The following is a 60,948-nucleotide window of genomic DNA, read 5'->3' as shown; positions in this document are numbered from 1 at the left end:
AACAGTTTGGTTTATGAGAACTTGTAGGCTGATGATAAAGCTGAAATCTTTTAGAAGTTAGTGGAGATGATTAATTATAAACTGCACTTTTTTAAATTTTACTCAAGCCAGATACTGTGTTACATAAGAGTGTTTTGCTGGTCTCTCGGCAATTCTATTTTAAGCTTAATTCTGTATTATATAATCATATTACTCCAATCAATCCTTTTTGTAATCTACTACATTATTAGTTATTCATTTACATCAAGTCTAAAACACAAACCGCAAAATGAGAAACTGCTCTTTCCACACAATATTTAATTTTTGCTTTTATTTTATTTGTGCAGCACATGTATATCATTGTGAAGAGGTAATGCAAGGCACAGACATATATTTGACCGGTAACACTTTATTTTAGTGCTCTTGTTACACCTGTTACATGTAGTTACTGTAGTAATAACTATAAATTATGCATAATTACAGGCCTTAACCAAACCCACATCCTAACCTTATAGTAAGTACATGTAGTTAATTATTATTACTCAGTACCTAAATGTATAATAACACTGTAACACAGACACCTTAAAATAAAGTGTAATCGATATTTCATTAAGATGTCAATTACATTGTAATTGTGTTAGGTAGAGTTACATATGAGGTCATGTACAGTACAGTAAGCCACTGTTCTTGAGAAGTTAATGCAGAACTAAAACTGAACTTGAATGACTTTAGATGACAAGAATACAACTGAAAACTCTTTTTGCGCACACACACACACACAATTTGTATTCCACACTTCAACTGTAAATAAAATGTCAGACCTTCAGAATTCACAGTAAAGTGAGTTTCAGAGAAAACAGGCAAAAATATCTACAACTATTTCTATATATATATATTTTCTTTGTGTACTGAAGTATTTAGTATAGAAATCGCATTTCATTGTGAAGGCCTGAAGTGATTTTAACGTTTGTTTAACGAATTAATAGCTTTCTTTTCAATACAGTGTCTACACAGCATATGTGATAAATGTTTCCAACCTTAAAGTGCCCCTATTATGCTTTTTCAGATATTACCTTTCATGTACTGTGTAATATAGTGAATGTAAAATGTCTGCAAAGTGTCAAAAGACTAAAGCGAATGACAAATGAAGTTTTTTTCTCCAAAAAGAAATAACTCCCTGTAACAATTTCGCCAGTTATTCCAGTCTTACTTCCTGTACAAACCTATGTAGGTTTGTAACACATTTGAAGAATGAAATTAAAGTGTTTTTTGACCTGGGATGCATGCATGCCTCCAAAACAAAATTAGGAATCTTTAAGATAGCATAACAGGGGCACGTTAAGTAACTGTGGATTCCATTGATAATGTTAGGCTTCCTTGAAAATAATTCATACATTCAGCAAATCCTCAGGAACACGTTAGGACCAAAATCCAGAGGCACTGAACCGGTATCATGGCCACTACAAAAACCACTAGTTGGAAGTAGTTTGTCACAAAAACATAACCACCTTCTGTCCATAATCAGTTCAGTTCTGCTTGAACCTTGTTCATTATAGGATGCTGCCGTTTATTCTCAGAAAGGTGTCGCTTTGAAATATTCTTCAAGCGTAATGACAGAGACTCCTCCAACCCAGTCCTGAAGCCAAACTTGCTGCAAAACCAATTTCATGAAAAACCACTTATGTCCAGGGGGCCACTTCTTCATAACAGGATGCCTAAACAAAGCACATGCAAAAATTTATACAAATACGTATTTGCAGACACACTGCTTACCCAACTAAAAAATAAATAAATAAATAAATCTATTGGTTAGTAACATATCTTTACAAATGCAGTTGCATTTAGCAAAACATTTCAGATATAAAATAAGTAGTTGCATCAGATAGCCTACAAAACAAATAGCTAAATGATGTAGTATATCAATGAGAACAGTCCAAGAAATAACGAAGATATTAGAATAACATGGATTGCAACAATATTCATAATTCATAACAGTTATTAGGATAACTGCTTTATACCAGTGACGTAAAACTCAAAAATGTAAAAATATTTATAACATGCAAAGCACAGGAGATTCGAGGGAACAATCTTTAATAACTCAGAAGAACATACAGGAGAAAAAAACAAACAAAGCTACTACACTTATGCCTCCTACAGACTGCTACTACAGATTTCGGCAATCACACTGTACGACCTGAATCTAATAAACTTGGGTACGACGACGAATGTAGACTGTACAATGATGACACCTATTGAATCGTATAGGCTATGACGCAAGTTAGTGTAGAAGAATAAAACGTCATCAGCATGCGCTAGTAGTAAACAAATTGAGCAACATCAATCGCACTTTGCCAATTGTGTTTTTTGTGTGTAAGTCGAAAGAGGAGAATATGGAAATGGTCATGGCTAGGGAAAAGAGGCCAAATAGTTATGCCAATTTTTCAAATGGTGCTTGAGGTAAGCAGTTTTAAAGCTGCAGTCGGCAAGTCTGGCAGATTGAGGGGACTTTTGAATGTTTACAACGGTCATTCCCCTCCCCCACTACCAGCGAGCACCCTCTCATCGAGTTTGTGCTCAGGGGCGTCATGCAAGCCAAAATTCTGGGGGGGCACAATCTGAGACGTTGCAATTGTTTTCTGACGGGTGATATGGATCATGTTAGGAGGGGTCAGGGGGTTTCTTCAAATTCTGGCTGCTAAACAATGCAGTTTGGGAGGGACAGAAATACCTTAACGGATAGCAGCAACCCTCCTCTATCTGAGGACTAAGTTAAAGTATCTATTTTGTAAGTTTATGTAAAAGACAGGTTGATGAAAGAACTGTAAGCTCAAATTCAAAAGCTTTTGAAGTCTACTTCATTAAAGCATGTTTACACACACACTTACTGTACACTTAGGCCTACTACACATGATTTTAAAAACAGTACCATTGCAGTTTTTATGTTATGATTTTAAATTGGTATGTGACCTAAGAACGATCTTACATTAAAGGTACATAAAGGTGCTGAGGTCTGACTTTGTGGTGCTCTGAAATTAGGTTATTTTAATATTAATATGTGATGAAGGACTTTGAAAGAAGTTTGACAGATTTCAGTGCTGAATAAGGTTAACACTACCCCGTTTATTTGAAAATGGTTAATATTTGACAGAAATGTAAAAAAGTAATCAAATGAAATGTAATATGTAACATTACTTTAGTAAAATCATTGAAATACTGTAGTTACACTGCTCATTATTATATTTCAAATAAGGAACAGATGTTTCAAAACCGATCAGATAACGTTACTATGGCTTTGTATGGCAGTAGCGTTAGCCAACTAGTTTACGGTTAGACTAGGCTAGCTATCGATAACGTTACACTGACACAACTTAAAGGTATAGCGGAGGATCTTTCCGAATTTTAGATAAGACCCGCACTCTCCACTTTTTGAAAAGTTTGATTGATTCACCAGAATGATTGACAATTAGGAGGACCAATAGTATAGGTGATCCACCCGGAAGTAAAAAATCCTCCGCTATACCTTTAAGTTAATGCTCTGAATTCGCAGCTAATATCAAATCCATAACTTTTTGATCAAGTTAAAATTTCCAGGTCAACCACAAATAATCCCACTACCTTTTAATATCATCCGATAACTAATTCAATGCCGATTTGTTGCTTTGCCCACTTACCACTTCAAGGCTATCTGTAAAACATTGCCAGCTCAACGTGTGAGACGAGTGAGTTGCTTGAACATACACAGCAAAGATTCTAGAGCGCTCTAGATTTGATATACACAGACACCATATTAGGAAAAAGGGGCGGGCTGATGCTGACCGATTTATTACACATCCAGAAGAATACATTTGAGTCATTATAGGCTCTGGTATATTATGGAGCATAATAGGAATAAAGTTGTGACAAAAAAATGATCAGGGAGGAAAAATCTGAGGGGGCACGTGCCCCCTCACTTTGAATGGGCATGACGCCACTGTTTGTGCTCGTCAGTGTGTGTGCACCAGATTTTCTGTGAACGCGTCCGTCTCTTCAGCATCGATCAACTCCATGGACTCCGAGGTAGGCTGCCCTGGCTAATCTACCCATAGATAGCAATAACCGAGGAACTGGAAGCAGAACTGTGCTTGACAGTCAGATCTCACACAGCCTTGCGTTGATTGGACCAGAAGAACCGGGAGAGGTGGATTTTTGCAAAACAAATAACAGGCTCCAGGTGGAGGTAGAAGCGCGGGTTTTTTTCTAAAACCGGCTGATTTATGTTGTTCTGTCGGAGCATAGTGTCGGTTTCAGTGAATATGATCAAAAAAATCTTGCCGACTGCAGCTTTAAGTTTTATCGCCATGTCGTGTTGATCAATAATACCACCTTTTAAGAGCCAAGACCATAGAAAATTTTGAAATCTCCACAATTGGTCATCTTTCATCTGGGACAGCTCAAAATCATACAATGTGTACCGGGCATTAAACAAATAGTTTACTTCAAAATGAAAATTCTTGAGGATGAGGGTGAGTAAAACAACTTGAGGATGAGTAAATGATGACAGAATTTTCATTCTGAAGTGAACTAATCCTTTGAACACTGATGAGACCGAACAATGAACCCGAAAGAACTGAAGGCTTAAATACACAGGGAGATTTAACAATGAAAAACAGAACAGGCGCAGGAACTGATTAAAAACCTAGGAAACCAATGATAACAGGCAAAACACAGGAAACATAATGAAAACAAACCATAACAGAATACACATGTTACAGTTCACAGCTGTGTGTATGATTTACAATTTGCATATTACCTGGAGAACATGGCCTCCTTGGCAAAGTCAAGCTCATCTGGTCCCACTTCCACCATTTTACCAGTCAAAGTGAGTCTTGCACATCTGGGGTCCTCAGGGTCATAAACCTGCTTCCTTTTGCAAGAAAATGTGAGCATAGAACAAAACACATCAATTAATCATTAAAGCACATTCAGTGACTAAGGCGGTCCATGTCAAAGATGCCATTTGTTTTGATATGTATTAAATGTAAAGTTTTTTAATTCCAACCATATATGCAAGTAAACACACCTGCAAAAATCCCCCTCTGCCTCAGAAAACGTTAAGGAGGCATAAGGGAAGCTGCGAAGATCCGTTACAGTGTTGTCCATCGGTGTGACATAAAAATAAGGAACGCCAGTGCTGTTGTCAGCTGGACCGTCACTGACAGAGAAGATGTTGCCAAAAGGAAGTCCTTTAATCTAAAAATGGAGAAATTAAATACATTTTGTACATGTAAATGTGATTGCACTGATTGAATACAGTGCTTCTAAACCTTTTGTCCACAACAGTATTCGAAGGCTCCATGACTTTTCTAGTCATACGTGATTTACTGGATAGAGATTAAAGTCACCATGAAATCAAAACTGACAATTCTTATTTTTTATGGAATATTGCAGCATTTATTATAACTGATTTATCCGTGTTTACCGGCGCGAGGCGGGACAACCTGTAACTTTAACTAAGCCTGTTTCCGCCACAGAAAAGAAGGTAACACTTTACTTGAAAGGGTGTGCATAAGACTGACATGACACCTTCACAATCATGATATGACACATATGAAACTACTTAGCTTTATGGGTGAACATTACATTATATTTCTGTCCACTTTTTCTTCCAGAGGTACAAATTGAATTTGTCATTAAAATGTCATTAAGTGTTAATACTCTGTCAAATAATTTTATAACAGTGTCATGAATTTTTTCCTTGACCTCAACTACAGTGGTACGAATTTAATTTGTCATTAAAATGTCATTAAGTGTTAATACTGTCAAATATTTTATAACTAATACTGGAATACTAGGGAAAAAAAGTGGTCAGAAATATATTCATGGCACAGTTATAATGGCCTCATGACAGCCAATGTCAAAACAAACCACATGCCAGTTTAATGTAATGTTAACCCATAAAGCTAAGTAGTTTCTTAAGTTTGATAATTAATCTGCTATGTCATGTTTATGACACATTTATGACAGGTTATGATATATTGGTTTATGTCAAGTTGTCATGACAAAAATCCTGACAGGTTATGATGTATTGTGTTATGTCAAGTTGTCATAACAAAGACATCTCAAACAATGTCATATTTGAATAAAAAAATGTCATAATTGAGCGAATGACACTTAATGACAGTTGTCATAAACATGCATAAAACCTCCTTCATATTCATGACATGTGTCATGTCATGCTTAAGAAGGTTTCATGTCAGTCTTATGCACACCACTTCAAGTAAAGTGTTACCAAAAAGGAAAAAAATATATTTTATTTATCGCTTTTAAAGCGATTTATTCTGTGGCGGAAACAAGCTTACGACTTCCGTTTCTTGTGACATTAAGGATTTTTAAAAGCATTTTATTCACAATTTCTACCTGATAAAATATTTGAGCTCGGCATAACTAAAAAAATATATATATATTAATTATAATTATAAAAACGCCTTAAGATTTTATTAATTTACATGATTGTCCAGGTCTACAAACCAAACTTTTAAAATGAGGTTCCCTGTTTGAAACACCAAAAGTACTCATTTTCAAACTCTTTCTACTCAAACAGCCCTGATTCCACTCATCCGCTCACTAAACTCTCCAAGGCCTGAAATAGATGGGTGAGATAACAGATCTGCTGAATTCAGAACAGCATACTACTCTTACTATTTCTGCCATAGAAGGATATAGTAAAAGTATAACGAGAAGTATAACGGTTCCAAATTCAGCAATCCCAAATGTGTAACAGTTAAGTTAGTGTTTGTGTGGCTCCAGGAACAGGTTTGGGAAACATTTCCCTGGTGGAGAACCACTGACTTTTTTGTTGTTGATACCTGTAATGATTAGAACAGAGCTGCAAGCCTGCAACTAAAGTCTGAAGGGCAGTATTATATGTCACCTGTTCCTGCGTGGAGATGGTTGCCAGGTGACCCCAGTCGCTGTAATGCGCCATATATCGCGCTACCCTCGCCGTGTCCTCGTGCGGCGGAGGCGTCGGGACGCTGGACGGCCCCTTCACTTCCTCCATACGGTATGAGAACACACGGGACGCGGATGACACATCCTCGCTTTTCGATTTCTGGTCAGGTTTCTTCTCTGAACCGTCCCTGTACACAGAGGACGGATAGGCTTGTTTCCAGATCCCGATGTTATCGACGAGCACAGCGGGCGCCTCGTCCGAGTGCGTGTCCAGCTCTTCGTCCACCACATCATTGGTGACAGCCCATGAAACCGAGCTTCTGATGGTGTAACTGTCACTGACACATAATAGTGTCTTTACCGCAATGACCAGATGAAGTAGTTGCATAGTGTTGTTCAGATGCACTAGCGCTGCGCCCTTTCAAACTGCATGTTTGTTTCGCAACTATAGATATGGCGTTACATGATGTGGCCAGAAACTTTGTTGCGTTTGAAACAGCGACATCACCTGGACCGCCTGAGAACTGCACCTGTAATATCACGTACAGTGCTGGGCAGAATTATTTGCCCTTTGGTAAATATGATCAAAGATGGCTGTAAAAAATAAATCTACTATTTTATTTCTAAAAAATGCCAAAATCTAACCTTTTATTGAAGTAAAATAATTGAAAGTGGGGGGGAAATCACATTATGCAATCAATGTTTTACTCCAAAACACATTGGGAACAATTAAATCCTTTTTGCAACCTCCTTTTTCCAAGATAACAGCTTTGAGTCTTCTTCTATAATGCCTGAGGAGTTTGGAGAACACCTGACAAGAGATCAGAGACCATTCCTCCATACAGAATCTCTCCAGATCCTTCAGATTCCCAGATAAATGTTGGCGCTGCTTCTCTTCAGTTCAGCCCACTCATTTTCTATAGGGTTCAGGTCTGGGGACTGGGATGGCCATTGCAGATGCTTGGCTTTGTGCTCAGTGACCCATTTTTGTTTTGATTTTGATGTTTGTTTTTGGATCACTGTCCTGTTGGATTTTTTTATCCCTGTATGAACCAAACCCATATTAAGTGTTTGCTGCCAAAAAGCTTTTTTTTTTTTTTCATTTGTCCATAGAACGTTTGAAAAGTAACTGACACGACTAGAACTTCAAACAGGACGGGTTCTATGGTCAGAGCAGCAAACACTTAAGATGGGTTTGGTGCACATGCAGGGATAAAAAAGTACCCCATGTGTAAAATGAAATAATCTGCTGTATCTTTAATGCTGTGGGCCTAATTTTCTGCCAGAGGTCCTGGACATCTTGTTCAGATACATGGCATCATGGATTCGATCAAATACCAACAGATAAAAAAATCTAAACCTGACAACCTCTGCTAGAAATCTTATAACGGGCCATGTTTGGATCTTCAGGACAGTGATCCAAAGACAAACATCAAAATCAAAACAAAAATGGGTCACTGAGCACAAAGCCAAGCATCTGCAATGCCCGTCCCAGTCCCCAGACCTGAACCCTATAGAAAATGAGTGGGCTGAACTGAAGAGAAGAAGCGCCAACATGGATCTGGGAATCTGAAGGATCTGGAGAGATTCTGTATGGAGGAATGATCTCTGATCTCTTGTCAGGTGTTCTCCAAACTCCTCAGGCATTATAGAAGAAGACTCAGAGCTGTTATCTTGGGAAAAGGAGGTTGCAAAAAGGATTTAATAAAAGGGGGCAAATAATTGTTCCCAACGTGTTTTGGAGAAAAACATTTATTTCATAATGTGATTTTCCCCCCACTTTCAATTATTTTACTTCAATGAAAGGTTAGAATTTTGCTAATTTTTTTAGTAAAATATCAAAAGGATTAACAATGCAGATTTATTTTTATAGCCATCTTTGATCATATTTACCAAGGGGGCAAGTAATTCTGACCAGCACTTATCATTTCCAAATGTATGCAGTCTATCCAAAAATTTGTTATATTCCATAATTATTTTTTTTAAATCGGCATAAAAGTCAATGTTGATTGCACAAAAAAACAAAACAAAAATATATAACAAAAAAAGGAAACAAATAATTTATTTTCGATTGTATTCGTTCAATACAAAAAGTACCGGTATACATCATTCCAACTGTGGTATTATGGTGGTAATTTGGCATATTTGTTATATATACATTTTATATTTGGTATAAAAGTCAATACTGACATCACTAAATAGAATTTAAAATATATATTTTTTTTGTATTGAATGTATTCAGTTAATACAAAAAAATGACCATGGTATCCGTTTGGTAATTTTCCATTTCAAATGTGGTAATTATAAAAAACAGAAATGAAAAATCCTGAAAGTGTCTCTTAAAGTAGATCATATTCATTTTTATTTTTAAACAATATTTATTTTGTTGTGTTTATATAGATTTTATGATACACTACAAATCACAAGTCACTTTAGTACGTTGAATTTATTGGCCTAAGAAGCTTAGTTGGTATTTTCAAAAGCAAGCTCGAAGTAATTTGATTTATTCTTTACAGCCACATAATTTAACATTTAACATAAAAGAACAGACATCTAATAGGTGTCCAAAAATTAACAGGTGATATAATGTCACAATACATATATAAACTATTGGATGGAATTCATGGAAATAAATAAAATGTGTAATTGGAAAGGAAATAATCAATAAATGTATACTCAAACAACATTTTCACAAGAAAACAATGGTTAAACCTGAGAAACAATGAGCAACAACAATGAGCAACATATCACATGGGAGACAATTCTATAGTTGTACATGTATGTGTGTCTGCACACGTGTGAGTGATTAAAACATACCATCCTTTTCTATTCATGAGCACTCAGGGTGCTTTTGCTTGAGTCTGAACCTGAATTTGTTTTTCTCATTTCTACATTCACTGTGTTCTGTTGTGCTGTTAACCAGTAGATGTTAACCAGTGTTGCAAGAGAATGTGGCTTCATAGCTCACAGTATACTTCTCCCTTTCATTACCAAAATGTTGGTACCTATTTTCTGTGCATACATTCATACTTCACATGGAGAGAATGCAAGCAGCTCACAAGAGAAGGTTTTAGAAGGCAAACAGTATTGAGATGAATGACTGCTGAATGTTCAAGTTTCCCTTCAGAATTTACTAAACCAATAGTGGTTCATCAAGACCACACTGCTTAACATCAACAAACCAATAACTTGAGTTCAATTCTTTGGATTCAGTATGAAAATGTCCTCAGATCCTCCTTTTCAACTGTATACACAGACTCAACCTTGCACTTGTTAACTCTTCCTCCATGTTTTTATAATGTTTTTTTTTTTGTTTAGTCCATAGTCTTATCACTCCATGCCATGGATTTCCTCTTGGCCAGCTCCATCCAGGATGGTTGGGCACTGTCACGAACAGACTGCAGAGGAGATGATGATGGAGATGATGAAGGTGATGATGATTGTGGCACTGGTTTCTGCTGCCATTTATCCTCTCTGTCTGTTTGCCTCATGGGAACAGAAGAGACTGATGCTTCTAGAAATATCAACACCAAGTATGAGCATTTAACTGAATTGTAGCAATAATCATGTAAAACTCATATTGTATCTCACACTTACGCATTGGCATACTTGGGTCGAATCCTGTGCTTGTACCTGAGACTTTTGAGATCGGTCTGAGAGGAATTGTTGATTGAGATGGGCTTCGGGACTCTGATGTGGCTTTCTGCTCACCCGTCTATTGAAATAAGTAAAAAGGAAATTTGAAACTATTCACAAAACAGAATATACACAACTGTACTAGATATTGTGATTTTTTTTTTGTTGCCATGCCCGGGTCCGTCCTCGTAACAGATTCATACTTGGCGGAAGAGGTTTGAAAATGATCTTGTCGCCATCGATGCCACTGGAGATCACAGACCAGAGGGAGGAGGAAACATTATCTTCTTACTACTAGGGGTTGAATGTTGCCGATACTTTCAAAGCATTAGAGTAACATTTTCAGCCTGCTAGGAATGTTGTAGTCAAAGTCAAACGCAATATTCAGACAACACAATTCAGACAACGCGCTCATTCAGCGATCGTACGGACGAGATGATACGGGATCAATAAGAGGAGAAAGCATCCTCAGCACGCATTTGTGAGCAACTCTTGCTAATGCCACAGTTAACAGTGAAGAACGCAATGCTATTTAGCCAGTCAAACAGAGATCACTGTGGAGTACGCACAAATGTTGATGCGGCAGGATGTGTTCAAGATTAAACCTGCTCAGCGTGGTGCGCCACGACGTAATCGGAAATACAACGGAAAATCAGCGAGCAAAACACAATCACTGTCTACTGCACAGTCCAATCGTAGTTGCTTCCGTTGTGGGTCTAGCTCTCACTTTGCCAATGCTCAAAATTGCCCTGCCGCAAGTGCTTTGTCCATCAGGTAAAAATAAGAGAGTCAGCACAGCCTGTACAGCCTTTCCTTATCAGTTAGAAATTCAGTTTCCAGAGAACTACACCATTTACAGGCATCATCGAGCACGTGGGCGTCGCCTTGGCCTTGGCACTGGCAGCTTTTCAAAAAATCATACAATGCTGAAAGGACTCGATGGAGTCCAGAACTACCTGGATGATGTGATAGTGTATGGACACACTGCATCCCAGCATGATCACAACCTGCAGGCTGTTTTAACAACACAATGGCATGCAGGTCTCACACTGAATCAAGTGAAATGCAAGTTCAGTTGCTCAAGCCTGCCTTACTTGGTACACACTCTTACTGCGCAAGGCCTGCTACCCAACCACTGTCACATTCAGGCTAGGATAGCACCAGCCCCCACAGAACCAGCCGAATTACGCTCATTCTTAGGACTGGCATCCTGGTATTTGCAGTTGGTGCCAAACTACTCTTCAGAGGTGAAGCCACTGAGGGCATGATTAAAGGAAGTCAAGTCATATTTGTGACTTGACTGAGGACGCACAGAAAAGCTTTGAGAAATTGAAGTAGCTCATTGTGAACAATCCAGCTCTGGCAATCTTTGATCTGGCACTTCATACTTTAGTAACCTGTGATGCCTCGGACTATGGAATAGGGGCTGTGGTAATGCAGATTGATGCTAAGGGTTCTGAGGTACTTGAGAAGTATGCCATAGTAGAGAAAGAAACTCCAGCCTACATCTGGGCTGTGGAGCGGTGGCAAACTTTTTGGTGATGCCGTAGGTTCAACCTTCTTACGGACCATCAAGCACTAACTACTCTGTTGCTAAAGGTATGGGTCGTGCTGGAATGCGCATTACGAAATGGACCCTGTCCCAAATGGCACCCTAAACACTTGCAGTCTTCCTATGAGTCTGCACTTTCATGACGTTATGCTGCTTTGACTGTGGGGAAGAAGTTCTGAAACCTAAAATGACAAATGGGACATCCTATGGACTCGTATACTTCACGGACACGCGCACACGGCAGCCATTGTAAGTACACAAGACCGAAAGTGCACATTAAAGTGTGCCATTTTGGACAGGGCCATGGTCCGCACGCCTGCTCTGCTTCAACTATGAAGTGTTGTACACACCAGGATCTGAAAATGTCACAGTAGACTGCCTCTCACGCCTACCCTTGCCCACCTCGCCTGTGAGGGTTCTGAGTCTGCCATCAAACCTGATATGGTGGCAATACTTTCTGCTGAACCCTTTGCTCTGTCATTGGAGGAGTTTTCCAAAGAATGTGCTGCTTGCCCTGAACTAACAGCACTATGGTAGCAACTACTTACAGGCTGGCCTGAAAACAAGAAAAACCTTCCACCTGAACTGGCATCATACTTTCATGTCAGGGATGAACTTGCAGTACCAGACAACCTGGTTTTAGAGGTCCATACTGCTTGGTGGTGCCCATATCCCTGTATCCATGGGAAATGTTTGGACTAGACATTGTCGGCCTATTCGAGTTAGGGACCTGGGATTGCAGGTATACGCTCACTTTAGTTGACTATCACAGCAAGTGGCCAGAAATAGCGTTTACCAGCAATGTAACTACTGATACTGTCACTGACTTTCTTGCTATAACATTTAGCCATTTTGGCAACCCTATGGATATTGTGACTGACAATGGTGTACAATTTACATCCCTTGCATTTGCTGATTATTTTCTTGCAAACAGGAATATAAAACATGTTTGTGCCTCCCTCTACTTTCCTCAAGCTAATGAGGCTGTGGAGTGCATGAACCTTGTCCTGAAATATTGTGTTTAAACGGCAAGCTTGGAGGGTAAGCCCTGGAAAACTTCTTTGAGAGATACACCTAATGCCACCACAGGTGTTGCTCCCAGTGAACTCTTCCTTGGATGCAAACTGAGAAACCTTACACATTCTACACACTGGGCCCTCTACTGATGCTACAGTGCAAGCTTGTGTCCACGCGCGCCAGTCTCAAGTCAAAACATACACTCACATCAAATGATGTGTAGCAAAGCCATCTGTGTCAAGACCAGGAGACAGACTGCAAGTGATGTCTACTCATGTGAAAAGGGCAGTCAAAATTCTGTTTACCTTGTACAGCGCTGGGGGGAAAAGGAGTTCTTTGTTGTTGCTTCAGTTACTTTTATTCGTTTCTAGCATAAGAGTAAGATACAATACCATCCATGGGGCTTACGTGAGAAATGTCTAAGTGATAAGACCACTTTTTTAGTTCAAATTCACCACAGTTAAACTCTAGTCACACCATTTTTTTTCTTCATTTTTTCAGTTAAATGTCTTGTTTTTTGCGCCCATGATAATCATGTGTATTATTACTAATAATAGATAAGGTGTGCATTAATAATGAATTAGGTAATTTTAGATTTTAGATTAGGCAATTTTAGAATGTGAGTAGAGATAACATGTTTCCATCATGTGAAACCAATGTGCGTGATTGAATCAGTTTACTCTCTGGCTTATATATGACTGAAGAAATCGAGTGTGTTTGGAGATAGCATAATACTGTATATGATACCTTGGTTGCAACAGTTGTTTGAGTCTCCCAGCGCTGCACCAGCGAGGTCTTGTTTCCTAATCCTGCTGCCCACACAGGTCTGCCATCTTCGAGCCCGCTCCCCTTGCCTTGAGGCACAGACGCCCTGTCAGCTTTCCCTGAGATTACGGTGGGCTCTCCCCCCTCATTCTGAGGCTGATCCTTTGACACAGTATTGGCAGACTGTTGGGAGACTAGGTAGGATGTTAACTTTGGGCTTGACGACAAATGTGGGTAACCTGGGGGAGGTGTGGGACGCAGTATAGCCTGTGTGGGGGTCTGTGATGCTGCTCGCAGTGGTGATGACTGTGGTGCACATGCTTGTGCACATGCCGTGAGTACGGCTTGAGTGGTGGATTGTACGTTTGATGTAACTGTAGACTGAGTTGGTTTTGTTGTTGAATTACAAATTTGAGTTTTGGACTGAAACTGGACTTCTCTGGTACTTTCTATTTGAGATTGACTAGTGGTTGTCTGAGTTGAATTTGTTGAAGTTTGGCTTGTTGATGCTGTAGTCTGAGGTTGCTTTGGAGTGAACTGTGTGGTAGATTGTGTGGATCTTCCAGATGGCTGTGCAGATGGCAGTTGTTTTGTTTCTGTAGGTCTCAAAGGAGGTTGTGTAGCTGTCGGCTGGCTTGTAATGTTCTGAGCGATTCTTGGATTGGCTTGAATTGGTGAAGTGGATGTTTGCATTTGTGGTTGTGTTGTGGTCAAGGTTGTTGGTCGTGATTGCAAGCTAGGAAACTCAGGCAGTCTACTGGTAAAAAGCTGTTGCAGACTTCTGGTCTTCTCTCTGGCCATCTCCATCCAGGACACCTCTGAAGCTGTAGATGTTGGTGTGTTCTCCTGAGAGGACACTGCTGTAGTCTCTTCTCGAGGCAGGACTGTACCTTCTTTCGGGGGTGAAGGTACAATCTTAGTGTCTTTGCTGGCTGATGGTAAGGGCTGAGGAGGTTCTGAAAATACATAAGAATATCTATTTATCAGAATGCCAAGCAGCTTATTTCAGTCGAAACCACCCATTTGCATGGAAAGAGGTGATCTAACCAAAATGGGTAACATGGGTGAATGTTAAATTAGGTAAGACCACTGATCTATATAGATCAGTGGGTAAGACTCTCAAACAAAGCTAAAGATTCTATAGGTGCATCCCAATTTTTTTTTAAATTGTTTAATTTGAATATACACAAGGAGAGACTATAGAGTGGTGCAGGTATGACATCACTTTGTAGGCCAAAACGCGGAATCGAGTTAGCATTTAAGCACTTCCTTTGGGTTTTTTTAATGGGGTTTTGGTTAAATGGCTGAAATAAGGTCTATGGTGAACACAAGCTCAAGACACTTTCACGTTTTATTCTACAACATAAAATACATCAATATTACCCCACTTGAGATTTTATTTTTCTCGAAGCTGTTACGTGTCTTGAAAAAGGCAGTTGCTAACAAGTGCCTAAATGGGACTACAGAGGCTGTCGGGGACATTAAATGTCATTACACTGAACAGGTAAACTCAGTCTGCTTTTACAGGCTCATTTGGCTTAAAATTGTGCTCTTATAAACTATCCGAAGTCAAACGTTCTGGGAAAATGTTTTTAGATAAAGACTGAAATAGTTGTCGGAAGTTTAGTGATGGTGACGTTTAATTTGTGCGACCGTGGGGTAGTTTTTGACTGTATTTTGGCTTCAAAATTCATAAAAGTTATGTTCATCTGTGTAAATTATCTTGATGGACAAAACGTGCAAGTATCATAAAGTTTTGTTGATCACAGAGCTTTTTTTAGCGATGATCCAAAAGCCTATGGGAAATCCTATTGGGTTTTCGTCCAGGGAACCAGTGTGATGCTAACTGCCGGTTGGCCTACAAAGTAACGTCATACCTGCACTACTCTATTATAATTCCCGTTTCATGCCGACTTAAAACAAAAATACTATATCCAACAACATTAGGTTCCATAAATGGTTTTCACACATACCCGCTTCCATTGATGTGACCATTAGTGTATCCTGACTGCAAAAATAAGGACTCTTATGAGCTGATATGTTTCAGTGTATCAAAAACACAGCTTCCAATTAAATCAGTGCAGTTACTTATTGTACTAAGAGTAGTTAATGATTCAAATTGTGCATTCCGTTAATTTTGTGAATTGGTAAGTTTCGTCGTAATGCCATGCCTCCTAATGATATCTCCTTAGGGTAGCATGTACAGGGTGAAACGCAACGGTCCTAGTACTGAGCCTTGCGGTATTCCTTACAGAACTTGAGATATATTTGACATTTCTTAATTTAGTGCTGATAATGGTCAGATAAATATGATTTAAACCATCCCAATGCAATTCCACTTATGCCAACATAATTTCAGAGTCTATTCAAAAGAATGTTGTGGTCGATAGTGTCAAATGCAGCACTTAGATCCAGTAACACTAATAGAAAGATACAACCACAATTGGATGATAAGAGCAAATCATTTGTAACTCTAATGAGAGCAGTCTTAGTACTGTGATACAGTCTAAATCCTGACTGGAAATTCTCACAGATACCATTTATTTCTAAAAAGCAACAAAGTTGTGAGGATCCTGCCTTTTCTAGAATTTTTTACAGAAAGGGTAGATTCAAGATCAGCCTGTAATTGACTAGTTTCCTGTGCTTTTTACTCCAGGTAGAGGCCAACTTACACCTCTTTTAATATTTGACATTTTGTGCTATAACAACTAAATTAGCTAATGTTTTCATTTATTTCCTATAATAGCACATCATCCTATACATCTTGTAAGTTCTTTTCCAAAATATTTACAAAATTAAATATGTTACCACAATCTTTATAGTTTAGGACAATTACTGGATTGTAATGAAGCATTAAGAAACCAGAATCCTTAAATTATTCACGATTCCCTTGCTATTTTTGTAATAATCATGAATCACTACTCACTGTGCTGTCACAATGCTAAAATTGACTAATCATTAATAAGGAATAAAGATAATACAGACTTTATTGGTTTAATGATTTAGTAAAGTCATTTGTCAGTTTGATCAGAAGAGGTATAAATTGAACATAGATGTATGAGCACAATCTGCCATTTGTTTACTCAGTTGAGTAACCACTATCAGTGTAATTACAGACAGAGTCAGATGGGCACAGTTAAACATTTGAACAAAGCAGCTTTCTAAATGCTTTGACTCAGACAAGCACACCGACTGATTCCTGGTATGACCTGGAACATCATCCTCATAAGATATAGCTGTTCACATTTGTTGTAATTGCAAACTAAGTAGTTCAGAGGATTAATCTTCAAGCACCATGGGAAACCACAAAAAGAAACTCACCAGCATGTCTGAGAAAGCCAGCTCTCTCTTTGTCTCTACAGAAACCCCTGGGTGGTGAACTGGAGGATTGAACTGAGGTTGAGGACTCATCGGTTTGGAGAAAAGGGTCTTTGAGTTTAGCATGGAGTCTTAGGCTGGTGTGTTGATCTTCAGCTTTTATGTAGCTGGTTGAATCAGACTGTGAGGCCAGAGGTGGAGTCAGCAAATTGACTTCAACACTGTGGCATTTTGCCTTGTCTTCTGATTGAGCTTTGTCCAAACGAAATTTTAGCGAAAGAGAGGTAGAGCGAAGCTTCACTCCAAATGCATTTGTAGTCTCCCTCTCTATTCCCGCCGTCATGTCTTCCATCACATCCTCAAATGCCTCTTTTGCCAACTCCTCTACTTCTTCCTCAGTAGCTTCTACACCAATCTCCTGTATCTTGTTGTCCTGACTCTCTTCTTTTATTGGTATCACTGGATCAAAGTCTGTTTTGTCTTCCTTCTTTGATGCTGGTGGTAAGTTAGCATATGGGTCTTTTATTTTTTTCTCAACTTCTACTAAACCAAAAGAAGGTTTAGTAGGTTCAGTAGCTTCTTTTTTCAGTCCAGCTTGCCCAACTACTCCAGTGAAGCTTGCAGTCCTCGGCCGCTCTTGATTCTTGTCTGAGGAGGCATTGAACTGGAATGATCCAGACACAGTTCTCTGGCGCTTTATGGATTCAGTTTGAGAGTGATCTTCCTGACTAACAGCCAACACTGTGCTGACTGGCTGAGGAGTTTTGGACTCTTGTTTTTCATCTGTAGATGGTACAGTTCGCCGCAAAGATGATGGTCTTAGATTTACTCCACAAAACACGTTGCCTGGAGCATAAGTAGAGGCCAGACGATTTTCTATATTTACTACATTCTGAACATTATATTTGCTCAATGTGTCCATCTTGTTTTGTGTTAGCATAGCATTAGACTTCTCATCTTTCACAAGACTTGGTTCTGGTGTGGTAGTCACATTTGGCCTTACAGTTGGGCTTACAGTTGACACAAGGTTACTTTGGCTGTTCTTGAGAAGTTTGGAGCTATTGAGCATCTCACTTACTTCTCCTTTTCCCTTTCTATCAATTGGCACCACTGGGATTGGCAGTTTGGCTACTGGTAACTCAACTGGAGTCATATCTCTTAGGCTAGGGCTCGGAGGTGATGTGGACAGGATTTTTCTCTCAAGATCAGGCTCAGCAGAAACTTGTCTACTATCTCCAGCAGTCTGCAGAGACATTAAAGGTGAAACTGGAAAACTCTTGATTTGTGAAGCCGTAAACTTCCCCCCTGGGCGCAAAACCTGAGAGGAATAAGAGCGGGCTCGAGGTATCTCTTTTACGAGAGCCAGCCCTTCCTCTTCCTCCCTCGTAGTCAATGAACAGTCCAGATTGTTCAAACTCTCAGATCGTGCTCTGCTTCCAGTCTGCATAGGAAATACAGGGTGAGAGGAAACAATTGGTAAATATCTTTAGGAAATTCTATTAAATATGAACTGTTATATGGAAAAGAAAAAGATGAAAATTATTTTTTTTCAAAACCCATTAGTGCTGTAAGGATAAGTTGTAAAACTCAGAAATGAGACAGTATTTTTGCACTTCTGGTTCCATCATCCTGAAGACAATGGGTTTTTGGATAAGGTCTGTGTTTAACACAAGCTCCTGGTATGTTCAAGTTTTGTTCTCTGACAAAAAAATACTAGTGATTTTTTTAAGTTTTCAAAAAATGTCTTGAAAAATGCGGTTGCTAACAAGTGGCTAGTAAGATGTTAAACAGTTTGTCGGGACATTAAACGTCGTGATGGCTTTTACAACCTTGTTGTGTTTATAATCAAGCTCTTGCGAACTATTTTACCTCAAACGTTACAACTTTTCAACAATCAAAATAATGATTGAAAGACTTGTCTGAAGCTTAGTAGTGTGACAAGTCGTGTGACAGTGGTGTAGTTCGTTTAATTCCTAACTTTAGCTTAGTAACTTTTAATGTAAATTCAGCCGATTACATTTAGGCTTAAACATTTTTAAGTTAATTTTTGAAGATTATCACAAGAAAAAGAAAAATCATATTGTTTTTTGTCAAGGGAACCAGGGTGATGCCTCCAAAAATACATCATCACTGCAACAGTGCTTTACTGAAATAGATAATTGGTTTAGAAAGGGCCATGAAAAATACTCACTGTAGAGATTACCCTCTTGTTCTTGGCACTGGCCCTTTGGTTCTTAGGTTTGAGGGACATACGGTGACGGGCAGCAGAGTTGTCCAGGAGGGAAGTGAACTGTGGAGGGGTGCTGAAGTCTACCCCTGAGCCAGGGGCAAGTGGGGAAAGGGGTGCAGGGCTGATAGGACGAGGAGAGAGAGGCTGTGAAGAGGCCTGGAAGGGGAAGAGAAGCACACAATTAAACATTAGACAATATTTTAGACCAAATAAATCATTCACATTTAGGCCATGAAATAGATGAATGAATGACAGGCATAATGTCAACACAGAGGGGAAATGGCGAGGGATATAAAAATGCAAACACAATGACATGGAAGTTTACATCATATTTAGACTGGAATGAGGACAAGAACCGGTATCCACACAAAATGGATAATAGGTTTAATCACAAAATTATGCAGATGTCTGATCAATGATTGTTTAGTCAGAAAGGCCAAAGCTGTGCAGATTTATAACCATTTACACACATACATACATTACAATACACAACATCAAAATAAAGATCCGGATACTGCTGCTATATTACAGTACAAGCACCTTGTTCGATATGCTGATGTACAGTCCTTCACCACGGGACACTTCAGGGGGGCTACGAGGAAGGCCGTCATCTTCCGAACTTCCACCTAAGTCTTCACGACGTTTAATGGGCAACAGAAGGGAGGGAGGGCCTAAATGCATCTTCTGCTGCTGGAGTTTCATCTGATCAACCGAAAAAAATGACCTTTCAACTTCATTGTATTCATAAATTAATAAAAACTATTTGAAACACTTCTGTCAATCACATTGATGTGTGTTTATAAAGTGTGCAATAATTAAGCTTGAACAAACGTTACAGAGTTGTGCGTGTACTCACCCGAAGAACTTGAATTTTGCCATGAATGTTCTCTTGAGACAGAATTCTTATCGGTTCAGTGTCTGAATGACTGTGCTCTGCCTGAAAAATGCTGTCATGTGAAAATGCCCGAGATCCCAGCATGCCTTTGGAGCAGCTTTGAAGAAAAGATGCAAGAAGCAAATTGGGGAAATAATATAATTTTAAAAGAATATACTTAAGTAGGAACTGAATGTAATGTTTTTTGGCACTTAATTTCATGTTAATTGCAAATAAAGGAAATATTGTAGTTTAAATTTATATTAAATTCAATTAGCTTTTTCTTTGACCCACTAAAGTAGGCACTTTTTTTACATAATTACCGTTGTCTTTGAAATATGGTTAAAGTGTCCTACAGAATGTACTGACAAGCATTTGGTAAACTAAAATGTACTTAAATTTCATTCTATTGAAACTTGTATGTCATTTATTTAAATACATTTGTAATTACACATTTGTAATGACGAATGATGCAATTAAGTACATTTAAAATATATTAACTCTGATTGTAATATCAAATAAAAAACAGTTAAAATAAATAAAGTACATCACATGTCTGTTAGTATGTTAATAAACAGCAAAATAAGTGTACTTCTTTAAAGCACAACAAAAGAGTATTAAACCGTGATTTAAAATGTATTTTAAAGTTAAACTTTTTAAAGTGCAGTCAAAAAAAAAAAAAAAAAGAGTCAATCTAAACAGACTTTTATTTCATTAGTATTCTATTATCTGCAAAAACTGTTTGTTTAAAACATACTTTTAAGATTTGAAGTACACTATGCACATTCGATAAAATAAGCACACAAGGGATCATCAAATCATGCAGAGCTTTAAGTGGTTTCAAAGTGACACCATGCATATGTGAGTGTTCTTAAGTCATGCTGAACACTTACTCTGAATCTTCCACACCCCATGTGATATCACTTTCAGACTGGCTCTGCTTCATAGCACCGTCTTCCTCTTTCCTCCTTATCTTCCCAAACAGGCGTGACTTAAAAGACTTTAACCTAGACTTTTTCCTTCCTAAACATCAAACATATCATCCCTTTATCTTATTTTCTTTATTGCAGTAAACTCGGTGAAATAAAAGAGACAAACATATGCTGATTTATTCTTTTTTAGAACAGCCTTCTGACCTGTTAAGTCATCACTGCCTTCTCCCTCTGGGTCTCCCGAAGCCTCCGGAACGTTCATCTTTACCGGTACAGCTGTTAATGAGGACAGTTACACAGAAATCAGATAAGACAGAATGAGGAGGAGTGAAAAAGAAATACAGAAGGGGTTGGGAAATCGTCAGCGGAATTGTCAAAGGAAATGTTCTAGTCAAGAATGGTAAAAGAATAGAAAATTACAGTTTAATAGTTATTAACTATTAACTGTTTTTCTTAAATTCACAACAAACTAAGAGACTTGTTCTTCAAAGGAGAACAGCAGAAGAGTATGAAATGCGAAATACTTGAGAAACGTTATATCTCTGATGTGGCAACGAGGCTAAATTCTCTCTGCCTGCGATATGTATCTGATAAGAGAATGCTTTTCTCAACCCAGAGACCAAAGGTTTATTTTGCAGTCATATTTTCCATGACTAGTGCTTTCATCTGCACTATACCGACAATTATGTGTTACTTTAGAACACTGTTAAAAAGTTGGGGATCATTAATATATTTTTTTTAAAGAAATTAATAGCAAGGATTCATTAAATTGATCAAAAGTCACAGCAAAGACATTTATCATTTATCATTTCTATTTCAAATAAATGCTGTTCTTTTGAGATTTCTATTCATCTAGAAATCATGTATCACGGTTTATATAAAAAATATTAAGTAGCACAACTGCTTTTAAAATAAATAATAATGTTTCTTCAGCAGCAAATCAATATATTAGAATAATTTCTGAAGGATCATGTGACAGTATCTATTGAATAGTAAATGTATGAATCACATGAAGCATATTATTAAGTCAGTGGTCAGTAACCTTAGGCATGTGCGCTACCATTAGCACTCAGGCAAGATTCATATTATTTATTTAGTTAGTGGTAATCTTTCCTCATTGTCAAACAGTCATTTCTATTTAGAAACCGTGCTACTGTACTGAACCGTGTAGCACGGACAAGAAAAATTAAAACAGTCACTTCATGTCAAAAATGTGTGAGACTGTGTCCTTATTTTGGACAATGTGCGTCACACTTATTTCACTCTTATGTGCGTCTGTATCCTTTATTATGACAACAAATTTTTCTTATCACTCACCATGCCTTGATAATGCAGATATGCTCTAACAGAAAAAAAAAAACATGCAAAGTTCACAGAGTCCTTCCCTTCTGACATCTGCTGTCTATTGTGAAAAAAAAAAAGACAACTCGGTATGTACAGTATGTGATCAATTGTTAAAATGAGGGATTCACCGATATGAACATTTTGGCCGATACGATAACCGGTAATTCTTTATAATTGAAAGCCGATAACTGATATAATATTATGTACATTTTGCGAGGCTGATTACAAAAACAAAAATCTCACTATTAAAAGCCATTTCCCAAGCACACAAGTTTTCATTATAATTTTATGTAGCCTATTTGCAGACATGTTGCACTGAACTGTATTTTCCTCTCTTTTTTTAAAGTGATTACAATCATATTTCAAGCTATTCATCCAAACCATCATGGTGAACAGTGTACACCTGAAGTGTCTTAGCTGAAAGAAATAATCTATTATTTATCGACTTTAATATATCGGCCAAATTTTCTTATCAGGCCGATAATGATAACGTTAAATATGAACATATATCAGGTGATACCGATATGGCGGTTGATATATCGTGCATCCCTAGTCAACATGTGCCATTTTTCCTTAGTGGAAGCAGTCACTGCCTTATCAAAAAGTAGCATCCAGATCACATGGAATATGAAGATAAGCTTTGCTGGAAGACATTTCATAGAGATCACTGTTAGATTTCCCTGAGCACTAATCCTACAACTACAGAATAATCTTAAACTGTTCACAGTGGCAGAAAAACCGGGGACCAAAAACTAACCTTGTTACATTGGTTCAAATGTTTGGGGTAAGATTTTTAAAGCGACACTGTAATTTTTTAAGTTGATTCTAAGCAAAAAAACACTTTGTTCTTTCAAAATGATATGTGCTCATTAATGTGTAATTACTTATACCAACTAATCAAGTATTCTCGTAAGTGTAGAATCTGCCATTTAGGATACATACGAGCGAGTCGCTCGAATGGCGGCAGCCATGTTGCGCCTCCATCTTGAAAATACATTAGCCAAAGAGGGACATACCTGGAAATTCAAGCTTCGCCTTTCGCGTTTTGACACTCAGTGGCACCGTGACAAATGCGAGGGGAAGATTACTCGCGACTGCCGGCAGATTTGAAATAATATGGCCACCGTAGGAGTTAAAACGCCCTCGGAATGGGAGGGGCTAGAAAGTAATATTCAGTTGGTAGTCATAAACAATTTCACCACTAGATGGGAGAAAATCCTACACAGTGTAGCTTTAATGTTTTTGAAAAAAGTCTCTTATGCTCAAGTCTGAATTAATTTGATTAAAATTTAAATATTAATACAGTTTAAAATAACTGTAATTAAAATAACTGTTTTCTTTTATGTAATTCTATTAAAATGTATTGTATTTCTGTTATGGCACAGCTGAATTTTCAGCATCATTACTCCAGTATTCAGTGTCACATGTCACAAAAATCATTCTAATATGCTCATCTGGTGCATTAGAAACATTTATAATTATTAATGTTGAAAACAGTTCATTTTTCTGTGGAAACTGCGATACATTTTCCCCTCCAGGATTCACTGATAAATAGAAAGTCCAAAAGAAATGTTTTTACTGTCACTTTTGATCAATGTAATGCACCCTTGCTGAATAAAAATATCTGATATTTTGAACTTTTGAAATTAGTGTACATTAATACTAATGACTGACTTTACTGTTTAAGTATTTCATATTTTATATTCAGAATAATGATGAAATAGCTATGAACGACGATATACGGTGATTGCCCTAGACAACAAAGCATAATACTTCAAATAATATTAAGCAAGAAAAAAATACTTACTTTGTCAGTGAGAATCCTTCTTTTTCCTCTTTTCTGTGTTATTTAGCTTTTGTTCTTGTTTTTAACGGAAACACATATTTTTGAATTTTCTTTTTTTGCGTTTTGAAACTCAGTGGCACTGTGACAAATGCGAGGGGAAGATTACTCGCGACTGCCGGCAGATTTGAAATAATACGGCCACCGTAGGAGTTAAAACGCCCTCGGAATGGGAGGGGCTAGAAAGTAATATTCAGTTGGTAGTCATAAACAATTTCACCACTAGATGGGAGAAAATCCTACACAGTGTAGCTTTAATGTTTTTGAAAAAAGTCTCTTATGCTCAAGTCTGAATTAATTTGATTAAAATTTAAATATTAATACAGTTTAAAGGGGTCATGAACTGGATTGTTTTATTATTTTATAATGTTTCCTGTGGTGCCCTTATAATGTTAGTATGATTTTTACATCAAAAATTGTCATAATTTATAAATAAAAGCCATTTTTCCAAGCCTGATTTCAGCTTCAGATTTGAACGCTCAGTTTTAAGGGGCGTGTCTGCTGTGAGACTGCAGTCCAAACGCCCACTGCTGTGATTGGCTGACATGCTTGCATATGAAATAGCAGCCCGTTCTCATCCCAAGTCGTCATATACTGACGCTTTCAAAATTTCTTCAATATCTGACGCACAAAGCACCCTTTAGCGTCCATATGAGACGCATAACCCTACCACAGACCTAAACCTACCCATAACCGAAGCGTCTCATATGGACGCTAAAGGGTGCTTTGTGCGTCGGATATTGAAGAATGTTTGAAAGTGACGATTTGGGGATGAGAATGCGTTGGAAATAGCTAGTATTACGACTCTCTCGAAAACTTTTACTACGTTTTTACTATTACAGCTATCGAGATTAACAAATCCTGAAAAGTATCGTTTAAAGCATTATATTTAAATTTATTCCATCACATGAAAGGTTGCAGCATGGGAGCACTGACTGAGCAGATGACAGACAGTCTGTTGATCGCGTTCGCGTGAATAAAGATTTTATCATTGCAAAGCAATTTTTGCACTCTCACAAATGCTTACTCCAAATCACAATGTAAACACGATGTGAATACACAGTAAGAGCTTCGTTGTGTAGTGTAACAGTGTCATTATTTCATCACGAGTTTAGTAAGTGTTCAGATAAGCTCTCGCGGCTCGCGCTGTGCTGTTTGATTGACAGCTTGGGCGAAAGGGATCGTTCTTTGATCGCTTTCTGTATATAATTTAATAACAGTTTAAAGAAGATTATTTTCATAATACTACGAGAAATTATGTGAAGTTGATCGTTTAGTCACTGATGCATAAACAGTAGCCTATTGAACGATTTTAAGAGAAATATCTGAGCTTGAATAATTACACAGAAATCACTGATCGCAGATCAGGCATTAGAATACACATGGTTACTTACATGTTGCTGACAGATCCGTGTCGGGAAATTGTGATTGATTGATTTAATAAAGTTTAACCATGCTGGAATCCGAAGGAAGCTTATGACTGTCTTCTTCCACAAACAGGCGCTGCACAATATTTAGTCAACAGCATGTTTATTGCTTGGAAGTAGCTTGATCCGGTTTAGCAATTATCATGTCGTCCTATGTTATTTAGCATGTTTGGGCGAATCGGTGGGCGGGGCTAAACAGGCCGTTTTGAAGTAGGCGTTGATCTTCTTTTGTGGAGGCGGTGTTTTATCCTCTTTGACGTCATAGTTCCCCACTTTGAAAAACGAGTCGTTTGCTGAGCCTGATGTCTATAAAAGCTTTTATTGGACTAACAAGGAAGTTTTCAGTTCTGAAACTTACAGGATATTATTATAGTATGATGATCTCTTATATGTCAAAAGCTCAAGGAAATTTTGATTTCTCAGTTCATCACCCCTTTAAAATAACTGTTTTCTTTTATGTAATTCTATTAAAATGTATTGTATTTCTGTTATGGCACAGCTGAATTTTCAGCGTCATTACTCCAGTATTCAGTGTCACATGTCACAAAAATCATTCTAATATGCTCATCTGGTGCATTAGAAACATTTCTAATTATTAATGTTGAAAACAGTTCATTTTTCTGTGGAAACTGCGATACATTTTCCCCTCCAGGATTCACTGATAAATAGAAAGTCCAAAAGAAATGTTTTTACTGTCACTTTTGATCAATGTAATGCACCCTTGCTGAATAAAAATATCTTACTGATATTTTGAACTTTTGAAATTAGTGTACATTAATACTAATGACTGACTTTACTGTTTAAGTATTTCATATTTTATATTCAGAATAATGATGAAATAGCTATGAACGACGATATACGGTGATTGCCCTAGACAACAAAGCATAATACTTCAAATAATATTAAGCAAGAAAAAAATACTTACTTTGTCAGTGAGAATCCTTCTTTTTCCTCTTTTCTGTGTTATTTAGCTTTTGTTCTTGTTTTTAACGGAAACACATGTCCTTACATCCAATGAACCATGACAGTTCTTCCCCAGTCACAAACATGCAAGAGAGATGGAGGAACTTGGACCAAGAGCAAAATCCAGATAGGAACTGGCAGAAGAGAAAGCAAGGAAGAGGTAAAGGACAAGCAGGCTCTGACAAAGAGCAGCATCGATGTTTGTTAATAAGGAGTTGGAAACACACTGACTGTCGAACTGTTACATTTCCAATACATGCTTTTCCTGCACGCTTAAGCTCTTTACAAAACACTAAACAGCTTTGGAGCAGCGCTGGCCGAATGCAGAGCTGATGAAGACAACACAACACACCACCAGCACTAGACCAGCAAGAGAGAGAGTGTGTGTGCTGTTAGAATAAGCATAAGAAAGCTATTTGGTCAGGCCTACTGCAGTTAGCCAGAGCATCACGTCTGATATACCTCTTGTGTTTGTAAATGATAAGAGAATGTTGAAAATATCACTAAGACAACGAACAACTGTCATCTAGCTGTGTGATACATTTGCATCAACACGTCAGAGTAGTTCAGTTTTTGTATGCAAATCATTTAAACAATGTCACATACCATTTAAAGGTTGCTAAGCAAAAAATTGATATGGTAGTTTATATATATACACACTACCATATCATTTGTTTGCTTATACTGTATACACTACAATTCAAATGTATGAGGTCAGTTATTTTAAGAAATGAATCCCTTTACGCATTAGATTGATCAAAAAGTGACAGTAAAAACATGCATAATGTTACAAAAGATTCCCATTTTAGATAGAGTTCTTTTAAACATAATCGTGCAAAAATGTATCAGAGTTTCCACAAAAATATTAATAACAAAAAAAGTAAGCAATATTTCTTGAGCATCGAATCAGCATATTAGAATGATTTCTGATGGGTCATGTGACTGAAGACTGGAGTAAAGTTAGCTTTGCCATAACAGGAATAAATTACATTCTAAAATATATATTAGAATTGATAAAATACATGATAAAAAGAGTTAATTTTTTCTAATTAATCCTGCCTTGGATAAGATACTTTTTCCAAAAACATTTTAAAAAATCTTACCAACCCCCCAAGTTTTGAACGGTAGTGGAAATGCAACACATAGAACAAATATGGGGCAAAATATTGTATAAGCATTACTTGTGACAGATGAATTTGACATCAAAAATTAGATATGGAAAGCATTATATCCTTCCTTTTAAAATGTAAGCCTATTTATTTTGCTGTCCTAACGTGGTTAGTGCATTTTATTAATAATATTTATCAGGGAAGACTAGTCAGCTGAGAACCACTGCTTAAACAAACCTATCAGCATCTGAACTAATCTGTAATGCTCACTGTAAACCCGAATAAGTTGGCAAAACTCAAAAAATTTTACGCAATCAGTTGCCTCAAATTTTTTAAGTTAAGAAATCCAAAGTTTAAGTAAGCAGAACTGGCATATTTTTATTTTGTACTTATACATTTTAATTGTTCTTAACTTGAAATGTTTGAGTGCACTAATTCATACAATTAACAATACTTTCATGTACTATCAACGTGAACACTTTTATTAGTATAAACTTAGCAAGGTTTAACAAGCTAGTTTGCTAACATACTATTTTGTTAGTTAACATGTTAACAATAGTATGTTATACAGTAGCACTTGCTGTATGAGTGCAGCAATATAAAGGTTTCAATTGCTCTCAAATCAAGCTGCATGCACCACTTGTCACCATAATGGTAACTATCCTAAAACCAACATTAACAGAAATTCTTCTAAATTAGCATAGCAAAACATTGATCACTACTAAATCTCCCACTTAACATTAATCTTGCACAAAAAACATTATATTACACTTAATTTTACCATTTACACTCCCTTTCAAGTGCCATCGGCAAAGCATGCTGGGAAATAGATATCCCAGCCATTTCAGTTAAACTTAAGTTCGTCTAAATCAAAAGAAATAATTTCATAAAACTCAAAACAATGAAACCATTCAGTTTACTTAAAATATATCAGTTCTGTGAACTTGAAAGAAAAAGAAAGTGCTAAATACTCAGTTCATTTGACTGAACTAATTAGTTTAATTTAAGTTTGTCCAACTCAAACCAATTAATTATTTTGAGCGTTAGGGTTTACAGTGCTGAGATCATAAGCATGTTTAAATTTGTACAGTTAGGTGATATAGTGGAGTTAAGCAGATGATGTGCTTCATTTTCTTGTGAAGACTGTGTACGACAGGAGCTCTTAACTCCCTCCTGCGTGTTACTATAAGTAACTGTGAAAGTAGGCTACAACCTATTTGAAACGTTTAAAAGGTGAGATAAAGAAATGACAGACAATTGGCTGTCAAAAAAAAAAAAAAAAAAGTACTCGGCCCATTATTCTCATCCGCATGTACATCTCCATCATTGACTTTCTAACCCTAAAAATTGTGACACTCTCATTTAACTACCCATTATCTCTGAGGATTGAACGTTTTGTATCCGGCACTCTGCAAAACACAGAGCAGCTTTGCCCCAGATACAGGCATAAATCTGTGTCAGGATCCAGAGTTGGCCACAAATCCCTCTCCTTTTCTCCTACTGGACAAAAGTCAGCGCAGCATCTGGGTGACTTTCAGCCAGCCTACATTATGCGTCTGGCCTTTAATATAATCCATCTGTCAATTTACATTTTTATATTCAGATATGCATATTGAGGAGGATGCAAACGTAATCTGCACATATGTCTCATTTAATGTAAACCAAATCTTCCAGTGAACATTTCACTACTGCTGAAGCAACACTTCATTTCCTCCAATTATTGCAGGACAAGGACCGTTGTATGCTAAATTGTTTCAGACATTTATAGCCAGTTTGAATTTATATTTTACTTTTCATTTCACCAGCAGGGTGGTCTATGCCGCAAATATTCTACATAAATATAACATACTTTGTACATATTTAAAGCACATTGCACACTGGTTAGTGTACATGCTAGCCTACATTTTATGTGTGTGTCTGTATATATATTTATATAAATAACTATAAGGTTTTGAGTCAGTCACACAAACACTTTTTTCCTCCAGCAGAGGTTTTGAATGTTGGTTTCAAACACCTATTTCTAAATTTAAAATATTTTTAGTGAATTCAGTCTTCCAACTAAAATAACAAAATATTCATGTTTTTGTAATAGCAGTTGGGTAAGTGAACTGAATTAAACCACTAGCATTCAGACAACACAGTCAGGAGGAAGATTTTAGGGTATTTTTCATGAATGTCAGGGCAAGTTGTCATGTGTTTTTAAATTTATGCAATTTATTCATTATAAATGATGTTATTGTTTTGTTGGTCAAAATATTGGTTTTATATTTTGTTAACATTTTGAATATTATATTGTTGTCTTGTTTAAATGTGGCATTTACATTTTCATTGTGACAAAAAACTCTCCCAAATAATTGAAAGTTGTTTTTTATATCTATAATATTATTTACACATGCGGCATGTAGTCAAATCATCATCATCATCATCAGGTTTAATCTCACAAAACCTCTGAAGAACATGTCCATGGTCATAAATTTCACTTCAAAATCATATTTTTTTTACCACTATTAAGATTAGTAGCAGTGTGACAATTTTATGACAATTAAGCACGTGACTTTCCCAAGAAAAATAAGATAGAAGTGTTTACATATATAATATAATTTTTTATAAACAACTAAATTCATTACTAAAACACAACAAAAACGTATATATACAGTATGTAGGCTATATATATATATATATATATATATATATATATATATATATATATATATATATATATATATATATATATATATATATATATATATATTACAGTGCAATAGTGCTTAATTCTCATGAAAATAATGTCTTAATTAAAAAAAAAAAAAAAAAAAAATCTTAATGTCCTGGATGTGGTTCATGAGATTCACCCATCATCATGATCATCATCACTCTCCAGTCTGTCACAATGAGAGGTGAATAGTGTTATTTAGAGACAACGCTCTATATTTTTCATGAACTGAGATGAGGAGCACATATCGAGTCGAGATTAAGGGCGATTATAGATTTAATCTCCTCCTGCAGGGAATTCATGCGTGTTTCATTGTAACTAATGGATTCGAATATGACAGGCAAAAAGAAGCATCTCAGGCAAACATGTCCAAGCAAACAAATAGCCTCCAACACAACACCTTCTGCTTTTGATTTACAGTTATTAAAATCAACATAATCAGTCAACAACAGTCCTTATCCCTTCACAAACAGCAATGCGTTTATAGTTTGAATGTCCCATATACAGTGGCCCATATAAATATTACTTTAAACAGATATTCAAAAAGCCATAAAATACAGTATAGGTTCTCGTTTGTAAAATTACTGTTCACGTCACAATAGCAGATATTAAGTAAGTTTCAATAAAAAAAAAAACTTAATTTACAGTAACCACTGGAACAATATCTAAAATCAAAATGAACACGACAACTAACATTACTGTCCTAAAACTTAATAGAAATCTAAATATAATAGCGTAAACTCACATGCTGATGTAAATCATGGAGAAAGTGAAGTCGAGGTGATCTCTGGCATTCACTTGCTCTTTAACTGAGCCGGTGGAGGAAAAACACCGTCATATCAAGCGACACATGACGTTGAGCACAAGGTGAAATATACCGCGAATCATTCGCTTTTACAGGATGACTGAAAGTTCACCCATTAAACACAGGATGGCGCTGCAGTTGTACAGAATACATATTTAATCGAAATCAGCATAGTCAGTAAAAACAACAGCCCTTTACAAAACATTTAAATTTAGGACACATACCGGTGACGAACATATTTTACACAGTACACTAACTTATTTACAACTGAACTTTAGTTTTTACCATAATTACAGAGGCACCAGATAATAAACACCAATATCAGTGTGTAGAATGTTTAAAAACACCAGAATAAAGTAACGAAGCAAGTAGGTCTCAGGAGCCTATGTATATTCCCCTGCAATACATATCAGCACATTATAAAAAAAGGCAATAAAAACGTGTTCTTCCACATAATTAAAAAGCAAAAGGCACATTTCCAGACGTGCAGGTAGGTGTGTGAGGACTGCATTTGAAATGAAGTCCCATAAATATGGCAGACAGTGGAGACGCTTTAAGAGGCAAGCGTTTTAAGATGAAGTCTTCTTAGTGTGTTTAGTATGAAAAACGTCCACAGTGGTCTCATGACACTCTCTTAAATCATAATCACAGTATCCTACAGAGAAGCGACCCTTAAAAAAAAATAGAGAGCATTTTTATATTTTCATATATCTATTATGCAAGCACTCACAAATAGAGAACATTTCAGAGGTATAAATGCTTAATGAATGGTACCTTTGGTTTCTTGAAATAGTCGAGTCCCCTGCCGATCTTAATTATCCAACCATTATTAAACCTGAGGAAACAAAATGAATATATACATTATACAGACAATGTTCAGACATTATGTCCCAGTGTGTTTACTGTGATGTACAGTCAATGAGAATGATGTACCTGATCTCCCTGTCATGAATAGTAGATGAGTACTGAATGTCCAGACAGATATTTTGACACTGTAGCGACTGCTTAATTTCTGCCAGGGAACTGGTTTGTGGAGCGGAGCGGTCCTTAAAAAAAAAAACTTTAAGCCAATGTATGTCAACTTATACCACTGATGTACAAAATGATAAAACTTTACCTCATCCAGTGAGGTCAGAAGGTGAATCGTCTTTACTTGACATGGAGATTTCAGCAGCATTTCACAAAAACGAAGAAAATTATACAACTGCAAAGCAAAACATTTGTAATGCGTTTCACTCTGTAATACAGTTATTTAGTATCTCAGCATTTTACTGACTGAATCCTGAATCTAGAGCATCACTGTAGTCTCTACCTGATGGACATGCCGTACATAGGGGTCCTCCACCCAGACTTCAGTCAGTCCGTCTCTGATGTATGGTTTAAAGAGGGATTCATAGCTGAAACCAGTGGAACTGTCAGCTATCTTTATCTGCTCATGGTATTTGCCCTCTGACAGATGAGATGACAATGAGAAAAATTAATAGTAAGGTTAACTAGAATGTACATTTCCTGAAGAAAATGTGAGTGGTGCTTGCAGTGGCAAAACTCGCCACTCGGTTGCTATGGTTTTTCTAGTGGGTTGCTAAGGTGTTCTGGGTGGTTGCTAGGGTATTCTGGGTGGTTAGTATGGTGTTGCTAGGGTATCCTGGGTGGTAGCTAGGGTGTTGCTAGGTGGTTGGTAGCTAGGGTGTTGCTAGGTGGTTGGTAAGGCGTTTTGGGTGGTTGCTATGCGGTTGCTAGGCTGTTCTGGGTGGTTGCTAGGGTGTTGCTAGGCGGTTACTAAGGTGTTATGGGTGGTTGCTACACTGTTTTTATATAAATTTTATTTAAACTTTACAGTTTTTATATGAACTTTTTTCTGGAGTTTCAAAGTCATCATTTGATCTGATTCTACAGGATTTTCCAGGAGAAATATGTGTCGCGTTTTTTTAACGGTCCACCTGGAAACAAAACCCCTCATGGAAGAATAAAAGTATGTGAAGTATATGAAGTTCACAAAATGCGTCCAAGACTTTTACGACGGTCTGCTATTGTAGGAACATTGATGTTACATTTTGACGCCTCTGAACATGATGCGGCACAAAACGAACTGTGATTGGTTGCTTTACATGTCAGTCAGCCGGCCTCTGGGGGGTCCTTGGCCAATGAAGGCTGCTATAGAGTGGTGCAGGTATAACATCACTTTGTAGGCCAAAACGCGGTATTTTAGCACTTCCGTTTCCATAGTCTCGAAGTCAACAGGTTTTTTGAATGGGGTTTTGGTTAAATGGCTGAAATAAGGTCTGTGGTGAACACAAGCTCAAGACACTTTCATGTTTTATTCTACGACATAAAATACATCAATATTACCCCACTCATGATTTTTTGAAGCTGTTACGTGTCTTGAAAAAGGCGGTTGCTAACAAGTGGCTAAATGGGACTAGAGGCTGTCGGGGACATTAAACATCATTACACTGAACAGGTAAACTCAGTCTGCTTTTACAGGCTCATTTGGCTTTTAATTGTGCTCTTACAAACTATTCTAAAGGGCCGTACACACCGGGACGAATATCGGCGCGCGTTATTCGCCAGCGTTTTTCAACGTGTTTTTTGTGTTCACACCCAAGCGATTTTCGCTGACGATGAGCCGAGTGAACATGCAAATTCATTCCCTGACATTAGATGGCGCTTAATGTAAAACAGAAATACCCCGGTACACAAGGTGGCGCTGCGCAACTTTACGCTTCTGACACTCGCTTGTCACTCAGAAGAAGAGAGCAAGTCATGTCGCGTTTGTCATATAGTTCTTTATGTTCCGACACCAACGAGACCAGCAGCTCTACATTCATCTTGCCTTGCATCTTCCTCGTCTTATTTCCTCACGGCAGTGTAGACGCTACTTGGCGTATATCTTCTTCGCCGTTACGTATGTGTGCTCGGCAAGACCGTTTTGTGTTTGAGCGCCCCCAAGTTGTGTTTTACTGTAACTTCAGAAGCTCCAGACACGTGAGCAAAAGCGGCAATCTCATTGGTCGGATAGTTTTTGACACGGCGCGTCAAACCAAAAAAATGAACCTGAGGCGTTTTTTAAAAAAATGACGCTTTTACGCGTGGCGTTTTTTGCGTCGGTGTGCACACTCACACTGGTGCCCTTTGTTTAGTCACGAGGCGTTAAACGTTGGCGAATATCGCGCGCGAAATTCGTCCCGGTGTGAACAGGCCTTTACTCATTCGTTCTGGAAAAATGTTTTTAAATAAAAACTGAAAGAGTTGTCGGAAGCTTAGTGATGGTGACGTTTAATTAGTGGGACTGTGGTGTAGTTCGCTTATAGCCTATCTTTAGCTTTTTACTTCTGGCGACTGCATTTAGACTTCAAAATTCATAAAAGTTGTGTTCATCTGTGATAATATCTTGATGGACAAAACTTGCAAGTATCATAAACTTTTGTTGATCACAGAGCTTGTTTTTAGCGATAATCCAAAAGCCTGTGGGAAAATCCTATTGGTTTTTTGTCGAGGGAAACAGCGTGATGCTAACTGCCGGTCGGCCTACAAAGTGACGTCATACACCACTCTATGGAGTCCAAACCTTCTGCTGTCAGTCTGAAGGTCTGGCTACTCGAGACTACCCTGGTGTTGATTACGCGAGACGTAATCAGATTACTTCTTCCCCAAGTAACTAGTAAAGTAATGTTTTTTTTTACACATTTTCAACAGAATATCTGAGTTGCTTTTTCAAACAAGTAGGCCTAAATCAAGTGACTTTGTTTTCCATTTTATTGACGGACACCTCTCATGTCCCCATGCAATACTGTAACACGTTACTTTTAAAAGTAACTTTTCCTAGCACTGACACTAGCACTCTATTGTGGCCCCCGGAGCCCAGTTTAAAATTCCTATTTTAAACCACTTTCTTTACCCTCTTTCAGTTTGTTCGCATGGTCTTTGATCTGTTCCGCTCGGTCCATGTAGCCCTTGATCTTCTCTCTGTAGTGGACCTTCTTTGAGTCATCTTTAACAGCTAGGAAAACAGTGATTATATTCAGAGTAACATTTAAATCCATCAGCAAAAGAGCACATTTATCATTTCCATACCTTTGAGGGCATCCAACAGGAGCTGGATCCCTTCCTGGTAGCACACCAGAGCCTCCTGAAAGCGTGAGCTGTGATCGAGCTCCACAGCTCTCTTCAGGACAGAGATAGCAGAGCTCTCCATGCCTGGGAGGAAATCATGAGCCATGTCTACTCTCTGTGATGGCTGGAGCAACAGAAGTGGCAGCAGTGCTGAAGAATACAGTCCGGCTGACAGTGATTCTTACGTGTGCATTATGTTATTGTGTACGTTAGTCATAGCAAATAGATCTGCACTTCTTTATGCCTTTCGAAAAATCATGAGAAGCACAACAGTGTCAACACTATCCAAGAAATTAAAACCTTGAAAACATTCGAATGTTGTGGGCTGTCGCGAAACAATGTTACACTAAATCAATGGAAGCACATTTACTTATTTAAAACGAACTAAAATAATGACGCGAACGCGAAAACAACTTTCTTAGCGAACTAATCAGTTTTTAATCAGAGACTACACTGTGCGTTTCCCGTAGGAACTGAAATGTGAATACCTACTTACGTGTTTATTATGCTGAGGGACCAACTTCCGTTTCCGTTGACCGCAGATCACTTATAAAAGTCCATATTATTATTAAAAGCCAATAGCATGGTTTAGTCTATTACGTTGTAAATTATCGTTCAATAATTTATTGCCCCGAAATATACTGAAACTATAATAGTAAATGCACGGATTTGTTCATTTGTCACAAAATGTACTTGATACATTTAAATTTCATTTAAACAGTCAAATGCTCATGTTATCATTATTATACCAGCCTATTTAAGCACATCATATGGATTTACATGAATGCATAGGTAGCACTAATGTAGCAAAAATAAATGCACTAAATCCACAAATATTTTGGGGAGAAAATATAAGTTTGAGTAATAATAGAGATGCTAGCAAAATAACAGAAAACATCTATTCTTCTATTGCTGTGTATATCAATTGATTATTAACTTTAACTCACTACTGTTTATTTAGGTTTGGATGTGGTAAGAAGTTGTTGTACTGTACTATGGTAGTATGGTAGTAGCTCAGTCATGATCTGTCTGTATGGTTATCTAATGTGTAGGTTAATATGACATCCACCCCACATAAAATGTAGGCCTATAGAAATATGATAAGAGTAAGAGGCTAAAAGTATTAAGAAATGTTTAAATGTGATTATGAGTTAATGTGATTAAAACTAGTATAAGGGGATGTTTTGCAAATCTAGTATTCAAAAATGATTCAGAATGAACTGATCACACAGCGAAACAGATTTTCAGCTCATCTACTGAATTCTCATCACAGTCAGAAAATCAAATGGTGTTGACAGCTCATGATGTTGTCAAAAAATATTATATTTTTTTGAAAATTATTCAATAATATTGAATATTATAAATTATATTTAAATCTATATTCAGTTTAATCACACATATATTGCATGTCATAGCCATTTTACTTTATGTAGTTCTTAACTTAAAATGAGGGAAATTATCTAAATAAGTGCGTGAGGACAAATGATCGTGACAGAAAATAATAGCACAATTACTGTAAAGCTAAAACTCACCAGAGCCTGTGTGACCTTGTTGAACTCAAAGAATTTAGATAGACTAGAAAAAGGACATCCAGGATAATGTCTGACTTTGCTTGATTTATGATTTCATAAATAGCTTGTCTTACAAAAAGTATGTGCAACCTTAAATGCATTTTTTTAATTAACCCTTTGGAAACTTTTTTTTTTAAAATATACATATTTTATTCTTTTTTATGATTTTAATAAGAAAGTAAATAAGAATACATTATTATTCAGAAGAGCATTGTGATCATCTATGATATCTAAGTGGAAATGCGGTTATTTTCTAAACTAATTTGAAATTTGCATCCAAGCCATAGAATAACCACATTAAAAGCACTTAAAATAATTTTTTTCAATTGAAAAGTTCCATGGATGATAGTTGACCATAGAACCATAAATGCTATTAAAGACCTTTATTTGTAAGAGGAAAGGTTTTGAAAAGGCAAATGAATTGCATGGACATTTTCCTTCTCATCATTGCTCCCTTTCTCCTGCTTGTTCATAAAGGGGCAATGATGACCACAAACAACATCAGAACATGTGAATAAAAAGCTGGCTGGGCTGCTCCAACAATTTTAACAGCCAAACAAGCCAGTTTTATTCACTGTTATGTGGGTGTAGTAGGGGGTGTTCTTTTAATGTAGGCTACACAGTTTAAGAGTTGGGTGGAGCCGTATTTAGTGAGGACGCATTTTATAGCTTAAATGGCTGAGAAGATTGAGTGAGAGCAAAGGACAGATGTGGTCAGGGCAGCTGTGGTAAGGAAACCTAAAGCCTGCTGTCTGACCAGCACCACAGTAACAGCATACTTCCCATTCTTCCTCCAAACCTCAAACCAGCCACGCCATTTCCTCTCGCCAACTGCCCAGAGCTTCCTTCTGCTTTGGCATGAATGGAGGTTGGGATAGTGTGTTCAGTCAGTCTGTGTACAGTTGTAACTATGGAATGTAATTCATTACCATGTCTTTGTGGTGGATCTTTTTATTTTCCATGGAATAGCATCCTCGGTAAATACGTGGTCATGAGATATTGTAGCATATGTGTAGTTCACTGGATCTCGCTACCATTAGAAGAAAACTGTGTGTCTAAAATAGCACGTTTTCCTGGAAACTAAAAACAGATTGGCCTGATCAGGATTAGGCTATGATACAGTAAATGTTTATTAGAAGGTAATTTAGAGTCACCCAGAAAAACTGAATACTATTCAACAGAGGACATTCTGAGGGAAAGAAAAAAGTATTTTTTTCCTCAACTGATGTGATAGATAGATAGATAGATAGATAGATAGATAGATAGATAGATAGATAGATAGATAGATAGATAGATAGATAGACAGACAGACAGACAGACAGACAGACAGACAGACAGATAGATAGATAAACAGTAAAAAAAACTGCAGATATGTCAGTGCATTATTACATCAATACTGAGTCAGACAGTAAACGGTAACTCGAGATCGTGAGTGTTTCAATTAAAAGAACCTACAGATATAGTTTTTTTTTTCTTTTTTGGACATGCTTGTGATAATCATGTAATTAAATATGTAGGCCTAAATATAAGTTTCCTTTCGATAACAGTCTGTCAACATTGCGTCATTAGCTGACGATATGGGGAACACAATTCAACATCTCTTTCTTCGAAAATACTGAAGCTTGATTGAATAGCCATGAATGCGATCTCGGATGAGCACTCTGACTGGGTTGCCTGCCTGGACAACGCCCACGCTGAAGCTGCAGTCATTGAGACTTTCTTAAGGGAAGTGATCCAAAAACGTGGATTCCGTCACCCTGTCACAGAACAAGCCAGTCGATTCTCAGCACAGACTGGACTCCAAGCTCATCTGAGTCCTCTCCAAGGCCTCCGAGGAGCTGGGGTTGGAATGGCCGGCTCCGGCCGAGCCCGCCCGCAGCTGCCTCAAAAAGTGGTTCCTGCAGCCGAGGCTCCACCAGCTAGCCCCCTCGCCAGCTCCATTCTTTCTGGAGGTACATAAAGAGCTGACTAAGTCCCATAATCTGCTAATGTCTACTTGTTTCTTCCATCAGCAGCCATTTTTGGTTGCACCTGGTCTTCTTCAACCCAGCAGCTTGCCAAGCTGTCGCCATCGCCTGTCCGGCCCCAGCCCAAAGCAGAGCCTGAGGTCAGGCAGTGTGCTCGGAGTGCCAAGCACTACCTCTCTCTTAAGCATCAGGGCCCTCGCCCGTGGATACTGCAGGACCCTGAGCAGCAGCCCAAGCAGTCCTCCTGATGCGACAGGAGTGAAGAGGAGGCAGCCCCGTCCCGCTTTAGCCAGACCAGCCTCCAAGCGGCTGTGTTTGTCCCCCACCCCTTTGTTCAGTTCTGGGTGGTGTGGATGTAGTGTTTGTTGCCAGTGCTGGTATTGTCTTACCAAATGTGTGCACAGTATTGCAGTTCACCAAATTTGACAGCAGATCCAAAAAATAAAAAACAAACATCTTCACAAAAAGGGCATTTTTCCTCATCACACAGAGTATCCCAGCCTTTCACCGACATGCATGGGTGTCTATACCAGGAGAGTCAAACTGGATCCTGGACATGATTAAATGAGGCTACTCACTCCAGTTTGCTTGCTGCTTTTGGTGGTATGGTCCGGTCTACAGTTTGAGACAGTGAGAAGCATTTTATGCGAACCGAGGTAGAGAGCTTACTGGTGAAAGCACCGTGGAGATAGTCCCCGCTTCAAACAGCAAGTCTGCGTTTTACAGCTGCTACTTCCTCGTTTTGAAGAAGGATGGTTGCCTCAGGCCCATCCTCCTTTTAAGACTGCTGAACCGTGCCCTTATGAGACAGCCATTCAGAATGCTAACCTTGAATCAAATCCTCTAGCAGATTTGCCAAGGAGATTGTTTTTTACCACAGGATCTGAAAGATGAATACTTTCATATTTAGATAGCCCCTCATCACAGGCCGTTCTTGAGGTTCACGTTTGAAGGAGTGGCTTACCAATTGGACTGTCACTGTCACTTCTACCCCTGAAACGGAAAGGGGTGCGCATCCTGAACTACCTTGATGATTGGCTTATTATGGCCCCATTGAGGGACAAGCTGTGTGCGCACAGGTCTCTGCTCCTCAGCTACTTAGAACGCCTGGGGTTCAGAATCAACCTGGCAAAGAGCTTGCTTCCACCCAGCCAGAAAATATCCTTCCTGGGTGCAGTTTTCGACTCTGTCTAGATACGGGCCTGGCTGAAAATTCATTGACTCACTGCATCATTCAAAGCCGGCGATCTCTATCCCCTCAAGGCGTTTTAGAGGTTGCCGGGCCTGATGGCAGAAGCTTCCTCAGTCACAAACGTGGCCACTCCAGTCCTGGCTGAATGCCCCCTTTCCACCCCGATGCTTGGTGGACAGGATGCTTGAACCTCATGGTGTCCTATGGCTGTGTCAAGGCTCTGGCACCTTGGAGGACCCCCCAGTTTTACCATTTGGGAGTGGATTTGGAACGGGTCTCCAGAAAGAAAGTGGTCACAACGGATGCCTCCAACATGGGTTGGGGTGCTCTGTGCAATGGCAGGCTGGCGTTCTGTACCTGGTCAGGTCTGAAGCTCCACTGCCACATCAACTGTCTGGATATGATGGCGGTGCACCTGGGGCTCAAAGCTTTTCTGCCAGACCTGAGAGGCCATTACAGCTTGGTCCGGTCGGACAACATGACGGGGGTCGCTTGCATAAACCACCAAGGAGGCCTGAGGCCACGCCACTCCTCCTTTGGGCACATAAAGTGACGGCAGTGCACGTGGCAGGCAGGCTGAACCAAGGTCTGGACATGCTGTCCCGGAGCTGGGTGACTCCAGGGGATTGGAGACTTCACCCCCAGGCAGGGGGCTCAATCTGGCACCCCCAGCTGGAGCTATGGAGTCTTCATGTGCGGCCTATCGACTGGGGCCTTTGCGCCTATTGCGGAGTGTGCAAAATACCATTTTGGAGGTGAGAGCCCCATCTACAAGGCGCCTCTACGCCCTTAACTGGTCTGTCTTTTCCGAATGGTGCGAAGTCCGAAATCATGACCCTGTAAGTTGTGACGTGGTGTCAATTCTTTCCTTTCTGCCAAGAGCAGCTGGACGATTGGTGGACCCTGTCCACGCTAAATGTATCGGTGGATGAGCAGTTGTTGCACTTGCTGTGCCCAGTTTGGGCCCTTAAAGTGTACACTGAGCTTTGTATAGTGTGCTTCGGAGATCGCACCAAAGGGCTGCCGGTGACAAAGTAAAGACTGTCCCATTGGATATTGGATGCGATTGCACTGGCCTACACATTGTTAGGCCTGCAATGTGCTATTGGATTAAAGGCCCACTCCACCAGGTGACAGGGGAATGGCCTCCTTCTGAGCTTGATTGAGTGGGGTATCAATTAGCGAGACCTGAGCTGCGGCCGGCTGGTCTTCGATCTCGATGTTTGCCAGATTTTACAACCTGCATGTCCCTGAATTTCAGGCACGCATTCTGTCGGGCTAGACTATGGTGTGCTTGGACACCATCAAATTTGTTTAAGAGCATTGTGCCCCCATGGATGGTTGTGCTATCTATATGATTTCGGCTTCTGTTGGCCTGAACATAATTCATTTCAGTGCAGTTTCCTTTGTGGTTTGCCGTTGGTTTGTTAAGATTTAGGTGTGAGATTCTGCAGCAAACGATCCAGTGCTGTTCGAATTAATCAAACTAAATTGAACACTTTTGCCAAACCCGTTTAGCCGATTAGATCCTGTAATTGGAAACTGTAAAGCAGATGCCAGAAAGTATGGACTGTGAAATGACTACTCCTCGAGGAAACAAAGGACTCTCCTGAGAATTAACATTTGAACACTCTCTTGCATAAGTAACAACGCCATCCGAGATGCACCACACCAAGTAGTTCACGCCTCACCCTTACAGTCTTCTCACCACCCATCTCTTCTCTGCTCATGCTGAGATAACCTGAAATTCACCCAAAAATCTATATGATTTAATGTGAACAATTATCAAACAACACTATACATATTTGATTTGGCATCGCTAGTTTTGATTCCGTGCAGCTGATAGAAAACATGCATGACATGATTGCTAAAATATTGTCAGAGAAAAATGATTCTCAGATCTATATAACATTATCTCCATTGTCAGACAAGGATTTCTTATTAATATTTAGTGATAAAGTGTCTAGGGCACAGTATTAATTCACCAGGGCTCATGAAAAAATATATAAATTATAAAACTCTTTTTATACAAAATGTATGTTCAGAAACAAACACACACTCACATATAGGCCTACTCGTCACACAACACATCACCAGTTCACACAGGCTAGTGACTGTTATGTAAGGTTGGCATGAAGCAGAAATTGCAATAGTTTTTTCTTCCCAATTGTGACATATATCTGAGTAGAACGGCTTATCGAATGTAGGGGCAGGACTTGACTGGATGCTTGTCATTTGCTACTGCTGTGATTTCATGTTAGTGAAATGTTGATCCCACTCTCGTGCCAGTAAACATGTCATGAGAGAAAAGATGTCATTGCAAGGTGTTATTTTGATTAAAGATTATGAGAGCATGTGATTTTTTTTAAATGATGTGCATGGATAAATCATTTATAATAAATACTGCAATATTCCATGGTCTATTTTGATTTCATGGTGCCTTTAATGCTCCTTGCAAAACTGCTCATGAATAACAGAGGGCAGCATTACACAACACAAAGGCTTTGAGTTTGAGGTGCAGCTCATTGTCCAGTAGGCCTATAGCACATCTGTGTACTTCACCCATACAAGTTCCTCTGCCTTAATGTTTTTTCTGGCAGCAGTTGCCAGGCCAGCGGCAGCCATGATGCGGAAATGATAATGGACAGTGGTCAGAATGGTAGTAGCTGTCAGACTTCTTTAGAGAAATGTCTATCCCCTTCTTATTTCTTTTTCTTCCAACCACTAAGTTTGTGTTCTGCTAAAAGCATGAACGTTAGGCTGCGTCTGCTACGGGGTGTTATGGACTGTCTTGTTCATTCAGAATGTTCTCCAGGGAAAGATAAACCAACACCAGTGAAACCAGAGAGATGTTTTTTCATTGAGGCTTTATTGATTGAGAAAGTTAAAATTAAAATTTTTGTCAATTAATACTATTTAAAATTCAAAAATGCATCATGTTGTTCATGTATTTTGCTAACCATTCATTAAAGAGTATATAAGCACTAGAGAAGATAATGAATAAGAACTGGACAGAGAGAGAAAAGGAGAGAGATGTGTGAATGAGCGGTAGAGTCCGAGCGCCAGGGTGACGCAGGCGGCCGCAAGAGAGGGCTTATAAAATGTGAATCATCTTGCACCCTGTTTTTAGCCAAACCATGAAAATGTTGGAATGAAAGGGCACTTAATTTAGACTCCTCTTTTTTAACTTTCCTGTGGCTCGCAATTCATGCATGGCAGCAAGTAGACCGGATTTTGGGAGAGAAGGCAATGGGAACAGTTCGGCCAGGGGGCGGCACCTTACCCAGCACTCAACTCTGGAGCCTATTAGTGTGCCCACGAAGCTGCCATCTTCAATTTACTGCCACAGAAGAGGTGAGGAAAGGAGAGGAGAGAAGTGGAGATGGTAGTGATGCTTGCGGACAAGTATCTGTTGAAACAGAAAACAGTGTTGCTGCATTTGCTTACATGACTGAACTAATGTTTCCAAAAGGGACAGATAAAGAGTGTGAACTGAACTGAACTGAACTGAACTTGCTAGTGATTTTTTTTACATAATGCATCACATGAACATTTCCCTGGTTCATAAAGGCTTGCTCCATTCAACTTAATTGAACATTTGTGGGCTGTTGATTCACCAAACATTAAATCTGCATCTTATTCCGTAAGCGTTTACAATCCAGTTTAACCAGGTATAGCTAAGGTAAACATCTGAACTAATATAGATATGACCACACTTTCCCCATTTGATTAATCACAGTACTTCAGGACAATTGTTTTGTATTACAAGGTTTCTGAAATGGTATGTTTAAATTGAGTTGAGGGAGGCATTATTTCAAATCTCAAAATGTAATGCCTTTAAATTTTAATGCCTTTACCAGTAGTGTCTTTAGATTTAGATATGGATATTTATTGATAGTTATATAGATATATCGCAATATAAAAATGGAACAATATGAATCAGTGATGTGAATGATATGTTTCGCAATATAGAATAAGTTTTATCCAAGACTCAGCATACTGTTTTATAAAGTATAGTTCACCCAAATATGAAAATTCTATCATCATGCACTCATTTGCCCCTGAAGGTCATAATTACATATACATTATAATACATATATAAATTGTATTAATTTCCATTACTTTTCCAGGTCTAGAAATAATTTATATTAATATAATATACAGGTTTTCCAAGAACATGGGAATCGTAAAAAAAAAAAAAAATTGTTGAATTGGTAAATTAAAATAAGAAATATCTTGATTTTTAGTTGTTATAGCTTATCTTGTGGCCCCTAAGTGGAAGTTTTCTGATGACCCATAGCTTTAGCACAAGTTCTACCACGAAGACTCTAATGCCACATCCTTCATTCATGACTATTAGGTCTGACCAATCACTGCTTGACACTTGGAGTATATAAGTACTGACCTCTCTGTTTTACATTCACACTTGATGACGCTGACGTTTCTCTCCATCCTCCCCACCACCAACAGGTTGGTCCCTGTCCATCCGTCGGAGGGACACTCCCCGAAGAAAAGGTACAAATGCTGTCATTGTAGTGGTACCTTTTCAAGTGTACAAAAGTGTACCTTTTGAAAAGGTACCACCCCAGTGACAGCATTTGTACCTTTTTTCATGAGAGAGTAGGCTCCGCACTCGCCTTCACCTTCAGGCAGGACCAGCCGAATCTGCATCCCCCAGGATTTGGACTAAGGACAGGGCCTACGCCAAAGAACTTTTCTAAACAACTAGACATGAATCAGTGTAGCTTGCTACCATCTGTTAACAGCTACCACTGTTTTAGATGTTTCACCACTGTCTGATCCTCTTGAAAGTATGAAATTATATGAAAGTATGAAACTTATATTTTTCCGTCTGCTGCCTTTGACGTCAGAGCTCAGGATAGTCACTAGTGAAGGGTTTGTAATTAGCCATTTGCTATTGTCATGACATAATTTTCCTGCTGCTCCAGAGTGAGTCACAAAGCATTTATGACTTGAGTGATTGCCTCAAAAACATACTTTTTTGGTATGAGAAAGTGTTTTGCTTTATATGTAAATGTAGAGTCTCTCCAGTCTTATTTTTGATAGCTGAAGTCCACCAGTGCATCGTTTTTTTGTCAGTGGTACTACACTGCATCTAGCACTGGTGTGAGTGCTTCCTATATTTCATTCACTTCTCGCTCTTTCCAAGGGTAAACTTGTTGACAAATTAAGACGTGTCATTTCAATTTAAGGCATGCTGCATTACTGTAGCGATCTTTCCTTGCACACATAGGAATACGCATACACATACTCTCAGTGTATAATAAGCACTGTAAAAGTGTGGTTTGCATTTCCCCATGTGCAATCGTGGAGAAGCCACATGAAAAGGCCTTGGTATTAAAGGACAAGTCTTGGTTGGGAGGGATTCTGTCATGCAACAAGAGTGTGTTTTTCACTTTTTTCCCTCCGTTTTGGAGAAATTCATCCTCCCCATTAGACAGGGTAACCGCACATGAGTTCTGCTTAAATGGCCCTCGCCACCAGATTGCTAAAGGGAAGAGTATGGTGCTTTAGATTGTCCGACACTTTCATTAAGGCTTAATTAGACATGACACATCTTTTTGATTATAGGAGAAACATCTGTTTACATGTGTGTATGTTCACAGGCTTGTAATCAGTGATTTAAGCCAAATGAATGATAAATGTCATGTAAAGGAATAATTTGCCCAAAAATTTCAATTTCATTGTGCCTTTTGAAAACTGTATGGCACTAGAGGAGGTATTTATAGCATGATGTCCAAGTTGCTCTTTTCCATTTAATTAAAGTAAATGTGACCACGGTTGTCAACAAAGGTTCTTTGTTGACATCTACTGTATGAAGAACCTTTAACCTTTCCATTGCACAAAATTGTTCTTTATAGTGGAAAAAAAGGTTCTTTAGGTTATTAAAACACTGTGAAAACCCCATTTTGGGTCCTTTGGTGAAGTGAAGGCAAGATGTTTGGTGAATAATGATTTACCTTGGCCTGTTTTCTCACACAAAGCTATATACTATATGGCTTCAGAAAATTTGGAATATAATGACCAGATTCTAAGGTCTACTTTTGTGATGTCTTGTTTGGTCCCAACCAGCTTTCAAAGAAAGTATGAGGGTGAGTAATTGATATAATTTTCATTTTTGGGTAAATAACTTTAATGACAATGCCACGCTTGTTATTGTTTTAATAGCAATTTCATTTGATCTGAAAAAGACTTTTTAAAAAGTTGCTTTGGATTAAAGCATAAGTTAAATGACACATTAGCCATTTTTCCTATTGACAACTATTGTTTATCCACTGATAGCTTCATTTAGCTATCCATCCATCCATCCATCTGGCCAGACATTCATCACCTGATGTCTGTCTTTCTTCAGACAAGACAGAAGTGCATGAAGACCAGAAGAGACCATTATTACAGAGAATCCCAGAATAGACATCTTTTTATTATAACCTGTCCAGCGCTAGTGGTGAAGAAAAATTACAGGGAGTTCCTCTAACACATAAAAAAGGTTGCTGCGCTGAAACCAGGAACCTCAATAAAGGTTGCATTAGAAAATCTTTAGTTTCCACTCTCCCCAAATTTTGAGAGATCACTTCATTTCTGCCCTCTTTTTCATGTGCTTTGTTTTATGTTGAGTTGCAGCAGACTGTTTTTGTGGCTTCTCTCTCAAGCCTGTGGAAAGAAAATACGCTCACTTGTGGCTTATTGGGATGCCACTCCTGAGCCTAACATCTGCTTAGAGGAAGATGTTGAAAGAGAGAGGGGTAAGGCATAAAAAAACCTGCTAATCTTGTGCTCAAATTTTCAGATTCATGTCATGTGTTGAGTTGAAAGACAAAAATAGCCTTTCTGGCTTTGGTGAATACAGATCACTGGGCCTTTAGATCTTTAGATTCCTTCATGATTCATTTGATGTTTTTGTGACAGACAAGTGCACATCAAAGATGAGTGGCTAGAAAATGTGTCCATAAACAGTGATTCACACCAGATTTCTGATTGCACATTTAGTCACATCCTTAAACGCACATCTGTCACAACGAATAATGGACAACAGATGGAAGAAGGCCTATGAAACAAAAAACAAAAACATTATGATACCAAGCTTTATAGTTACCTGACCATCTTCCTAGTTTACATATCCAAAAAAACATTCCATGAAATTAAATGGCTAACACTTCCACCATTACAGGTAACGATGAAGGAAGTAATGCAGGAGAAATTAGTAGTACAGCATTAACACTTCAGCTACTAATATTAAATTATATGGAAACAAGATGAACTAATCAGTAAGTAATAGCAAAGACTTTATATATACACAAAAACAGTGCACTTGTGTTACTACGAATAGGAGAGAGTGCAGCACGCAATATGGCCCGCCTTCTAAATAAAAGAGCCAATTGCCAATTGGTAAAGTCATGGTGTCACTGCAGCTGCCTTTAGAAGCTCCGATTGCTATTTGAAGCAGTGTTCTGATATGCCAAAGCAGAGATGGTCTTATTATTAGGAGATTGGAGGGTCCGTGGCTCCACCATCGGAGAAAGCCTAATGGCTAACTTGGATCACATGTGCCTTGATAACCAATCATATTACAGCCTTGACGTCATTGATTTTCGATGTGTGACAGTCAACCACTGTTTGCGGATACCATAGAAATGAATGAGAAGTGCTGTAAACGAAATCATACCTGTTGCGCAATTGTCCGTGACATCTCTTATAATTGAATGATAAAAATTGATGAAAATCGTAGCCATGGTGGAGAAGCTCTCAACAACACCATGGGGATGGACAATGGAGATGGACAATGGAGACGGAGCCGAAGATGGTGGAGCTCTGGGCGGAGACAGCAAACAGATGGAACTGGGTTCCACTGGTCCTGGTGGGCACGACGGAACCGCACCGACGAAACGAGGTCGTCGAGTTGAGGTGGAGCTGGAGCAACTAAGGGAGGGATGGAGCCAGATGGACCCGTAGTGGTGGAGATATGGAGGACAGTGGATGATTCGCAAGTCGTCTGACCATCCGACCGAGGTGATGCCAGAGGGTCGAGGGAGCCCGGTGGAGCCGTAAGGCCTACGGTCCCAGGTGGAGCAGAGGAAGGGAGGGACCAAGGTGGAGGAGTCTGGATGACTCGAGCTCCTCGAGAACTCCCATGATGATGGATGATGCTGCCGGCTCACACACCTGGTCAGACACCTTGCAAGGCTGAGGCTCTGGGGCGATGGCTTTCCCCACACTATTCATAGGTGTGGGCTCATGCATCGTGGCAGGCTTCGGGACGTTTTTGAGCGTCGGCCTTAGTTTTTTTGGTGTGTTTTCCACACTGCTGGCTCTAGTCGGATGCCATTGGTTTTTTGGGGCCGATCCAGCATGTAGAATCAGTGTCAGGCCGTCGGTTTCCCTTTTTGAATGACGAATATAGATTAATATATCTGCAGAAATAGACAGCTGTCTCATTTACAAGCTAGTTGACAGTCGGATGTAGTTCTCTCGGTGTTCAAGTGCAGCTATTTTACACAGGCGACGCGCGGTGACAACACAGTCGGCTTTCATCAGCGCTAGTTCTTTGGGGTCGGTTTGGTGTGTCCCTACCCTAAGACTCGACCGGACAAATAACTGAACAAAACAGGGAGTATATATACACAGGCTAAATTAGTTAATTCAAGTGCTCCTATTATGCTATTTTAAAGTTTCCTAATGTTGTTTTGGAGATTCCTACAACAGGTTTACATGCATCAAAGGTAAATAAACTGTTTAATTTCCTCATATATATAAATAATATATTATTTTAAAGTGATTTTTTTTTTTCACTTTAAATTAATGGTATTTGTACGGAAGCATAATGTCACAAGTGGTTGCAGGCAGACAGATGAAGCATGAGAGTGGGAGTCATTATGTCCTCATTGAAGTCTATCAGCCAGTCCTCATTTTCTGTACTCACTGTTCCCTCATCCGCTGATGTTGCGGGCTCACACCTCTAGTCAGACTCACGATGGAGCTCCATCCGGGACAAGGGTCAGCTCTGTCCACTTCTCCTCGGCCTCTGGCTGACACGATGGGCGGTAGCTCTCCGTCTACAGGGGGGCTCACATGAATTCTCTGCGGTCGTTGTGGTGATTCCTGCTCTGGGTCTGGCTATGTCCTGGACCAGCTTTCCTCTCCAGACACCGGATGATGGCTCCTCTCCAGTTCAGTCCGGTGGTGTCTGGGAGGTCAACAGGATGATGGTAATTTTCCCCGATCCAGAACAGTGACTTCAGGGTCTCGTCGTCGTAGGGGCTGGTAATGGCAAGACGAAAAAAACATTCAGAAAAGCTACAAAAAATTGGGGCTCTCCTGAGTCACAACAGCAAATCGCACTGCGTAATCCATTTTTAGGTCTGGTCTTCTGTCACAAGTGGTTGCAGGCAGACAGATAAAGACAGAAGAATAAAGTTCCAACACGAGTTTTAATAACAAATATCCAAAAGGTAAACAGAAAGTGGCAACACACATAATCGGTACAACCTAAATAGGGACTCAAACAAAATGATTAATAGAACACAGCTGAACCAAACAAACTCATAATGACAGGGACCATGGTAACAAAGGAGTGGCTGGAAAATCAAACAAAGGAACACATGAGAATGAATGAAAACAAACTAAAAGTCCATGATAACTAAGGCAAAATGAACATAACTGTGACACATAGTTACCTATTAATGACGGACCATTATTCTAAAGTGTTACCATGAAATTTCACATTTGCTCCACAGACAGCGTCATGGGACACCACACATACTTTATTCATTACTCCACCATGTTTGTGGCCATAAACCAGTACAAAGGACTGCAGAACTATGTTCTGATCGACTGCAAAGTAGAAACTTCCCACTAATATCGGCATGTGGGGAAAACGAGCAGTCTGGCGGTGACGCTGGGCATTGTGGGCCACTCCCTACATGCTGCTAATTGGTGTAATCACTGCAGTAATGAAGTATGGCGGTTTCTCCAAGTGTGATTACAGGTCGTCAGCTCGCAGAGGAAATGAGGGGTTGGGGAGCTGTGGAATTCTCTGTTATATGGGTGTTGGTGCTCGTTTACGGGATGTACGCATGAGGCGTGTGCTGTTGTTTTGACGTTGTCGTCTGACGGCTGGCTGGTGTCAGGCTTTTGCCAAGGAAGTAAACAACTCACCCTGTATACAGCACCCTTTGATATTCACGAACTTCCTTATTGACCCTTATCAGGGTTTGGAAATTCTTCACTTCTGACAGGACAATGTGGCGAGAGTGTGTGCTTGTGTTGTCCGACAGTTTTCTACAACACAGCATTTGATGTGATGTATGCTGTTGATCAAAGTATGTGTGTCAACTATTTCCCAAAAAGATAACATTTATGACAAAGCTGTAACCATTGAACCATTATAAATTCACAATATTCAGCTTTACAAAGACCACTTCTTTATAGATATAGTTCATGTACACACTACATACTCTGTACTTATTATAGTAATTACAATAACTGGATAATAAATAGGTACTAACCCTAAATCTAACCTTGACCCACCTTATATTACCCAGTACTTTCTTAGGTAAGTACACTGTAAGTACACTGTAAGTACACTGTAAGTACACGTAAGTGCAGGTACTGTAAAATAAAGTGCAACCTAAAAGTTCTTTTTAAACTGAGTCAAGAACTCTATAAGACAGGGATGGGCAACTTTGGTCCTGGAGGGCCACTGTCCTACAGAGTTTAGCTTCAACCCTAATCAAACACACCTGAACAAGCTAATCAAGGTCCTCAGGATTACTAGAAAATTACAGGCAGGTGATTTTTTCAGGGTTGGAGCTAAACTCTGTAGGACAGTGGCCCTCCAGGACCGAAGTTGCCCATCCCTGCTATAAGATAACCTTTTGAAGAATGCTGGTAACTAAACCGGTTTGGTTACCATTGACAAAAAACAAATACTGTGACATTTCTCAAAATATCTTCTTTTATGTTCTACAGAAGAAAGAAAGTAACACTGGTTTGAAATTAAATCAGGGTAAGCAAATTGTTTTCATTGGAATTTTCAATTTTGGGTGAACTATTCCTTAAACCTTCACATCTTTTGCCCCAGTCTTGAATATTTGGTTTCATGTGTCTCCATATGGTTTCCTGACAGTGCACAAATCACTCTGATTTCATTCACAATGCTATTTCTACCAGTTTAGAAGCAATGGTCGTTCTTTCCATGAAATCAGTTTTCATTTTTTCTTTTACTTTCCTATAATATGGTGTCTTCAGCAAAGTTTATTTTCTCTGCCTCTCCCAGGGAATCCTGAATCACGTTTGGTGTAATAATGATAAACTTATTCTACAGACCCGAACACAAACAGACATTTAGGACAGCTCACTGTCAATGTTTTTACATGTATATGATGAATGAAAAAGGACATTCATCATCAAAGTCCAGAGAGAGATATTTCTGGAGAATAACTTTCCGTCATCTGAAAAGTTGGAAAAGGGGTATTTTTTTCCCTAGGTTGTTTAACATAGTTAACCTGTCCTCCGGAGAAACTGATCGTCCTACCCTCCCCGCCAACCACTTTTCAGCCTATCCTGAGAAAACAGAATATAGAGCGATGAAAGATGAGCAAAAATTAGATTTATAGTCACACAAGCTGTTACGATGGAAAGGCCATTGTCTGATCAACTTGAGCATTCAATTTTTTTTCCTTTGTTTATCTCTGTAAGGTTTGTAATACCATGAATCGATTCTGAATACACATCACATAAACATGTATCTCTGTATGTTTATTATAAGTTAGGAATAGGTCCTCAAAGAAATATATTTTCTCTGATCTCCTACAGTGACACATTTCCAACGGTCAATATTGACCTGTACGGTAATTATAACCCTCTGAACACTGCCGACCCAACAGCCTTACTGTCAACAGTTAGTGTTCGGTGTTTTCATTTAGATTACATGATCAAAAGAGAGTTCATTTTGCCATAAATATTTATCTCTACTTATAGCAAAAGGTTGACCATTTTTAAAGCAATGATTTGTTGTGTCCCTCTCTGAGTGTTTATAAAGCACAGTTCTTTTGATTCATTTAACTGCAAAGAACTGACTTGTCCCAGTCTTCCCTCTGCGTGTCTGGCTGTCGCAGACTAGTATTGAAACTGTGTAGTTCTCTGCCTTGTCAATCAATGGGTAAAAAGCAGTTAAATCTCTCTGTTAGCCATACATGTAATTATAGCTTGCCAAAATGTTACTAAATATGCCCTCGCTGGCTTTCTGGTTTTGTTTTTTCCTCCCCTTTCGCCTTTTGAAGGAGTTCTAATTGGTGGAGACAGTGTGTCAGGATTAGAGGCTGGGAGTTTTAAACCCCAACACCCCCCGAAACCACACACACCCCCTCCTGTTCCCTGCTCGGAGCTGTACTACAGGGCTGTGTGCTCGCTGTGGCCAGCCTCTCAGCACCTCTCCTTCTGATTCTGCTCTGCACCTCCAAACCTACTTCTCCACAAAGGCCACAGTCAGTACATCGCTACATATGACTCAACGGGCATTTCAGGGCATTGTCGTTTATTTTCAGGTTCGACAGTCATTGATTTACTCAGGCCCTGGGACAAGCACATACCTTGATAAAGCAGTGACGATTAACATAACCAAAGCTTAAAATGCACACAATCAAATGGTGGGATGCAGGACTGGGGAAGGCCAACACAATCTCTTGGCAGTTCGTAACTATGTTACGTTTGGCAAATTTGGGACTAGTTTGTATGAATTTGTACAATCTGCTAACACCCCAGTTATGTTTATATAAGGTTAGGGGTAGACCATGTTTTTTTCTAAAAATCATACGTATATGAATTCATACAAAATCGCCACATCATAAAACCGTATGTTTTCCTGTGAGATGGTGTTGGGCAGGCCCTGTAGGTTCTGGGACAGGTGTATGAGAGCAATCAATCAGCCTCTTTCATCACCTTCTCCTTCTGGACTTGTCGCCTCATTTGGGGTGCGAGGAAGTTATTCTGCCTTCGCGTACACAGAGCTGCTGCTGTCCATCCAACTCTGAGTGAGCCAAGTCAGAAAATCACAGAATCCTTGAGGTGTCTAGTCTACAGTGACTTACTTTCTATGACAAAGCCTGCTGGGACCTTCTGATTAATTAGGCTAAAAGGAGAAGAAATGAATGGAATGAATGGAAACTGTGACTGCTAGAGAGAGGTAGACCCCTAGCAGATCTTGGCAGGTGGTGCTGGGGAGGTGGAGGACTAGAATAAGAATTTGCATAGCGGACATAGTTAGTGTATTTGTTTGGATGCGTTGTGTAATGGAAATGTAAAATTCGATTGGCTGTGGAAGTTAAATTGAAACAACTAATCAGAGTTTCATGGCTGAACAATTCATATCAAACTTGCGCATTTTTGTATTCCCACCCATGCACAGTCGGGGCAGCACCAAAAATCAAAAGTGTATTAAGTTTTTGGCAAAAGGAAACACCAATATTTAGTTTTTCTTTTCACATTTCGACTGCATAAACAGCCAAGTTTTCATAAAAGCCCATCTTGCCAGCAGGTGAATTACCCCTTAAGAGTCCTCAAATTTTTTTTATAATAAATAAATAAACAAACAAACAGTGACTGGCAAAACATCATCTGTAACATTTACTATATATGTTGGTTTACTGTATATCCTGTATATTTACTGTATATTTATATATGTTTAAATTGTATATATCGTTGCAATATATATAAAAAAGTGTACGCTTTGTATTCTTGCATAGATGTCTTGCGAAAGTATTCAAGTTTGCCAGCTTTTCAGAGTCATTTTATGAGTTATAACTTTGAACAGAAAAGCTTGGTAAGTGATTCTATTACACCAGTCCCATGCTAATATGTGTAATGTTTACGGTTATACTTTCAGTGCAGTGTGACAGTTTTATATTTTAAACATCTTCTCATTGTTCTGTATAGGCTATATGCCCCATAGATTCCCACTGTAAAAATGTCATTGTATTTTTCCTTTGTTTCAAAAACTGAGGGATGCATTCTAGCCACAGATGCTGTCAACAGAGATAACATTACATTGAAGTCATAATATCCCTGTAAAATCACATTTAAATAATGTTATATTATCAAAGCATCAGAAAAAGAAAATAACTGACTCTGCAGACTCGTGAAGTGTCGCGTCAGGCGAACTCTGTGGCCTTTTTGACAAATGGCACTGCAGATTACTCTCCATTAGAAGGCAAATTCACTCACTGACTGTTTGTTTAGGTCCATTTTAAATTAAATTCAATGAAACAATATGAACAATCAGCAAAATCTCTGGGAGCCAGCTAAAGTAATTATGTGCTCAACACAATAAACACATGAACAATGAATGAGTATGTTTGGAGTCTCGGAGTGTAAATATCACTCCCCTCGCGCCCGTTGCTCTGCTGGACAGACCCCCTGATGGGATACTGGAGCCGTCTGTACTTTTGAGGTGTACATGGAGTTTCCCATATTAATATCAATCATTATAGTTTAGAGTGAGCGCTTGCTGAAGCTTTTAAATATTGTCTTTTATGCTGTTTGTGACGATTATCCCCCATCAGACAACCAGCTCTTCCATAATCAAAGTGAATATTCATAAAGCTTTACACACATATAGAAACTAGTCATAATTTAATACAATTATGCAGTGATCAACCTGTCTTGGTACTGGCTAGAAATAATTGATTCCAGGTTCACAAACACTGTACCTCTCCATGACAAATTACCCTCACGTGTACACTAGACTGTCTGTCACACACTAAAATACCTTTAAAATTATATCCGTACTATGCTAACTACATTGCCTCATAACTATTTCTGATTCAGAGTTGTTAGGAAATGAGGGTAAAACTGGTTTCCATTGTGTTTGTGTATGTTTTTTTCTTCTTCTTTTGTTTTTTTCAAAGTAGTGTTGCAATTCAGAGTTCAGTGGACCAGAGGCTGTGCGGCTATCAGAAAGGAAGGGCTACGAGAGGCCAGTCCAGCCACAGAGCTGATTATACTGCTTGCTTGCTTGTGCTCTCGCTCACTCATTATTTCTCTCTGCCCTCTTCCCTTTATTCTACAGGTTAAACATTTACAGACAGCCTGTCAATAAATGTTCAAGCTGTTTGATAATGTGAACTTGTAGAGGTGATGCAGACCTGTCTATTGAGAGAACTATTGCAATGAGAGACTGAAACTGTCGAGATTCAACAGCAGTTTCTTATCCAGTTTCCAAAATTTTGTCACACCTGCCAATAATGAGTGAATTGAGAAAATGTACAGTACCTGAAAATCCCTTATTGGCCATGAAATGGTATTTTGTGCAATAAAAAAAAAATTAAGAATGGCTTTTTGAAGTTGTAAATAAAGATTAGAGTTGTTCAAGAAAATACTACTAACTGCTTTTCTACTTAATTTTACATTTACCCAGCTAACAATGGAACTATGTTCTAACAACCTTGCTAACGTTCCCATTAAGCTATGAAAACGTTATTTCTGAATGTTCAAAATGTACAGTTTTTTAAATGTTTTAAAAACGTTTTTTTTTTCCATGGCTAAGTAGCCCTTGTTATTAGCGACTCTGGTGGCCGTTAAGTGAACTGCAGCCAGCAACTTACTTCTCGTGCTCACATTTGTGCACGTGACGTACAAGAGACTGAACGTGATTCAATGCCCCAATATACTCTCGGCAAAGTTATTTTTCGTAAAAAGAAGTTGGAAATACCTTTGCAGCAATATGGGCCTTCTGTTAACAAACATCCCAATGCCGTCCCCGCTGCTGATCAGAAGAGATGGTGCATTCAAGTCCTTTTGGGAAGTTTGTATTTACGAGTTGAAGACGTATATTCCCAGGTATATCAAGTGCGTTCAAGTCACTTTCGACGGAGCAAGATGGTGGTGTACCTTCTCTTATTGAACTACACAAAAATACAGCAAGGTTTTTAAACTCTACTTCTCGAAAATGAAAAACAAAGAATGTGCATCAGGTGTGTTTTGCTCTTTTGTTTTTAATGAATTTATGAAGCCCCTGTAAACTTTATTGTTACATATTATATTGTTATATTACAATACTATTATATTTTATATTATACATAAAAATCAGTGCAGACTTTAATAGACAACCTAGGAAGTCAGGGAAGGTCTCAATTTTAATTACTAGCTGTTTACACATTGTCAATAAAAAAGTGATTAATACATGAAAAGTCTTACATATAGCCCCTTTAAGGGAACATTTCATTTTATTATTTTTGCAAACATTATGGGAATGTAACTTTTACGTTCTCTGAACGTTCTGAAACAAGTAACATTTCAAAAAAATGTTAGACGAACATCCAACTAAAATGTTCCAGAATTTTTTTAATATAAATGATGTTTTTGTGCTAACGTTTTGAGAACATTGTTAAATAACTTAACTGGAAGAATGTTTGTTCATTACTTTAAGGCCACATTTACACATAGCCAGGTATTTAGAGAAACTAATATTTTCCCCCCTCCATTTTCAATTATAACATTGTGCACACAACAGCGTTTTCAAAGAATTTGTCATTAACATCAACCCACATAAATACGCCGTCGAGCGCCATCATAACTATGCCAAACCTATGGGCGGCAGTGTAAGGAGAAGGATAAAGCCAATCAGAATCGCATAATGTGACGTTTGAGAACCTAAAACCCCGTTTCTCCGCGGTGACCCTTATAGTCAGAACAGTGTAAATGCAACAAAAATATGGGCCAAACATGCATAAAAACACAGTTTGCAAATTTTTTTTGAAGTAAAATCTTTGTTTTGTTTGTTCTATGAATGGCTCAGCTAAACAGGCCAACAGGAGACTACTACCATTATTCATTTTAATTATACTAATGTCTAATTAAAACGTCTACAAATGTATAAAACTGATCAGAGATTGGTTCTCAGTGACTCCTCATGAATCCTTTGCTGACAGATATCATCGCCCCCAGCGGTGAAAGATTGAAATTTCAAAGTGTTTTGAAACAGTTATGAAGTAATAAAGCCTTGTTTACTGAAATCACGTGACTCTGGCAGTTTGATGCACACTCCGAAACATTGATTCAGAACAAAAGATTCGAAGTAAAGGTTTCGAAGCTTCATGAAGCAGTGTTTTGAAATTGCCATCACTAAGATTTACCCTCATCTTCATCTTGTGCCTTCATCTATGACCAGAACGTTACAGAAGAACCGACCTCTCAAAAACTCCTTCTCCTCCCAGAAAACCGTAAGTGGCTTGGGTACCTGGCCTGGGGGCTCTGGAACGGAAGCATCACCCTCACAGCCAGCGAGCCCGAGGCGCCCACGGAGATCATAGAGGAACCAGAGCCGAAGAACATCAAGGCCCCAGAGTCGACGCAGGCAGGTCAGTCCACCTCAGAGACATGAGCGGACCTGGACCTTATAGACCTGTGGTCCGCGGATCCAATTCCCTTCCAAGTCCCCACCCTGGAGTCTTCATCTTCCTCGCCGGTCCCGTCCGGAAAACCTGTATCCCTGCCTGACCTCCTAGTCCCGTCTCCATCGCTGGTCACGGCCAGACCTCCCCTTCGTCCTCACTTGCTCCAGCTTCGCCCCGGTCATCCGAGTCCCCGTCACCGCCTCAGTCCCGCGAGCCCACAGCTCAGCGCCAAGCTTCCAGGCCTGCAATGTCGCCCCGGTTCGTCAGCCTCTGTGTTCCGCCGGTTACCCCGCAACTCACCATGGTTCCGCCTCCGCCGATCGGTCCCACGGTTCCGTCCGCCCCTCTGTCTGGACTCCTCCCTGGTTCCTCCCACCTTCAGCTCCACCATGGTTGGCAATTCCACCGACTCATCCTCATCACCATCCATCTCCAGCTCCATGCCCTCCACCTAAGCCTCCACCTCATCACTACCTCCTGAACTGTTCTTGCCATCTTCGTCTTGTGCCTTCAACTACGACCAGAGCATTGCAGCTGGGTAATGGTTTGGTACAAACAAATCTTTGTAATTCATTTTGAAATTTACTAGCAATTTCTTAGTAAAAATGGTTCCTACACAAATTCCTTTTTTCAGTGTATGACAATGGAAGTGCTTTTTTTGTGACATGTTGTTTTGGTTAAAACCTATCATAAAAAGACAACTTTTTTTGTTGCTTACATAGTCTTGTTTTGATGATTTTTAGGTGGGGAAAAAACTTTAGGTAGCTCATGTAAATCTAAAATAAGTAGGTAGAGGTTAAAGCGAGGTAAACTTTAGTAAATGGTTTGTTGCTCTTTGATTTAAATCAGTCAGGTAACTTATATGAGCAAGATTCGGATTATAATTTATAATCCTTCTTATAGTTGATTCAAATCATATATTACAGTGCAGTTTATTTAATAAAGTTACCAGCCAATTGGCACATAAGCAAGATAATTTTCTCACTAAAGCCTTTTTTTTTACTCACACTTGGCTCTTAGCTTGCTACTCCTCTATGCCATTCCAGTCATTAGTTTTGTTATTTTTAAATGGTGTGAGAAACCATTTTGGATTGTTACAGATGGGTTAATAATATGCCCCGTGCCAGCAGCACACCAGCAGCCACAGCTGGGTTGGATCGAGGCTGTTTCTTTCCTACACAGCTGTGCACTGAACTGACCAGGGCGCCCATCACATTTGCCCTTTAAAAACCACAGTGGACCAAATCTCTCTCTCTCTCTCTGTGTCTTGCATACCCACTTGACAAACATACAGTTTCTCTGCCAGTCTAGTGCGGCCTTGCAACTCCTCTCTAAAAATACTATTAGCAACAAAATACAAGGATTATATAAAAGCATGAGTATAAATGTATAAATATAAAGTGCATAATGAATGTATTGATATTTGCCGTTTCAGAGTTGCAGTTTCCTCAGGGAGTGGCGAACCAGAGCAGCCGGGACACTCTTTAAAGTGGTGCGCTGGGATGTGGGAATGTGCGCTTTTGGGCCGGAGTGCTGAGCGATGCAAGTGATTCTGGCTCTCGCTCGTATAACATCACTGATCAGTCCCACTCAGGCTATACCTTTAATTTCCAGAACTTTCCACATGCATTCATAGACTGCAATATTACTGAGTTCATCCACAAAATGAACTTATCCTTTTAAGTTTCAGGTTATTTCTGTTAATCTCTTCTCTCAGCCTTTTCCCGTCACCTTCAATCGCTTGTTCAATCTTCCCTTTATGTTATTTTATAATGCTTTTGATTTTTTTTTGTCTCCTTTTCTTCCCCTTCTTTACTCCTCTCTAAAGTATAATTTGTCCAGGAAGGGTGTTCCTGTGAAGATAAAAGATATGTTGACTGAAACATAGGAGACAATACTATTAGTCATTATTATAGATTCAGATTAAATTGCTATTCCGGTGAATTCTGTTGATTCTACAGAAGTATAAAAACTAGCGTGATTGAACCCCCGCTGTTGACGTTTGAAATCTACGAAGATCACAGAGCGATGTTTTGGTTTCAGTGCATCTGCACACTGGTCACTGATTGCGCTCGCCTGTTTTAAATCGCTAGCGATGACAAATTGTGTCTGAGGTGGGACTGTTAGCACACGCTAGCACAAGAGTACCAATGAGTTCCAGCGGCTGCATGGGAGTTGCCATTATTACTTCCTTCAGATTTTAATCTTTTTGTGAACATGAAGTTTGTTCAATGAGTCCCCTCCACTTTCCTTCCTATTGAGAATTCGACTTTCAATTGTGAGTCTGCAAAGAACACCCCCACCCAGATCTATATGCGGAAATAAAAGTTTGATCATTTATAGATATCCAAAAATATAAGTGGATTTTTCCACTCCTTTTAGTCCGATAGAACAATTAATATTACATCTTGGCTTGTTCATTAGATTGGCTGTTTTTAATTCACTTGGTTATGCAATCTATTTCTTTTAATTACAGCATGGTCTTCTTTATTTGCATAATGATTTTTGTCTTTCCTTGTATCAGTTTAAAGGGATAATTCACCCCAAAAAGAAAATGTTGTCATAATTTACTCACCCTCATGTCCTTACAAAAACTTTCTTCTGTGGACTACAAATAAGAGAACTTTTAAAAATGTTGCCCATACAACGAAAGTCAATGTGACCCAATGTTGTTTTGGACACCATTGATATTCATCATTATTGACAAAAACAGAAACATTCTTAATTTATTTAATAAAAAAATACAGTAATAAAGTTAATATTATGAAATATTACAATTCAAAATAACCTTGTTTTATTCTGATATTTTAAAATGTAATTTATTCCTGTGATGCAAAGTTGAATTTTCAGCATCATTACTCCAGTCTTCAGTGTCACATGATCCTTCAGAAATCATTCTAATATGCTGATTTGATGCTCAAGAAACATTTCTTATTATTATCAATGTTGTGCTGCTTAATATTTTTGTGGAAACTGTTTTTTTTTTTATTATTATTCTTTGCTGAATAGAAAGTTAGACAGTAATCTTTTATTTTTATTTTTATATGAAAGTATTTAAATAGTAGTGATCCTACTCTTTTGTTCCACAGAAGAAAGTAAGTCATTTCAAATATAATTGCAGGGCATGCTAACTGATTATTGCTAAACAACATAGTAAAGAAATAACAATAAAAATGTGCACAAATATTAGCTGGCTGTAAATATCCTGACCGCCCCCATCTCTATCACTCATCTAATTTTGTGTTTGTGTAAATCCTCTC

General features: G+C 38.7%; 4 protein-coding genes across 10 annotated transcripts; 1 reads left to right on the top strand and 3 right to left on the bottom strand.

Moving 5' to 3' along the window:
- Positions 1 to 1,167: 1,167 nt before the first annotated feature.
- Positions 1,168 to 7,414, bottom strand: creg2 (cellular repressor of E1A-stimulated genes 2). The gene is made up of 4 exons (XM_079881428.1): positions 6,890 to 7,414; positions 5,039 to 5,208; positions 4,769 to 4,882; positions 1,168 to 1,694 (listed from the first exon to the last, which is right to left on the bottom strand). The coding sequence occupies exons 1-4, from the start codon at positions 7,295 to 7,297 to the stop codon at positions 1,553 to 1,555; spliced, it is 834 nt and encodes a 277-aa protein (XP_079737554.1). The 5' UTR covers positions 7,298 to 7,414; the 3' UTR covers positions 1,168 to 1,552.
- A 1,539-nt stretch (positions 7,415 to 8,953) lies between these two features.
- On the bottom strand, positions 8,954 to 31,456 carry cracdla (cracd like a). 5 transcript variants are annotated; one of them, XM_079881185.1, is made up of 11 exons: positions 31,378 to 31,456; positions 26,773 to 26,944; positions 21,438 to 21,509; positions 21,195 to 21,324; positions 20,284 to 20,419; positions 19,968 to 20,129; positions 19,389 to 19,583; positions 17,201 to 18,638; positions 13,862 to 14,835; positions 10,507 to 10,624; positions 8,954 to 10,423 (listed from the first exon to the last, which is right to left on the bottom strand). In XM_079881185.1, exons 3-11 carry the CDS (start codon positions 21,493 to 21,495, stop codon positions 10,224 to 10,226), a joined length of 3,411 nt encoding a protein of 1,136 aa, XP_079737311.1. In that variant the 5' UTR covers positions 21,496 to 21,509; positions 26,773 to 26,944; positions 31,378 to 31,456; the 3' UTR covers positions 8,954 to 10,223. The 5 variants fall into 5 exon arrangements, with proteins under 5 accessions (XP_079737311.1, XP_079737312.1, XP_079737309.1 ...); XM_079881186.1 differs by lacking the exons at positions 26,773 to 26,944; positions 31,378 to 31,456 and adding an exon at positions 24,385 to 24,460; XM_079881183.1 differs by lacking the exons at positions 26,773 to 26,944; positions 31,378 to 31,456 and adding an exon at positions 23,098 to 23,141.
- mitd1 (MIT, microtubule interacting and transport, domain containing 1) lies at positions 31,378 to 36,083 on the bottom strand. Of its 3 annotated transcripts, none has more exons than XM_079881189.1 (8): positions 36,047 to 36,083; positions 35,512 to 35,634; positions 35,336 to 35,437; positions 32,750 to 32,886; positions 32,555 to 32,641; positions 32,371 to 32,483; positions 32,212 to 32,272; positions 31,378 to 32,108 (listed from the first exon to the last, which is right to left on the bottom strand). In XM_079881189.1, exons 2-8 carry the CDS (start codon positions 35,630 to 35,632, stop codon positions 32,007 to 32,009), a joined length of 723 nt encoding a protein of 240 aa, XP_079737315.1. In that variant the 5' UTR covers positions 35,633 to 35,634; positions 36,047 to 36,083; the 3' UTR covers positions 31,378 to 32,006. The 3 variants fall into 3 exon arrangements, with proteins under 3 accessions (XP_079737315.1, XP_079737316.1, XP_079737314.1); XM_079881190.1 differs by having other exon boundaries at positions 36,043 to 36,055; XM_079881188.1 differs by lacking the exon at positions 36,047 to 36,083 and having other exon boundaries at positions 35,512 to 36,005.
- Positions 36,084 to 55,946: 19,863 nt separating this feature from the next.
- LOC307164471 (uncharacterized protein) lies at positions 55,947 to 59,404 on the top strand. The gene is made up of 3 exons (XM_079881347.1): positions 55,947 to 56,132; positions 57,463 to 57,652; positions 59,124 to 59,404. Exons 1-3 carry the CDS (start codon positions 55,950 to 55,952, stop codon positions 59,174 to 59,176), a joined length of 426 nt encoding a protein of 141 aa, XP_079737473.1. The 5' UTR covers positions 55,947 to 55,949; the 3' UTR covers positions 59,177 to 59,404.
- Positions 59,405 to 60,948: the final 1,544 nt, after the last annotated feature.

Source organism: Squalius cephalus (genome assembly GCF_949319135.1).
Source record: "Squalius cephalus genome assembly, chromosome: 9".
NCBI lineage: Eukaryota > Metazoa > Chordata > Actinopteri > Cypriniformes > Leuciscidae > Squalius > Squalius cephalus.
This window is presented reverse-complemented; position numbering and strand designations above follow the sequence as displayed.

Excerpts from the sequence above, each read along its gene's own strand:
- creg2 (XM_079881428.1), bottom strand. The coding sequence starts at position 7,297 with ATGCAACTACTTCATCTGGTCATTGCGGTAAAGACACTATTATGTGTC. Across the intron at positions 4,883-5,038 it reads GCAGAGGGGGATTTTTGCAG|GAAGCAGGTTTATGACCCTG; the intron begins GTGTGTTTACTT and ends TTCTTGCAAAAG. Across the intron at positions 1,695-4,768 it reads AAGGAGGCCATGTTCTCCAG|GCATCCTGTTATGAAGAAGT; the intron begins GTAATATGCAAA and ends TGCTTTGTTTAG.
- cracdla (XM_079881183.1), bottom strand. The coding sequence starts at position 23,137 with ATGTTGACTAGGGATGCACGATATATCAACCGCCATATCG. Across the intron at positions 21,510-23,097 it reads ATATATCAACCGCCATATCG|CTGTACCGGTAAAGATGAAC; the intron begins GTATCACCTGAT and ends CCTCATTAACAG. Across the intron at positions 21,325-21,437 it reads AGGCAGTGATGACTTAACAG|GAAGGAAAAAGTCTAGGTTA; the intron begins GTCAGAAGGCTG and ends TTTGATGTTTAG.
- mitd1 (XM_079881188.1), bottom strand. The coding sequence starts at position 35,656 with ATGGCTCATGATTTCCTCCCAGGCATGGAGAGCTCTGCTATCTCTGTC. Across the intron at positions 32,887-35,335 it reads TGCGAACAAACTGAAAGAGG|AGGGCAAATACCATGAGCAG; the intron begins GTAAAGAAAGTG and ends CTCATCTGTCAG. Across the intron at positions 32,642-32,749 it reads ATGTACGGCATGTCCATCAG|TTGTATAATTTTCTTCGTTT; the intron begins GTAGAGACTACA and ends TTTGCTTTGCAG.
- LOC307164471 (XM_079881347.1), top strand. The coding sequence starts at position 55,950 with ATGCCCCAATATACTCTCGGCAAAGTTATTTTTCGTAAAAAGAAGTTG. Across the intron at positions 56,133-57,462 it reads TTGAAGACGTATATTCCCAG|AACGTTACAGAAGAACCGAC; the intron begins GTATATCAAGTG and ends ATCTATGACCAG. Across the intron at positions 57,653-59,123 it reads CCCAGAGTCGACGCAGGCAG|AGTTGCAGTTTCCTCAGGGA; the intron begins GTCAGTCCACCT and ends TTGCCGTTTCAG.